Raw genomic sequence first — 60,948 nt, 5'->3', positions numbered from 1 at the left:
TTAAATCCCCCTTTCTCGACCATGGATATAGTGCCACTCGGCCAGACATGCCAAAACACTTATTTATGCACTTCAATATTCAATGGAAAATAATCTCAGAATGAAATAGCACAATGTGGTGTCAACATAAAACATGGTGCTTTCAAGCCGGGGAGCTAAATTCACTTTGCGGCGAAAAAAAAAATACTTTCACCCAGGAAATGCTTCCTCCGGAGTGTTTTAATCCAAAGCACAATATTTTTCCTAGACTTAACTAGTTGTTTTGTTGCCTAAACTTAACTGTCATTGCCGCATGACGCTCACCTTTTCTGCCTAAACTCAACTACCACGGCCCCTGAAAGCACCGTCATCTGGCGGTGCCTGTAGCCGGCTCACAGTCACCTATTGGCGGCTAAACAACTGCCGCTGCTAGCCGGCGTCCCGGAGCTCTGTAGCGGCTAAATACAACCAGTAACTGCCGCACTGATTTTATCCTGTTGTATCCATGTTCACGTTACACCACTTTACTTAGTTTACATTTTTTTAAACTATTTTAGGTATATAATGGTCTATTGGTGAAGTAGCATGATCACTTTGAAGGGGGATACAAATTTGTCCCCACTGAGGATAAAAATAATATAATAAAGAGGCAGGGATATGTAGACCAGAAAGGGGGAAATCCCTCGCATCCCCCTGGAAAATCGCACCCTGCTTGCAGCCATGCTAGCTAAGGCTAACGTTAGTTCTAATGTTAGAGGCATGGGTTCATACATCTGAAAGGATTTACGGGCATTTCAAAAGCATCGCACATATCCCAACATCAGAACAAATTAGAGACACTGATACATTCTTATTCTTATTCTCAACATACTTATTTACAGTGTACAGTACTATATTGCACTACATAATTAATATAGACAGAAAAACAATTCTTTGGCCGGTACAACAACTCCGCGCTTCCTGAGCAACAGCTATCAATCACGGTAGGCTAAAGCCCCAGACACACAGACCAGACGGCCAACCCTCGGCAGAAAAGTTACCAAAAAAGTCTACCCGAGTTGGTCAAAAAAGTGCCTCGGAACACACCAAAGCGACGAGACATAATAAGTCTCCATAACAGCAGGCGGCACTAATCTGTATTGTCGCCCAAAAATGAAAACCGGCAGCTGATTGGACGAACACGTTACGTGGGTCTGGTTTCTCCGGAAATTCAAAGACAGACTGTCATGGCGGCTTGTTCAGAATACAATCTCATATTGTACTAAAGTAGTTCACCGAAACGTGTTTCTGAAAACATTTTAAGCGAGAAATAGGCCATGCAGTTGCTGAATCTGTCTTCATTTCAGATCAACAAAGGTCAGTTTAAAAGATTTTCGTCAGATTTTGAGAGACTCCAGTCACGCTCATTCCGCTCCCCGTTTCCGGGTTAGCACTCTACCAATCAGATGGGTCATTTGAATCCGACTGCCGGCAGTGCCCGGCCCGCCGATTATACATGTCAAATCGGCCAAAATGAAGGCCAATGGCCTCTCGGACAGACGACGGCACAGAACACACCGAACAGACTCAAGCCACTGACCTCGCCAGACTGTCCCACGGCCGATTATCGGCTCGGTATGTAGTAGGCTTAAGGAGGTCCGTGGGTGAGATCGCCTTGAAAGTGACCAATCATAGGAGGGCCAGCGCTGCCTTAGTTTCCACCCCCATAATGTAAAAAGTTTAAATCGGGCGAGCAGAAATCATTTCTAGAGCAGAGTTTACCTGCAAGAGCGTGTATGCCCTCCAGCACTCGCACAGCAGACACTTGCGGGCATGTGGTGGCTGCTCTGTGCTGCTTAGTTTTATACGCGAAGGTGCCATTCTTCCCCTCTCCCTCTGTTTTGTTTCACGCACGTAGCTGCCTGTACAACTCTCCATTGTTGAATTGGTGTGCGGAGAGTAATATCTGCGCATGAGAAATTATATAATTTGCTTGTGGGCCTGTTTTATCGCGCTCGCGAGATATGACATAATCCTGACGTGGTCGTAGTGTTGGCTTGTATTTTTAGGACTGTGACAATGGTTCCAAGGTTCTGTGAGGTTCTTTGTTCATCATAGTGATTCAGCGTAGAGAGCAGGAATAGCATATTTAGCTACTGGTCATGAAATTCTCAGATTTGCCCTTATGGATCAAATGATTCTGTTACACAGATGGAGTGATTCAAATTAGTTAAAAGAATCTGACTTCCCATGCATAATACAGAAAGATTATTTCCTTTTCTTTTGAGAGAGATCCACTTCCCTCCTCCGACCTCATAAAATAAGCTACAGCACATTTCTTCAAAGCACATTCTTCTCAGTACAGCATTCTTGGAGCTGCTTAGTAATCCTTTTTCTTTGAATATTTCTATACAAGTGTTCATGTGCAAATGGGACAAAGAAGGCAAAATGGTGACAACTTGTCTGTGAATAATACATACTATGAAATCTATTGGAAAAAAAAGAATTGCAATTTTTATTTGTATTCATGTACAGTATGAACTACAATCTCAGGTATCAATAATTGAACATCATCCTCAGAGAAATTAGTTGGACTCCTTACAAGCACAGTCTCGTTTTTTTTCTTGTTTTTGTTTTGCTTTTTGTGTTTTTTTTTTTAACAATTGAAGCACATGTAAAATTATGATCGAAGATCTTTTTTTTTGCATTATGTTTTTGAAAATATTTTTTTTTTGTAGAAATTTAACCATTTGATGATTATTCTCTCCAAAAATGAGAGAGAATATTCACACATACAGTAACCCTCCCTATACATAGACAGTTGGCAGAATAACACACACAAATTTGATCACCTTGGCTTGGGGTTTTGCACAAAAATCAAGCTCACTCTGCTGGTATTTCAAGTCCAACATTCTGCAGGTCAGTCTTACTGTAATTTCATTCTGGCATTCAAATATCTCTTCACATAAAGCCATCCTGCTCAAGCAAATACCAATACAGAGATACTGTATTCCATTCATTCTCACAACCCTCATCCCCATATATATATAAATATATATATATATATATATATATATATATATATATATATATATAAAAAACCTCAAACTTTTTTTTTTTTTTTTACTGTAGCCAGCATTAACATTGAATCATGAAGCCACCAAAAGCATTGAAAAGGAATTGAGCATTGAAAAAGAAAACAGTGGAAAGGGAAAGAATGGTTCACTCTATGATGTTACCATTGGCGGTAGTATTCTCGTGATTCATAACACTCAATGAAAGGCATGAATAGCTTTCAATTGTTCCTTCTCCACTTACAGTTTCAAATGTCTCTACCACCTCCACAGACACGACCGGTCTTTAAATGTATATTTTGCTTCCACCATTCCACAGTTATTGTACTGTATAGAAGAATACATTTAGGAGACTGACTGATAAGAAGCGTATGAATTTGTGTGACAGTGCTTTATTAGGCTCATACTATAAGCTATGGAAGCTGGCTTGACTGAAAGGAATATTAATAAGGTGAGTAGAGCTACTGAAAAGTTATGCTGAAATTTTCACATCATGCAGCGATATTTCATTAAAATAACTGAAACAGTGCGTTGCGCTGCAAAGGTGACGTCATGCGCAGGGTCAAATCCCATCAAAACCATTTGTAAATACAGATTCCATTATGTCAGATTTGTCGATAATCTGTCGCATTTGTGAAATTGCCTGTGGGAAATTAAAATATGCTTGTTGCACAGAGACCAAAGCAAAAGGCATATCTACCTCTTTTTACTTTCTGCACAAGGTCACTGTTTCCATGGCGACAGTGTGATGGCTAGTTTTGCCTCCTTATCTTTTTTTTTTCACTCCACTCCCTTCATATCTGCAATATATCTGTTTGAAGACCCCTCGTGACTATTGTGGCGCTGGCTCCCGCCTCCCCACCAACTGTTCTTCACTTTTCATCCCTACCTCCCTCTTCCTTAAGCCTTCCTCTTTGACAGACTAAATGAAAAATCAAAGCGTAAACAGACTACAGGAGAGACAATGTTTTCATGGTCTATACATGACGCAACATCAAAGTGTGTGTGTTTTTCTGTGACAAAAAATGAGACTGAGCAGGGGTCGCTTCAATATCAAAGGCCTCCACCCACTGTTAGATGTTTGGCACAGGGATAGTGGAAAAGTCTCACGCTGTTTTGTTATCAGCTTTCCTCTGTTAGTCTGCAAATGAATTGCTGATACAGATTAATGAGCTATAACCCATCTCCCCTTATTTTGTTGCAGGTTCCTAGCTGCTTCACTGACCATGTTAGCTCCGTCTGCGTTCGTCTGACAGGGTCACACTACATTACAAAGCAGCCTCATTTGCCTCTTTATCTGTATAACAGATGGACTATCAGCGCCCAAGCTCGTGTGACCCTGGGGTGATGGCAAGGTAACGGGACACTGAGTGGACGTAGATCATTACTGGGTTAACAGGGAGGCTACAGACTGCAGCCTTATGCTCCCCTTCATTTTCCCAAGCAATATTCTGCCGTCGTGCGGCATATGCCGGCGGATAAAGCGCGACAAATGAGACATGGCGAGGGGTGAGAAACGTGCCTGAGCTAAGTGACAGAGAGACAATCAAAGAAGCAAGAGGACATGGAGGAAATGAGAGTGGGGAGAGAGCAGAGAGAGGGTTGACAGGGAAGATGGAGAACTCAGACATGGAAGAAGAAGAAGAGAGGAGGAGTAGGAGAGAAGTAGTAAAGGTTGAAGTGTGAAGAAAAGGTAGAAGGAGGAGTGGGAGCAAGAACTTAATCTTAATTAAAGTGAAGGATGTATGGCTGTTGTTTAGGAGCCACAGGGGAAATGCACAGCTACTCTTTTTGACTGTTTTGCTCCTCGGGCATGCTGGCTTCATTGTGACTGATCACCCAGAGCTGTGTCATTAAGAGATCTCATTTTGTGATGAGTGACAGTTAGAATATGTTGGCAATGAAAATAAACCCATTTTTTCTTTTGTCTTTATAAACCTCCGCCAAATTGGACTTGGTATGCTGAACAACTAATAAATAAATGCGTATAAATACTAAAGCAATGCCCCTCAACAAAATACATTATTATCAGGTAAAATCTAAATATTAAAGTAATGGCATTGCATTAATTTTAGCTTAAGGCCAATGTTACTGGTTTCCAATGAGCTGCATTTCATACCTTCCATATTTACTTTAAGAAAACCATTCTTTCCCTTGTGCAGTGTTACACAGAGAGAGAGAGAGAGAGAGAGAGAGAAATAAAATGAGCTAAAAAGCTATCACAACTTGTTTTTCTTCATTTAGCCACTAGACATACTTTTAATAAATAATCTTTGTTTTTGTAAAGACACTTGTTAAAGTATCATATGTTGTCCATTTGCCAAATGCTGATTTATCGACATCAACTCTGTCAAGTCAATGTCATTTTGACTTCTTTTATCTTCACGTTTTGGTCCATTGTACTCCAAGTATGAAACTGCTGATACTGGATGTTTAGTCAAATTCAAGATCAGATTTGGGTCTCTTGTACATTGTCTTTTGAACAGGCTTGAATCAGTAAAGGTTCCTGTGTGGTTGAGCTGTGTATGGTGCTGAGCATAGGAGCATGGTGGTAAGTGCTCTTGTAGGTGTTGTAGTGGTTGTAGTGCTCCAGAGGGGGCAGCGTTAGGTGTCTCTCCATGGCAGCGACACCTGCAAGCTCTTCTTCAACTGTAATGACCTCCATGGAGGAGGCAGGGCCATCAGGATCCTGCTGATTATGCTGCTTCCTCATCTTGTAGAAAATAACCAGCAGAACAGCAGCCATAAGTGTGATGGCCACGAAGCAGCCTATGATAATCTTGGTGGTTTTCATCACCTCATCTAGGCCATTGAGGGCTCCCTCTCCATCCAGATCAAGAACTGGAATTGTATAAGTCCGCTCTGTGGTCCTTGTTGAAACAGGAGTCCCTTTTGTTGTAGAGGATGACACCCAGCCAAATGGGGGAAGTGGCGTTTGGCTATCATCCCCCGGAGTCTCAATGGTCTCCACGGTGACTGTGGTAAAATAGGTCACTCCGCTGTTTTCCACAGAAGTGACATTAAGCACAGCAGAGGCAGAAATGTTGCCTGCTGTGTTGCTTACCATACAGGTGTAAGTCCCAGTGTCCTGCATTGTGACGCTAGTAAAGTTCAGTGTCCCATCATTGAGTACAGACAAACGCACCTTATAAGCCCCATGTGTCACCAACGAGCCATTTGGTGTAAGCCAGCTGATGGATGTCAGCGAGCTGGTACGACATTTAAGCTCTGCACCCATGCCTTCTGTCACATTCAAATCACTGGGTGGCTCCACAATGACAGGAACATCACACTGGAAGTAGCTGTGGTCCAATTCCCCAATGTAGCGACCTTTAAAGACTGCAGGAGAATGGCAACGGGCGCAGCAGCTAGTATTGGCAGGTACTGCCTCCTTCAGCCACCAGCTGAGCCACAAGATATCACAGTTGCAGTTCCAAGGGTTGTGATGGAGGTGGACCCGCTCCAGGCGATGCAATGGTGTGAAGAGGTCATGTGGTAAAAAGGTAAGGTTGTTGTGAGCCAGGTTGAGCTCAACCAGTGACTGAAGGTCATCAAAGGAATTCCTCTCGATTGTTTGGATCTGGGCATGCATCATCCACAGCTTCTGGAGGTTCACTAATCCTAAAAAGGAGCTGGGCTTGACAACAGAGAGCTGGTTTCCTGACATTTCTAGCTCTTCAAGCCTGACCAAAGGTAAGATGTTGGGGATCTCCTTGAGGTTGCACATTCCCAGATTCAGGTAGCGCAGGTTGCTCAAGTCCTTGAAGGCTCCGTCTGAAATGTAGGAGAGACGCTTGAGCTCACCTAGATCCAGCCTTCGAAGCGAGGGGACCCGGTTGAAGGCATAAGATGGTATACTTTCGATGGGGTTGTTCCGTAGCCACAATTCCTTCAGCTTAGACAAGTACTCAAATGCTCCATTGGGGATTGTCGTGAGCCGATTATCAAAGAGCTCCAAAGTGTTGAGACTGGCCAGTCCATTAAAGGCGCCAATTTCAATGCTGCGGATGTGATTCTTGCTCAGCTGCAGGATCTCCAGATGGCGCAGATGTTTGAAACTGTCCACCTTGATGACCTGGATGAGGTTGTCCTGGAGGTTCAGGTAGCGAGTGTTGGTGGAAATGCCATCGGGGACGTCCCGTAGACTGCGGCGGGTGCATATTACTTTGCTGAACTGGTTGCTGCATGAGCAGACAGAAGGACAGGTCTGAGCGCGAACCAGTCCAGCCACCACCAGGATCTGGAGGGCCAAAAGCAGCACAAAGAGGGGGTTGGACAGCGCCCCCTTCAGCCTACGACCTCTCATTGTCTGGCGCTGGAGGGAAGAGATCATTGTGTTCAGCATTCATAGTTTATCTGCTGTTCGTGTTCTCTGCAAAAAGAAGAAAATAGAGAGAATAATATTTAGTAACCACATTAATTAGCGAGGAGTACATAATTTATGTTGCTGTACTGAGTTAAAGCTATCAATACAAGATAGTTTTTAATGCTGAATTGATTAGTTGGTCGACAGAAAATTGACAAAAGAAATCCCTAATATCTTTAGGATTTCTAGACTTCACAGAAGCTGATGCAGCTACACTGGAGACAGAAAATGAAAAAGGAGAATTTAGCATTCTGATTAATTTCTTGTGAGCCCCTTACTTATTGGAATCCTAAGCCTGGAACTATTTAATACACAAAGCCGTAGTCCTGAATAATTTAACATTACAAGTTTACCATTACACTCAATGAATGTGGCCCTGCACTGTCACAAACAAATCGTAGTCTTAGTGCCAATGAAAAGAATGTGTACAGAATATATATCCATGCTAAAAAAGCAATGCAAACTGTGAAATGCATTCATACTGTACACTGGCAAAAAAAAAAGAGAAAGGTGAGCTATTGTGCTGTATGTTAAACACAACAATATTTTAACGAACTCATTGATGAATGTTATCCAGTGACAAAACAATGAGGGTTATTTTTCACTATCTCAACTTTCTAATAAAATATTCTATAGCCTTTTTATTGCCTTTGAAATTATTTATCTGTGATTCATTTTCTGGGGTTTCAAAAACAGCATTTGTCATTGATTCATGATTAATGTGTTTTTATTCAAAGCAGTACTTGCAGTGCTGTTTGCGTTTCATTACGATCAGATGTATTGTCACAGCAAAATCCCTCACAAATACCGTGATTCAAGTGTGTGAAGTGGCCTGATATGGCCCTTGTATAACTATAGAGGAATTTATTATCTCCCAAATCAAGTGACTAACAAGAAACTCGTTACTCTGTTATCTTAGATTAGATTAAATTAGATAAGATTAGTCCATTCTGCCAAAGTGTAAAAGAATATGCCTGAGTGTGCTCAAGATAAAAATAGACCAAGACATTCACACACATACAGTACAGCCTGTACATCCCACTTCCACACAGCAGTGTTGATTTGTTGCTATCACTCCTTATTATCTCCTGCCCACAGAGATGGTAACTTACAAATAAATCAATACATACTGTATTCCAAACATATTATATATGCTGTGAAATTATAAAATGTGACAGCATTGTATCAGAATCAGTGCTATTAAGTAATGCAGACACCATTTTTCAGTGCAGTTATTAATGCCTTTGCCAAGAGCAAAAGCATGCTTGCCTTGTGCAAGAAACATTAACCTTGCCTATTGGGTCCTTTTCATTTAACTATTCTCCTTGTTTCTTTTCAACTCTTCCAACTCAAGTTATGTTAATCATCTCTTTCCATCAACCCACGAGCAAAAAGAAGCGAGTATATTATGACAGGTGTTTTCTTAACTGTAAAAATTGTGAACTGAGGTGTAAATGTTCTTCGGTGAGGATGAGTGGCTGGCTTAATCAGTAGAAATGAGCTGACATGTGGCTAGTTTTTGCACCAGCAAGGCTGCCACGCCAGCCATGGTGTAGGGAGGCTGCGGAGAGACAAGCCTCTGCTGGGGAATCAAGTAGAATGAGGCCTCCCACTGGCAGGAGCTCATTTTGTCTGGCTGGAATTACAACAACCCTATGCTGCCACCTAAGAGAAGAACATGTCAGACATTGCAAACACACTGATAAAGAATATCAGCTGTCAAAAAACATCTCCGTTTGCATTTCCACTGGAATGATTTAGGAAAAACAGTAAATTCAGCAACGAGCATGCTGCTCATAGAGTAATTATAGCGTTGGCCACATGCCTTCTTCATAATTTTTTTTTTTTATCTGAATAAATTTTATCAGCATAGAATGCCTCATTACATGGAGGGATTGCAGAAGAAGAAAAAAAACTAGTTCCAAACATACTTCCTCCCTTTGTTTGCAACACTGCATGGATTAATTCCATCTAGGCACGCTCAACATGTATTCATAGCTACTGAAAGCAGTAGCTGCTTACATCTAAAATCCTGCCAGCAACATTAAAAGACACCCACCCTTAATTTACTGCTCCTGCACCAGCAGCCACTGGCATTATGGCTGACACCCCTGTGATTGCCAAATGTATTTGTTCTAATGAGTTTGTTGGAAAAGGGCTACATATGTCTCAATCTGGGTGCACATAGCAAGGAGACTGTAATATTAAGCAGATTATTTCAGAGTGCTTAAACTACAGTGTCAGATGATTAGAGTTGTGTCAGTGTTGTGCACGTCAACCAACAGCATTCCACTCCAACTAGCCAAACATGTTAGCTTGGACATTCCCACACACCAGGGAAGCAAGCTTGGCAGTCAATGGTGCAAATAACAGAGTGTCTACCACTCAAGAAATTAGGTAACACCTCCAAAAAAAATAAACAATATCTCTGTTTCATAGTCTCATGGTATGATGATGAGAATAAATATGTTAACACTGCTCCACACAAGTCTAATAGAGGAAGATAAAACATCTTTGAGGGTGAAATGTAACAAGAAATGTTGCATTATTGAACAACTTGCTTTGCAGTCACATTTAGATTTTCATGTTTGTCATAGCTTATTGGCATATTAAACATTTCCCCTCAGAGTTCTAAGAGGGGATTTGCACTGTTTTATGTATTATGCGATTATTCCAACCAAGTGACAAGATGGCAGACATCTCAATTTGCAGTGTTACTATCAGATAAAAAAGTCACATTTTCAGCAGTTAACATGCTAATCTCATGTGTGGCACAAGATTCTATTATATACTGATATTATCACAATTAACACCCAGTGTTATTGACACTCTACATCCTGGCAAAATTGCACTCGCTTAATATACCCTCGGGAATCACAACCCCCACCCCCACCACACATCCCTGAAAAGCAGTTTTACATTTTCCTACATTAAATGAAATAATATACTATGATTACTAAGTCACTATAAAGAACATGACATTTTTTTTATTTATCTCATAATCATTTGTAATATTTAATTCACATTGTTTATTAAACAATAATACATTGTTTATTAGACAATTACTGATCAGTCATTTGCAGTCGGCCCAGTGAGTGTGAAAGTGATAGAGTGGGTAAAATATGAAGGGATATGAAATGTGGCAAGTCGCATCATGATGGAGAAAGAAGCCTGTGGCCACTTAGAGGGCTGTCTGTTGAACTGAATGTCATCTTGCTAATTCATTCAACACATTACCCATTCATTACACTTGCATACGTTTGTCTTGTTTTAACCTCGTTTGTGCTGATGTTGTAACCTCACAGGCCATCTGGATTTTACAAGACCTGCATACAATGTGCCTATACGAGATACAAATGAGTAACAGGTTTGTTGTGTTCATGTTTGAAATTATGACATATTGAGGGCTGATGAATATTTTAGCATATAGTACATACAATAAGGCTACATTTTCTTTATCAACAAATCCAAGGTAAAGACTAAAACCAACGCTGAGTTACTAGTCCATCTGTCAATACTTAATCACGTTCTTACTAGGTGGGTGTCACTCAGCCCAAAGCCCCATTTGTTACTATGGAACACGTAAATCTTTAAAAACAGGTCACGGATGCATAGTTTCATTTTGTTACAAAGGCTCAATACAATCCTAAAAAAGCTGGGTGCTGTAGTTATCTCACACAGGAGTAAATAGTGCATTTGTTGGTGACTATTTTTGACTGCAGTATATTACACATTTGGTGCACTAGTGGGTAAGTAGAATTGACTCAAAATAAACTAAATTGTTGTAGTGAAGCAACACTGTGACTCATTTATTTTTTTTTAGTAGTTTTTTGATTATAGTGGAGCACAGAGGGACAAGAAACACACTTTGGCTACACAGAAAATACATGTTAGTAGCATCAATTCATTGTTTTGTTTTTTTTTTCCAGGGGATTTGTTGAGAAATTTGTTAATTATTGGTTAATAAGTGAGAAAAAAATGGCAAAATAATAGATAATGAACAATAACAGCCCCTAAAAACATCAGATGCAGAAGATTAAACTAATGAGTAGATATTGTTTAAGTTTTCATATTTAAGTGAACAACTGTCTTACATTTAGAAAATAGCTAAATGTAGCCCAGTATAATGGTTGGACAGTTTTATACAATTAGAGATGAAGTTTAAGATAAGGAAATCCAGTAATAATCAGTTCAATATAACGTTACAGCAGCATTGCTATTAGCTTCCAAACAATGTGTGCTGGGGTTCAAAATCTGTGTGCAGGTTTATGTCTGACATTGGGGGGTGGCAGTTTGAAAATCTTTTACTGGGGCCCATCATGATGAGCAGCCACCACTGCTGCTGTCTCATTCTGACATTCAGACAGAGTGGTCCATTCTCCGCCTCTGCTCCACCTGAAAAAAAGGGAATTCCCCTCCCCCACGTTGGCCTCAGTACGCAGAGTGCTGGTGTTAAGGAAATAAATCTAGCAGACTGTTGGGTGCTGCTGATTTATCAGCCAAACTCTATTCTTTTAACTGGAACAGAAATAATGGCCCTTTCGTTGACTAGACGAGTCTCAGAACAGCAAAAACAGTGCATGTCCTTCATTCTCTTAGGATGGTGTTATCCAACAAATATTTTTAGTATTGTCACTGGCTTGCATGCTACCGCCAATAAAACTGTGCCTGTAACTAGGGTAAGTGTAGGCTGTTAGAGTAGGCCTTACTGCACCTTTTACATGCATCATAATGCTTGGTATATTGTTACATTTAGTGGTTATAGTATAATCACATCTGCCATTTGCTGATTTTGCTTTTGCTGTTAATGTCTGATATACATAGGGTTGGGTACTGAAGCACAATGCCAACAGGGCACCGGTTCCGACGTAAACGGTAGTAACAAGACCGAATAAGAACGAAAATGTTGGTTCCTCATTTCGGTGCCTGACTTTTTTTTTTTTTCAGAAGCATCGCTGCACGGGACGCTACATCACCGTTATCTAGTAGCTGGATTAAACACAATGGTTAAAATGCTGACAGGTTACGTTAAGCGGTGTAAAGTGTGACTTAATTTTTACCATAAGGCCTTAGCAATAAACAAGCTGTTCTTTAATGTCACCAACTGTCGTTTTGTGCTCCTTTTTTATATTTTATATTATATATATTATAAATATATTATATATATTTCGGTTCAGGCACCAGTTCAGGCACCGTTTAGGCACCGGCACCGTTTTAAAAGTATCGATTTAGCACCGGTATCGGAAAAAACCCAAACGATACCCAACCCTAGATATATAGTATATTTTGTATTTGCTTCATCTTTATCATCTGGTTTGACTGGACCCGTTGTTGTAGGAGTGACGCTTTGAAACAAAAGATGTTGAACACCCGTCGCTTTTAGTGTTTAAAACAAGGTGTGTTGGCAATGCGGCTCTTGCTCTGTTCTCCTTTGTGAAAATAATTACAGGGCCCCGATGAAGTGCACTGTAATCTGGAAAAATTACTGAAGTACAACTGTCTGGAGCCACAATATGTCATTTACAGTGGATTCAAGGTAACATCATCCTTATTGCACGGGAGATACAATCCATGAACATTCTATAACGTCTTGTTAAACGACGACTGCAGGCATGAAATGGAAAAGATAAGACTTACAGGCAAGGTCATACTAGTGGGTTACGCTGAAGTGTTTTCTGTCATCTGTGTGGAGATAAAGTGCTTCATGAATGGATAGCTGCCAAGGGGGTCAGTGAAAGGTGGAACAGGACTCTAAGCTATAGGGTGCAGGGTGTGGGATGCTGTCACGACTGCAGGGACACTCCAGATTTAATAAAGCTGACCAAACCAAAAGTGTTTACTCAGTTGCTCACAGCGCCTTAATGGGTTTCAATTTCAGAAACCTTTTAAGTAATTCTTAGTCATTTTAGATAGATAGAACTAAATGCTTTCACATACACACTCCATTGGCTCCTTTAATTTTAAAGCTGCATTAAACGATTATTGGTCACTAGGGGGCACAGAAACATGAAAATAAGCTGTCTGATACATTGACTCAAACCTACAGCAAATAATGTATGGAGGCCATACAATTCTTAACAATGAGCCAAAAGAGACTAAAAACCTTTACAAAACTGCAGGGTTGGCTGACACTACTACTACTAGACTGCTTTCGACACTATGAGCAACCTATTTCATTTTACACAGTCATTTGATTTAATGTTATTATAGAAAAAAAATATTGATTAAGCTTTAGGAAGACATAAGGGTTTATGTTCAGAAGGTTCAAAGCCCAATAAAGGTACACGGATCAGAAAGACAGTATATAGAAAACCCATCCATCCATACATCTTCACACTCATCTCATTCACGAGGGGCTAGAGTCTACTTAGCTCACTATATACTGAAAATGTTCTTGCTAATTTATTACCAAAATTGTTGCCATTGTTCAGCTGAATGTGAGGTAAAAAGGGTCTATAACCTTCCAGAAAATCTTTGTTTTCTCTGATCAACAAAAGAGAGCAGCCTGTAATCTAGGTCTCTACATCATGAACTATGAGGGGAAAAAAGGTGGTGCAGTTGACCCTCTGACCTGAGCTTAACCTCCACCATCCCCTCAGGAAAGCAGCGCTTCCAGATGGCACAATCGCATTATTGGAAATAATCACAATTTTAGATGACCAGGCTCATTTCTCCCGTCCGTGATGGAATGAGATTAAATTAAAAGAGAGCCAAAATTGAGAGCAATCAAACTGCCATCTGGAATTATGGTCAGACAGACAATAACTATGAGAACAAAAACCTATAGACACATTTTAATTTGCTATGAGGCAATATGCTATGGTATTATGTCTGAAAATGGTACAAAAGACATTAGCTTCAATCACTTATTTCTGATAAATGTAATAGTATTATCGGCCGTCCAGCCACTTTGCACCATAGACTGATGAGTGCAGTCTTGGCTATTGCAGTCTTTTTTTTTTAAGATTATTTTTTCGGGCATTTTAGGCCCTAATTTCCACAGGACAGATGAAGACATGAAAGGGAAGAGACAGGGGGAACGACATGCAGCAAAGGGCCGCAGGCTGGAGCTGAACCCGCGGGCCGCTGCGTCGAGTAGCAAACCTTACACATTACACATCTGTAAATTCTAGAAATTGGAGTTATGTTAAAAGTCCCATGGCATGAAAATTTCACTTCATGAGGTTTTTTAACATTACTATGAGTTCCCCCAGCCTGCCTATGGTCCCCCAGTGGCTAGAAATGGCGATAGGTGTAAACCGAGCCCTGGGTATCCTGCTCTGCCTTTGAGAAAATGAAAGCTCAGATGGGCCGATCTGGAATCTTCCCTTTATGATGTCATAAGGGGAAAGGTTACCTCCCCTTTCTCTGCTTTGCCCGCCCAAAGAATTTGGCCCACCCATGAGCAAGAGAGAGACATCATGGCTTGCAAACAAGCAAAGCATGGCAGTTGGTCAAGGCCACACCCCCACCCTCCACCTTGCCCCCCCTCTCTCCTCCTCAATAGCATTTAAAGCTACAGACACAGAAATGGCACGTCCTAAGGAAAGCTCATTGTGGGACTGGCTCTAGTGGCTGTAATTCTGCACCAAGGCTGAATTTCGGGAAAGAGATTTCAGATACACTATTAGGGGACCACTAAGGCCTATATAAAAGCATCCAAAAAGCAGCATGTCATTGGACCTTTAAATATCGAGTAGGTATGGCTACTGTCAAACATGTATATCTGGGTGCAGCTGTTTTTCAGGATCTTGCCCTTGTGTTACCTTTTGTGTTGTTGCTGTTCACATTATAGAACATTTTGAGGCCCTGTATGTTATTTCATGTGTTTTAATTACTGGCGAGGAGAGAAAGGTTGCCACTTGTGCCAATACTGGATAGAGGGAGAGCCAGAGGGTAAAGATACACCTTTCAAGTGATAATTCAATTCCTATTCACGTATTACCTTATGCTGCCTCCATTATAATAATTGCTTGGGCTAAATAATCAGCAGGGACCTCCATGTTCAAATGCATTCTGCCAAGGCTCTGTCTGGTCTCTGCAAAGGGATTAAGACAGGATGCTCTGGGTGGCAGACTGACTGAATGCGAGGGCGCTGTTAGTATTCGTGTCACTTGTCAAGCCCACCAATCTGCTCCCATGACTGCGTTGCTAAAAAAGAGAGAGATCTGTAAGATCGGCCAATTGTAGGTGGAATAGCATCATGGCAGAGTCAAGGCGGATTGGACTAAATGAAAACATGGCACAGTAGAGTATGTTACCATGACTCATGGTGGTGGGGACAATCTTGGCAATTGGTTACACAGATAAAAACTAATGCTTTCACTGCAAAACATTTTGGAAACAAATGCAGTGCTAAAAAGCAGGTGTCCGCTTGGGTTTAGGTAGGTGAGTACACACAGCCTGCATCAGTGGCAGAATAATGAGCTGAACAGACCCCATAAGCTGCCCTCTTACAGTAGTTAAACAGATCGCTGCTTTAGCAGAGAAATTGTGTGATTGGTGAAGGGAGCATGCAGCTGAGGGCCAATGTTGTACCGCCTGCAAAATAATTCTGAATGAACTTGTGACACTCATTTTGTTTGAAAGATGAATTATTAAATATTTAATTCAAAAGGTTCCACATCACAGTGATGCCCTTGTAGCATGTTATGCTTCATCAGTGGAACTTGGCACTTTCCAAATGTGTTAATAACATATTGAATGTGTTTTCTTTCAGGTTCAGAAGCTGTAGAAAGTTGACCAGGGAGTTGTGTTTTCATGATATAACACGTGCATTTCAAATGTCCATGGCCAGGGATAAAAAGCTATTTTAGTTTGCAATTTGTAGGAAGCATTTAGATTGCTCTCTTCCTGTGGCCTACTGTATCACTGGTGCAAGGGGAAATACTTCCAAAAGGCCAAAATACTGTCAGCTATTGTTAGTGTTGAGAAAGACAACAGTGTTGCATTAAAAATGGCACAATAGCAATGTAGCTTCAATGGCCATCTTGGCAGGTTGCCGCTCCCTGCAAAATGCAGAGTGCTCGAAGGGATTAGTTCACTGGAGTGTCCCCTGTTCAGTCACAGCTATTTGCCAATGAATTCCGACCATTCTCTTTTGCAAATTGACTGAATAGATGAAGTTGGAGGCAGTTCTCTCTGGAGCTTTTGTGTTCACATTGGGGTGACAGGATACTGACAACAGATGGCACCATACGTGGTGCAGTCTTTTGTTCTTTTGTTTAAGATTGCTGCCCACCAACGTGCCACAATCTCTCATTGGAAATCCTTTCACTGGATTCTGCCCTATAGCCATGAGTATGTGAGAAGTCATTCACACGTCTCTAATAAGTGCAATGCAGTCACATACCCCTATGCTGACAAACTGTTGGATTTAAAAATTGATGTTGACAGGCACAGAAAAATGAAACACAGGTTAGATGTGTGAATCTGAATAATATTCAGGCTACATGATGTATAATTATAGTAGGATAAATTGTGTTTGTCTTGTTAAAAAGGTAGGTGATGGTAAACAGCTCTAGCTTGGTGTAGCATTAAGGTACTGTAAATATTTGTAAAGGTATTTGTTTGGCTTTAAAATAGATTAGCATATTTGTTTAACTATAAAGAGGGCTTACTTTCAGTCTATAAAACAAAACAAAAGTATACACACCCACAAACATCAAATCAATACTCCCAAACAGGTGTAGCAAGACCAAAAAGATGAAGGCTGAATATATTGTATGCTATGCCTACTTTTCTCCCAATCTAAAATAAAAAATAAAATAAAAACGTGAAAGCTACAAATGCCAGTTTTAAGCAATGCTTGCCATATGCCTCTTTTAAAACGAGCTGTTGGAAGCATCTTGCTTTGCTTTGTCTGTTGGCTTGACTGGGTTTCTACTTGACTTGACCAAATGCCACACACCAAGCAGTGTTAACTTACGATAGCTTTATTTTGGAGAGAAAAATGTAGAAATCACAGAAACGGATAAGATGCTCCTCCTGACTTGTCTTAGCTGACACGGTAGCCTACTCCTCACTGTAAGCATTAACATGTAATGGTGAGCAGAACTACTTGAACATTTAAAAGTGGATGTTACTCTTCTGATGCAACGGTGATGGATTAATAGGGCTGAGAGTCTGAGACGTCTAGTCGATTTCAGATCTGTATCCACGCTGAAGCCAGCCTCCAGCACACATAATCATGTTTGGAGTCTTAAAAAAAAAAAAGATGAAAGCCGTGAGGAAACATAGCTTCTGTATAGTTAATGGGCTTCACTATATAAATTGGCCTATATAGTCTAAAAAGCACACAGCATCCAATCATCCAGCTTCCATGAAGAGCATACAGTGGGGACCTGTGGGACTATAAGTAGGCTGTTTACGCATAATTACCTTTTATGCAAACATCAACAAAAAGCATTAAATATTGCACTGAAAAACTGAAACGCAGTAAGAAAAATTATTATGCCATTATGCTTTGTCGTTGTGCATAAGGAGGTGGATTCTTTGATATTCTGCAACTCCAAAAACACAAATGTACTATGACAAAGATGGAAATCATAATTAATATTTACTGTGAAATGAACACACATAAATTCACCTTATGGTCACATTGCATCCCGCAACAGCTACACACACACAAACACATGCACAGTGTAAGAATAGCACATCCATACAGTATAGTAGAAGCCTTCAAATCTTGGTCAAGGATTAAATGCAAGCTAAACCCTTCCGTCCCAAATTGCTAGAATAAAGTGATAAGGGTGTGATACTTCTATTGATCCCCGCAGTGAAACTCTCTTTTCACTTGGCTCCCTCCAGGGAGGTCAGAGTGTCGGGTCATCTTCACAAAGAGCGCCCCCTGGAGCTGGCAGCAAGTCAGTGGGGAATCGCTGACTTGCTCAAGGGCAGGACAAGAGTGCTGTGTACATTACAAGCTCTTTCCTGCGTGGCTACAATGGGAGGATCTTAAATCTCTCCTACTTAGAATATCTTCAAAAGAAGTTCCCAACATAATACACAAAGCTTCTAGAAGTGGAGGATAGATTTCCATTTGAAGTGAATATTAAGAGAGCGCCAATAGGTTGTCCTACTTCGAAGGCAATCTATTCACCTAGTCCTCTATGTAGAACAAAAAGGAACAATGGGTACTTCTCAGCTATTCTTATTAAAGTATATCCCTGCCATGTGCCATGTTGTATTATATGGGGATCTGGTGCCACTAGTGCTAATTTGGATCTCAAAATTGCACAAATTGATCCTGAGCAATGCACAATGTTGAATGTGTGTTGTCATCTAACTGCCAAATTTGTAAGACACTATAAATTCCTTTCATAAAGCAACTAGTCCATCCCACTGCAATGATTCACAGCTTGGAAATTAAATTCCCTTCGACCAGATTACTATTATTATCTACCTCACGGTAAAGGGTGAGCAGAGGATTAAGGTCTGTTTAAAAATAACCACCATCAAATATATTTGGACTCAATAAATGAAAGCTATAGAGCAGACATGTTCTCAGTGGTGTGATTTTGATTCCCCCCCCCCCCCTTCTCCCTCCTCTTTTCTTTTCTCTCTGTTAATCTGCTTTGATAAGTCAGCAGCGAATGCGTGACGCATGGTAGGAGACCGTCTTAAAGTCAGTCCGAAATCAAAGCAGGGAAGATGCTATTATTCAAGTGGTAGTCAACAGTTTTGTAAAAGATGAATGTACACTGTACAAATAGTCTCTCATAAAGTCACAGATCTACACAATGAGCCGTGTTATTGTTCTGCTCGTGCAGGGTCAATTGGTAGGCCTGGGATTGGTTGTATTGTTCCAACCCAAACATGATGTGCCGTTCTAACTTTGGATTGTGCGCTGATGATGGTGATGATGATCATTACCCTGCGTTATTATGTTTTATTATCTAGTAAACCAGCTGCTGAGCAGACTAGCTGTGGTTGTGCTAGGCAACGCATTGTGTTGGTTTTCTCACTGCTGATGGCTGATTGATTGCATGTCGCCAGTGTTGACAGCATACGCTAGGTAGTCCATCTTGTTTTTCCTTCATTACTTGGTCATGGGGAGAATTCTCAGCTGGCATGCTAATAAGCTGTTAAGGATTGGTGTTGTGCCAAAATGTGCATCCCCCCGAAAATGTTTTTCCCTGTTGGTGTGTCCTCGTTTGTCCTTGGTGTTCTGGTGCTACTTCCATTCTTTGAAATCCTAATACATGTTTTAATTTCTGTTCATTATTGATCATTCAAAAAGACTGATGTCAATCGAATGCTAATTATTGCACAACACAGTGCCATTTTATGGGAGATGACTTTTACCACAAGTCCTGCCTCAGCCTCTTATAGTCTAAATTGTGTATGCCTTTGCTATACTTGAACTTTGTGATGTATGATATAGTCCTACTTTGAATAATGTTTGTATTTTAATATACATAACTCTGCTTGTCAGCATGGTGATGAAGATGATGCTGATTGTATGTGAAAATAAGACACATTATTTCATTTTTGACATTCATTTTACCTTTGTGAATCACGCTGCAGTTGTTAATCGGCATTCATCCAATGCCCTGCAGTCCAAACATCCTTTACAGTACATGTGTCTTTTAACCTGTTAACCCTGGGCTTTAATCTCGATTTAACATTACCCTGGGTTATCTTTACACGCCTGACATTGTTTGTGTTTTAATCCTGGTTAGCCTGAGGCGAAGCTGTCCAGCTGCTGTGGTGCTGATTATTGTTTATCTGAGGTAGCTTGTTTTTCTCCAGTTTAGTTGTTTGAGTCAAGCATGTAGCTTGCACGACCCCAGGCCACGTATTTGATCCGAAATGTGCACGTTGTACTGTCAATTATTCATGATTTTAGAAAAGAGATGTTTTTTTTTTTTTTGGCTGAAGCTAATGTTTAAGTTGCCGTACATACTGTACGATGACGCATGTCATGGCATGTTATGTAAATTCCCTGTTGGTTTATGGATTATGCCATTTAAAACTGACACTATAAAAAGAGACATGTAATCTTTCAATGCATCGAAAAATCACCACGTTTGGATTTTTTGATCTATACCTGAAACACATCTCAGATATCTGGCTCTCTAGCTGCTGAATTCTCCACCATATTCACCAGCTAGTCTTTAACTGAGACCGCCGTTTGGTGCTGGGCAGCTGGTGTACTGTGGGTTTTTGGAGCTACTTTGATGAAAACAGCTACAGGCTGGGGTTAAAAAAATGGAAAACCAAACCAATGAGCTGAAAGATGCTGAAATGCTCCGTAGAGAACTGCAATAAAAAATAATAAGTAATTGTTAATATAAAATAAGAGAGGTTATGGCAGCTTTAAATCATTGAAAATACTTGAAAATGTATCATTTATAGTTTTACCACTAGCAAATCCATCCATCCATTTTCTATATCACTAGTGTTCAGCGCCATAGGGGGCTGCAGCCTATCCCATCATGCACTGGGTGAGAACTACCATGGACAGGTCGCCAGTCTTCACAGTGCTAACACATATAGACAGCTAAACACATTCACACCTACAAGCACTTTAGAGTCTCCACGTCACCTAACCCTGTGGACTGTGGAAGGAAACTGAAGTACACATTGATGCAGACATAAGGATAGTTTGTCAAAAATCTACAGAGAACCTATGTGTCTGGAATGTACACATTCTCCCCAGCTCTCCATTGCATGTATCACATATGTTGTCATATATTTCTAAATAGTGTTGCAAAGATTAATTGGTTGTCAACTATTAAATTCATCGGCAACTATTTTTGATAATTGATTAATCGGTTTGAGTCATTTTTTATGAAAAAAAAAAAAAGAGTCAAACTTCTCTGATCCAGCTTCCTACATGTGAATATTTTCTAGTTTCTTCACTCCTCTGTGACAGTAAACAGAATTTCTTTGAGTTGTGGACAAAACGAGACATTTCAGGACGCCAACCCAGGGCTTTGGAAAACACTGATGAAGATTTGTCACCATTTTCTGACATTTTATAGACCAAACAACTAATCGATTAATCAAAAAAAAATAATCGACAGATTAATCTTCAATGAAAATAACCGATAGTTGCAGCCCTATTTCTGGATGCACGTTTGTAGATCTCACTTCCATTGGATTTGAAGCACACTGAGCACACAGAGCACATTGTCTTTCACTGTCTCTCGCTGCATGTCTGCAGCTCCACTGCACCTTAATCCTCCAGCTTTTTCACTCTCTTTCCTCGAAGCACCTATCTCCTTCTCCCTCACTCCCGTGAGAACCACTATCTGTCTCCCTCTATCCTGGAGCCTTTCTTTAACTCCGTCTCATTCTCCACTCTCATCACTTAATAATTCCTTACAGAGGAAAATCTAATCAAATCGGAGTGAGAGTGAGAAAAAGCAGAGATGGGAAGTGTGTGATTTAGACTTGGAGAGGGGGGCTAAAAAAAAAAAAAGAAAAGACAGAAGCAACATTGGTAGTGTGTGAGGGGGTAGAGAGAGCGAATTGCAAGTGCATTAGCAGTCAGAGCACTTAGTGTGAGGAATCCATTCATTATTCATTAGCTAATTCACCATGTATAGTAATTAAAATCAGGGCCTGCTCCAAAATGGAAAGAGCTATGATAGACTGGTTTTCTATGTACAATATTTAAGAGGTCTGTTTTTCAGTAGTCATGCTCCAGGGATTCATAAATCCTGTTTACCTGGATGCAACTTGCTGTCAGGACACTTTTAGTGCTTCACCCAGTATGTAGGGTGACATTTTCTGACATGAGAATGAATCCAAAATAGAAATATGCAAATGTGCAAAATGACCTATAAATAAACAAACCATGACCTATTTATTATACAGTGCATGTGAGGAAATTGCTTATAACAAACAAAAATGTCAAGATAAAGATTTAATAATCAAAGCACATGTAACTCTTGCAGATTTACCCATTTGTCAGGAAGATATTTTAATCGTTTAATTGCATTTGATTTATAAATACAGACAGCATGTGCATACACACTTTACAATGCACAAATATATGTCATGCCCCATTAAAAAAAATCAAACAGGTGTGTTTATTTGATCCTGAAAACACTACGAGACCAAAATAATGTTGTGTCAATTACCAGCAAACTAAAATAGGGCGAGCTGATCATCTCCCTGTTCATTCAGCGGGGGGGAAAAGAGGTGCTTGTTTGAGCTATATTTGAACAACAAAGTTGCTTGTATTGGCATTGTTCTGACAGCTGTGGTAAAGGTTGGAGTCAAAATAATCCAACAGTATATGTGTGTGTGTGTGTGTGTGTTCTGTGATGTGGCTGTTCATCCAAACCAACTAATTGTCTCTCTGACAGGTGGTTCAGATCAATGGATATTCAGCTTTTTTTTATTATTATCTGTTGACTACAGTTAAAGATCATTCTCTAGGTTGTGTGTGTGTGTGTGTGTGTGTGTGTGTGTGTTTGTGTGTGTGTGTGTGTGTGTGTGTGTGTGTGTGTGCATGTGTGTGTGCGTGTGTGTGTGTGTGTGTGTTAGAGTGCGGATTGGGCCACATTTTCTGTCCGAGCCCGGTCCACGTCTTTTTCTCATACTAATGACACATGTACGTTTGTTTGTGTGGAAAGCCCGCTTTTATTAAGCAAATGTAGGGCATTTGGAAATGTCAACAGATGAGCGCATCAGCGCACACGGGGCAACAAGCGCACATTAATAAACTATTTAATTTTTAAAATGTTCAATGCCTTATCGTGCTGATGTGACCGAGCCCGACGCAAACCCGAACATCATTTCTAAATATCGGTCCGAACCCGGCCCGGGTTCCCGTCGGGTTCCGCCGGGTCGGTTCGGGTATCCATCCTCTAGTGTGTGTGTGCGTCAATCCTACCTGAATCCAGATGTGCAACAAGCCCCGAAATTATTCTAAAATCATTTGAAGCTTGATATAAATTAATTGCATTTGAACACAAGGTCTACAATAAAGTCAACATAAGCCTCTGATTACCAATTTAAAACACATCAAAACCTAAAGTAACACTTAATTAGCAACAACTGCTGTTCTCTATTAACAATTCATACCATAGAGTAGCGATTCAACATATATCCAGGTCATGAAAACTTTAACATTTGCTGTGCAAGCACTCAGTGTCTCGTAGGTCTTATAGGAACAAAATCTCTTGTTCAGCACAGAAAATGATGCTTCTGCTTTTCTTGGAGCAGCCACAGCAGCTTTTTTGGAATAAACAAAGGAAGACAGTTAGCATGAGGAGCGACAGCCACGTGATAAAACAGACACAAAAAAGAATGAACTTACAATCAAATTACACAAAATGTAAGAAAAAGCGTAATGCCCTTGTATTGCTATTTTAAAAATGTGTTCATGATTCTCTATCAGACTTAACAAATCCATCTCTCTGTATTTTAAATGACGGTTTTATATGACAATTCATACCTTACTTTTAATCAACATAGGCTGTTGTTTGCAGGCTTTACAGCTGCAAAACTACAAAAATGTCTTTGCAGGTTTACTTGATTCTGGCCTCGAATAGGATAGCGAATTTGGAATGTACAACAGCTAAGATGAATAGACAATAAGGGCATGGATGGATATAGTTGCCCTTGATAATCTATATATTGAAATGCCTTAACCTCAGCTGCCACCCCCACCTTGTTTTATTGTTTGTTTTTGCTTTTTCAGCTTGTTTGTCACTGTACACATCCATATACTCTGTGTATGTTGTGCCTAAGGAGACAATAAACAAAACAAAATGTAAGGAAAAGGATACATAAATTGAAATTCTAGTGAAGTTTGGTATTGCCTTCCAAAGATGAAAAGCACTTAATGATAAAGGGGACAAGGATGAACAAAACAGACTTGTCGCCTTTTTTTTGGACAAAGCAATGATCATTTATTACCAAGGCTGCCGCCAAAATAAAAATAGTAAAAAAAATCTCATCACATTTAGACACAGGAAGTGCATTCTAAACAGCAGCGAGTGGCTCGTGTCAACAGAAAGCTGGGTTTCACAGCAGCATTACATCTTCTGCCACTTCTGCCCATTTAGTACCGATAACAGACATTAAACAATTCCCAACGCCAAAGCCCAAATCCATATAGGAACAACTAACAGCAGTTTGTACATGGCAGCATCATGTAGATCTGTACCATTTACTATTACAGTGATCTCAGTGTCAAATCTTTTCTAACTGCTGAGTCCAACCTTATCGCCCCCACCGCTCAACCTCAACCTCTGTTGGTGAGCCTTTTACTCACATAACATGGAGCATGGGCAACAACTGCTTTGGCCCTTTCAAACAAATCATATGATATAATTATTCAATACAATGCAATTATGGGGATTTGCAGACTTGTTTTGGTTTTACCAGCCTTTTTGTGTGATTTTAGACTCTACGCCCTATGATACTGGAGATGGCTAATACGACGGCTTCTTCACCATGTGCATTTGGGAACTACATATGTTTGTATATTTTGCTGGATAGCAAACACATTCTTTAGTCCTTGCTTCTGATGATTTTAGAGTCCCGTATTGCCAGACCTTTCTCCACAGCGCTGCGGAGGAGGGTCTGGCGTGTCCACACAGCATTCCGGGATGGGAGAAAACATGCTCTGGTTTATTGACATTTCTTTAAACCAATCGCAATCGTCTTGGGTGGCGCTAAGCGCTGGACGGAGCAACGGCGCCTCTGCAAAATAGCCTTTTATTCTAGCTAGCTGTCTGGATTTACCCTGCTGAGATCTGAGGAGCAGTTAACCATAGTCCTCATAAATCCACCAGAGTTTTTAAATTACAACACAAAGAAAGCGGAAGGTAACGGACATCCGGTAGAAAAGAGTGACATCTGGCCGAATTTCCGGCAGCATCGGAGCAATCCCGGAAGTGGAACGTCGTGGATATAGACTAGGCTGCAACTAACGATTATTTTCATTTATTTATTTGATTAATCAATAATTATTTGGTCTATAAAATGTTGTTTTGTCTGACCAACTCTCCAAGACTTGATGTTCAGTTTAGGATCACAAGACAAAAAAGCAATCCTCCATTTAAGTGGCTGTAACAATTTTCTATGATTATTTTATCATCAAAATAGTTATTAGATTATTTTTCAGTTTGGTTTAGACTGTCTTGTCAGTAAAAAAAAAAGTTCTAGCTTTAGATTTAGTAATTAAACCTTTACTTCTACATGGAACATTGCATGTGTAAATTGGGTATACTGGATTTCTTTCTGTATGTGACACAGCTTAATCCATAAATGAGGAGGAACAAATTATTTATTGAAGGCTTTATATCAAAAGCTGATCATTGTTCTGCTTTGTAGCAGTCCGTGTTACATATTCACAAACGCTTTTATCCTTCATATTCTCAGGGTGAATAGTTTCTTCGATTAACATATCCGGTCTTGTGTCACGATTTTAAGTGGATGAAAGCGCCTGGCGGATGAGTGAATGGAATATCGAGGGAAAGCGACAGATGTTGGCTGAAGTCACTGTTGCTCCTCTCTCTCTGCCCTGGTGTAAAAGTGGGTGTTCATCCCCTGAATACAGATGGCATTACACAAGCAATCCTCTAAACGGCTGAGACACGCTAACATGCTGCTGTCTGGAATGGCCTGCGTCTATCTCCAGTGCCTATGCAAAGCCAAACACCTTTTGTTAATCTCACAGCAAAGGGCCTCAGTTTAGGATACGGTTCAGAAGACGTTTCCTATTATCTTTTACTTACACTTAGTGCTCCAGTTTATTTCCTATGATGTCAGTGAGAAGAGGGGACAAGCAGTAACTTATGTAGAGCATTGGATCTCTTTGAAGTTTTCTGACGGTAGTCTCCACTGAAGAATCGATGCGTAATGGAAAATATTGCTTGAATGCACAATCATCTTGATAGAATTGAATTTATGTGTGGCATCTCTCCTCTGGTCCCCTCCCTTGTGCCTTGGTGGTAGATTGTCCTGAACTTATGACAATTAACCTTGAACACCGTGGGGGAAAGGAAAGGAAGGAGCCTACACGATTTTCAATAATTAAATTACCCCTCCTGTTGCACATCTCAAAGTCCACTGCCACATTATCTGCCTCCCCAGTCACTGATAGATCAGGTCTTTGTTGTGCAAATGCCTCTTCATTGTATCCTACCTCACCATTCAGACAGAGAGCTGCACCTGAATATGCAACTACTTTATAATTTAATACATTTGACATGCTGAGTGAGGTTTTATCCATTATACTACTATGTAGGCAAAGGCAACTGCACAGGTAACTTACATGTTTCTATGATTACAGCTGTGTAACTTGACTCGTAAAACTTGACTTGGTTTAAGAGTCATAGTAGATGTTGCAAAGAGGAATGGAAACGGTGTGACACCTGTAAAAACATTTATATTTCCTATTTTGTTAAATACTATACTTGAAAATTTAGTTATTTATATTGGCATGTGCCAGTAGGTGGCAGATTAAGCAGTCTGTGGCACATTTCTGCCAGCCACATAGAGAAGACCAGTTGCAGTTGATAGTCTGAGCCCGGTTCTGCTGTACCGGCAGTTTGTATGTTTTGCGAAGTCTTGCCGGTAAAATAAAAAAAAGTGAATATTTTTCTTCACCACTCATGCTGTCGCACTCTGAATGGTGTAATAACTGCAATCGAGGTGTGAAAGAGTCAATTTAGCTTCAGTTGCACATATATGTATGAATTGGAATAAAAAAACAAACTCTTTGACTTATTGAGAACAATGGAGCCAGTGTTTGGATCCAGCAAAGCCAGATTACACATTGAAGTTTCAGTTTTTACTGCAAGATGTAATTCTGAAAAACACCTACTGAGACCGAACCAAAAACGAGATGGAAAATCAGAGGAGAGAAAAGACACTCTGTAGTAGTGCAAACAGACTAACGTTAACGTGAAAATACACAAATGCAGTGAATGAGCAATGTCGGTACTCTGCTGAATCAAGACTTCCAGTACGATAAAGTGGCTTCTGAAAGATAAAGGTGCTAATAAGGAGGCAACATCTGTTATGTCAACATATCAAATACATAATTTAATCAACATGTCATATCTGCTGCTGCTCTCATCTCATTTTCAGGTTGTGCATTCGGATTCAATACAATTGATCAAACCCCGACCCTAGTCTTGAATGTCCCAAAATCGGTGAACCCCTATTTGACCGTAGATTTAGATTAAGTTAAACTTTACAAATCTCAGTGTTGAAATTCCCCCTTTAATTTATCTTAACTATTTAAGAGCAGTGACCAGTCAGGAATCAGTGCCATCATGGGGCAACTTGCAGTTCCGAGTTTAGTGTCTTGGTTAAGGGAAAAGGCAAAAGTATTGGTAACATGACTTTTGGTTTGGGAGGAAACCTGGGTGAACACAATGGCAACATGCAAACTTGCTGTGAGGTGACAGTGGGGCCTTTTATCCACCTCAGAATGATCCAGAAACAATTTTTGATGTATAATGTCTGAGCTCCAAAACAGCTGCAATATGTATTTTGCAGCAATGAGAGCCCGGGGAGTGGCACATTCATTCATTCAGGTTGAGAATTGTGTTGGCACAGTCAGGTGTAGGAAGCTTTCATGTTCATGTCTGGGTGATGCAGAGAGCTGCCAATCATTCACTGAACAACCTACACACTTGAAAACTTCTTGTCCCAAGCTAATGCCTATTGATCACCATGAGCGAGGCAAAATTGTGCGCCATGCTGGCATGGATCCACTCTGAGGAAAACAAATCATTACACAAACACAACACAAACGGTTGAGGTGGCTGGCTCGATGTCTGCATTCAAGCTAACATTCCTGCTGTGACAGTACAGTTACTTCCGCTAGGGCTTGTTTGAAAAGGAGATTCTTGAAGAATTAAATAGATGGATGATTCCTTTTGTGATGTAAAAGCATTTCTCAAAGAAAGTTATTACTTGAGGTATGCAATTCCATTGAGTACCTTCACAGCATCATTTCTACAGGCCATTACCAAATATTAAGATACAATTTGATAAGCCTTTATTAATCCCTTGAGGGAAATTCAGGTGTCATAGTAGCAACAGCAATGGGAATGCAACAAAGGAGAGCTTCAGGTAAGAGTACAGAACCAAACCAAGATAAGACTAACTAAAAGATAATAAAATAATAAAGTTACGACACTCAACAGCAATTTCATATTTTGGTCCCTAACCACATCTGGTCTGTTCAAATCGATTTCAGGCTCACAAAGGCACTGGATTGTTATTGTGACCTTCAGCTTAAGGATTAGCTCTGGAATAGATAATACCCACTGTGGTGTTAAACACTGGTCACCCTAATGTGCCATAAATCCACACTATTACAGTAATTGACCAACCGCATTGTAATCACAAAAATGACTGCACCTTCCCATTTGGCTAATGTAAATGAAGTGCTTTTATATTTGTTAACTGAAGTCAAATATTTTAGCAACACTGCGCAGACTGCATTCATTATTGCTGAGTGACTGTATTCTGTTGGTCGCTTTTTAGGGGTATATGGCATGTGCAGGTGTTTTTTTTTCTTTCTATTGACCTCATAGAATATTTCTACAGCTGTGATACTATTTACACTGTGCATCAATACGATTTCATTTTAATTGCTATGTCTCCAGCCATGTCTCCACTTAAAGAAATATAGCAGGTTTGAAGGTTAACAAGATTTTCTTTCATCCTAAACACTGTTAAAAACACACACACACACACACACACACACACACACACACACACAGTCACTAACACATGTACAGGTGTCTCGTGGGGCCTCCTTGCAGTGCTGCACTTCACTCTGGATATGCTCAGACAGAATATACGAGCTCGAGGGCTTGGAAGAGGGCCAGGCTCGTCTCCTCGATTTTGGGTCGTAAACACGGCCTCTGCCCAACGACTGCAGGGCCTTTTAAAACAGGGCTCAGCTTGATTGGACACACTTCTGTTGCTCCATCCCCGACTGCAGGCAAGCCAGCTGATCAGAGAGGCAGAACAAAGCTGGTCTCTTACAAGCAGGTCAGCTCTCAACCTCTTGTACAGTAAACTGTATACATATATATATATATTTTTTTTTTTTCTATAAAAGACAGTCTTCGATTCATCACTGCTTGTAGATAGTGGAAACTGCTGTAAGGACAGCAGTCCAGAATTGTGTACCAAAAAGAATGTGGGATATATTAAGCCTCGGTAGCTCATTTGAACAGGGAACACAGCATCAGGATCAGGGATGAAAAGAAAGGACAATTTAAATGTGGGCATCAGGCAAGGAGCATGTGAGAGTGTTTCAAGTTAAAGTTTGGTTCATGAGGCCGTATGCATTCTGCATACGGCCTTGCTCACACTGGTGTTTTGAACGTCTAATTTGTTCATGAATAATACAACATGAACCATTTGGCTCATGAATATGAAATAGATGGAACCACAGGCTCTCCCCATAATCAACAGTCGACGCACACAGTCCGCCGTCAGCTCTGTAGCTCTGCACCAGCATTTCCTCTAGTGCATTTAGCCAATCGCAGCCGATCATAGCCTTAGCAGAATGTTGGTGTTGGTACAAACTGTCCGTGAATAATGTGTGAATACAGCGTCTTTTTCGTCGCCAAGGATATTTTAGTGGAACACAAGCGTTCTCCTTCTGTCTCTCTTTTTCGCTCTCTCTTATCTTCATGCACAGTCAAACGGTATTTAGAGTGTGACAGCCCTAATTCCCTGGACCACCAACTTTCTCTAACACGGAGCAAAAAATATGATTGCAATGTTTTATTTACCGCTGTTGGATAAACGGTGTGCTCACTGAGGAAATGACAGTGAAACATGATGCGGAGCCGAACAGCTAATGCACCAACAATAACTGCCCATTCGTTTACCCCGCCTGAAGCCGCATGGCTCTCCTCCAACATGGCCATATGCCCCTTAGCCTAGCTGCTCCACGCTGTATTGAATGACTCATGATACAGAGTGTAAATTTCTTCACTACCCAAGAATGAGAAAACACGACTGGGGGATACTGGTGGACAATCTAGTGAAAAGAGATATGGTTGCTTGTTTGGCTCAAGTCATAGCTTTAATGAAACGTGATGTCAATTGCACAACAATAATATTTGGGGCTGCATTACTGCCATTAGGGATTGGTCTTTTGATTGTTTTCGTAATTTGAGAGAAAAGTCCCGCACACTGACCATTACGCAAGCAATAATTTATTTAGAAAAATACAACGTTTCGGTCTCAGACCTTCATCAGGTAAATACCTATTTACTGTTACCATACTGTTGATGGTTTCCGTGTTCATTTGAGAAGGTACATGCTCCTCTTTGGGTTGGGATAAACTATTTCCCTTTTAAAAGCATGTTCAAACCCAATGTATCAGCACAATACATTGCTGTCAAGCTGAAAACAGGGCTACCAAGGCAACGCCTACGCAAGCTTTGAACTTGACGCACCAAATGGCAGAATACACATATGGCTCTCTTTGGTGTAGGTTGGACTCTGCTGTGTAGTTGTATTTTGAAGCATCATAAGCAGGAGCTGTGCAGACTTGTTGGTAAATGGCTTACACTATAGATTCATCATGTTGCACATACAGTATAAGCTGCCTGTTGTCTTTGCAGTGTAAATATTTGATTCTCCTTTCCTTGCCCACTGTGGGTGTCTAAATAGCACTTATGAGTCAAACAACAAAAAGCTGAAGGTAGTTGTACAGTTTGTAGCCATGCTATTGGCATTGGTGATCATCTACTTTTCCTCTAGCGCCATCATGAGATTGACATTTGGGGTTTTGAGTGAAATGTCTTGACAACTATTGGATGAATTGCCATGAAATACAGACATTCATGTTCCCTTCAGGTTGAATTATATTAACTCTGTATATCCTTTAGGTTTCCATATAGCGGCAAAATGTTAATTTGTCCAATACTGGATTTTATGACCAAATACCTGCAACTCTTATGACATCCCATCACCCTGTGTAGTGCCAATTAGCACATAACACCACTATGCTTGTATGTACAGCCTCACAGAGCTGCTAGCATGGCTGTGGACACTTGATCTTGTTAGTGTTCAAATGCACAACATGACTACAATGTATCTGTGGAGGTTCTTTGGGTTGGGATAAACTCTTTTAAACCCGTTACATTAACACAACATTCCAAGGCTCTTTTCTTTTCAGTACCTGCAAAGTTTTCACCGAAAAATAGGATCAGATTTTATCTTAATATCAGGTATTATATACATATATATACTTTATCAGACCTGCCTTGCACTCTTGTTCATACTCTGTCAGAGAGGAAAGGAGAGTGAATAAAAGACTGAAGATTCTGAAGCCTGACTGGACACAGAAACAATGTGTGTATTCCTGTATCCAGTGATGCATCCTTATCCAATCAGATGACAGGGCCTGTTAATTAAAAACCTTGCACCACAAGTGGTAGGTAAGTTAGTCAAGCAGTGCCGCTGTCTCTAATTTTATTAACTGGCCCTTATTGTTAGTCATTTTCATTACCACCGTGTGAATGAGATAAAGACCTGGGGATCCCCCTCAGTTTGTTTCCGTATTCCCTGTCTGGATAATTAAAGTCCAAGCAGCAGGTGCTAGCAAAGCTTGCAACATGTAGCTTCAGCTGTGTATTCTCAAAGACGTTACACGGAAACGCATAACGCTTATTACTGAGCTACAGGTGTGACAAATAATTAGGTGAGAAGTGTTTGCCACTTTTGATGATTGAAGAGCTAAAAAATTAGGGCGGTGACTAATGATTATTTTCCTTATTGGTTAATCTGCTGATTACTGCCCTAATTAATAATTCATGTTTCTGTTTAATGAGAAAAAATAGTGAAAAACGTGACATCTTAAACATATATACAGTATGTATTTACAATGATATAAATACATTTGAGAAGCAGACACTTTTGGTAGTTTGGACCCACATTTTTTGTTTCCGCTTAAACGCACCGTATGTAATTTCTGCCGCTAGGGTTCTCTCAATCACAACAATAATAAAAGGAAGACTCTGTGACGCTGTGCAGTAGTGTGGGATCATGGGTTGTAGTCTTCATTGTTAAACAATCACCATTGGCGATGAAAATCTATCTGACGTGACTCAGGCAGAAATAACGTTCATGGACAAGTTAATGTATTAAAGTTTCATTCACGTTACGTTTAGTCACGTTTAGTCACGTTTAGTCACGTTTATTCCCTTTACCTGGGGCAACGTTAGCTAACGTCACATTGGCATCACACATGCTTTCATGCAACACTGAGGGTAAAACAATTTAGTTAGGGAAAGATCGTGGGTGGGGTTAAAAAAATGTACGTTTAACTGACATGCAGGACAAGGACGGGACAGTTAGGTTTAGGAAAAATCATAGGTGGGGTTACAAAATATACGTTTCAGTGACACACGGGACAAGTATGGGACATGAACCCCGATCTCCTGGGTGAAAGTCCTGTGTTGTTTGACCCGTCCACCACCCCAACCTGCCTCTTTATGCAGATTTTCGAACTTTCATATTACTCGCTACCGTTGTCGCTCTTAATACTACGTCATCCTACAGCGCTGCGGTTGTGGTACTACTATGCCCGGTTCAGCCCAAACAGACGTTAAAGGGTGAGTTTTGCGCCAGTATCTGATGCTGAGAGCCACTGACAAAGCGTCAGTATTTGATGAGTTGGGAGTGAGAACGGGTTGGTACACAACTTAACAAAATATATAACATATGTGTAATCATTGTTAGACACTTTAATGCGGAAATGTTACATACCTTAAACTCAAGCTTTATTGAGCCATGCACATGAGTTTAGATACACATTATGTGCTGAGGTTTGGAGATGTCTGTGTCTGAGATTTCTGCAGCCACCCAGTAAAATGGAGACTAATTGAATTTCCTTTGTAGTTTTCGAAGCATAAAAAAAAATCGCATTAGAAACAAAACCTCAATAACAATGTTTCTTTCCAGAAACAATTTTCCACTTAGTCTGGTAACTTACAGATGTATCACATTGTTATTCTGCTACTAATAGCATCTTATTGTCTAATTTATGGCATATGTCCATCCTGTAATGTGCATGCACATGAGACTGCATTTTAGCGTTTAAAAAAAATGTTTTAATGGAACTTATATTGAATAACAAAATGGTGTCTCGTCTTTTACGATCCTAACCTGCAGATCAGCTGATCCAGACGTTTTTTAGGTTTGGTCACTGTAAATAATAAAACATTGTATCGGCATAGACTCAATAGGAGGACTGGAATTGGCTGCAAAAAAAATGTGATTGGGACAACCCTTATCTCCGATGATGTAAAATGGTTACAAGATGCAGAAAACAAGGAAAAGATCAAATTGTGTTGCAACTGTCTTATAAGTACTCCAGCTGCATTGGATACTTGGCGAAGGCTTAATGCATTGCACTAAAAATGAAAGGGACTTTGTGTTATTATTGAGGATACAAGACAAAGAATGGTATGGTAACAGCTTTTCTCTTTCTTTGCCTTTGAATTTGAAGGACAAAATGGCAAACAATGAGGTTCACCAATAATGTATTAGTACATGGCAACAAGGGAACAAGATGTTCGAACAGCCTTGTTGAAGCCCAGAAAACACGGTGGTTGAAGAACAGTGTTGTCATAAAAGGGGAGAAATGTAGCTGAGGCTACACACTAAAGAGGCAATCTTGTCAGACTCACAAGATTCCCTTCTCGGTTTAGTAATGTTTGACTTGGCGCCAGTTACTGGGGTTTCATCTTTGACAATTAAGCCAATCAAATGTATTCCAGCAACTAGAATCTGAGTGGTTTGCCAAAGCATTAATGAACTAGATATTCATTTCATTCTTACATTGATTTGTTAACTTCCGTCATTGTACAATGAATCACTCTCTGTTCATCGTGAGTTGCAGCATGAAAGTCCATCCATGCATGACTCTAAGTATTGTTGAGATAGTCTCATCAAAGACATCTGAGCTAAATGAACTGGCAGGAGATAACATGTATATTAATATGTGGCGAGTTAGATAAATAGGGGAAGGTTAGAGAGAGGCAGAAAGAAAGAGGAGGGGGGGCATTGAACATGAGAGAGATAGAGACTCATCATGACTGTCATCACTTCAGCTATTATCCCTAATTCTCTAAGGGAATATCTTAGTAAGGCGGAGTAAATTTGAGGCTGATAAGCAGACAATGAGATTTGCCCGGGCTTTAAGGCAAAGCCCTTCCAAGGGCTTGCTTTCACCTACTCTAGGTTTGAACTTGACGCATCAAATGGCAGAATACTCATATGGCTCTTTTTGGTGTAGGTTGGACTCTGCTGTGTAGTTGTGTTTTGAAGCGACATAAGCAGGTGGGTGGCTTACAATATAGATTAATTGTGTTGCACATATAAGCTGCCTGTAGTCTTTGCAGTATAACGATTTAAATCATTTTCTTTTGCCCTCTGTGAATTAGCAAATATTAGCATGCTAACATGCTTAACTAAGACGTTGGACATGGCATCAGCATGTGCATTGGCATTGTGAGCATGTTACCATAAAGCACAAAGCACCACTGGGCCTATAAGTACAGCCTCAAAGAACTGCTAGCATGGCGAAAGACCTTCAATCTTCTTAGTTTTCAAAATATAATTACAATGTATCAGTGCACTTATTATCAGAACATAAATATCTTATGTGAAAAATTAGTTTCTGTTTCTGTTCATGTCATAACACAGACCAGAGGAAGTGAAGGAATACTTCTCCAATAGTTAAAACAATTTTTTACTACCAAACACTATTTCCCTGTAGGGCTCAAAGTAAGCTTAAAGGTTTGTAGCTTGCTGCTTTGCAGTGGACGATAGCTTTGATTTGTAGCAGTTCCAACATTAATTCCAACAGCTAACCAATGTGATGGTTACAACAAAGTATCAAATTGTACACCGGAACTTTTGAAGTCCATCCTGCAGCATAATATTCTTCTTTTCACTGTCCATCCATATTCTCAGCAGGTTCCAGACTCTCGCTAGCTTCATAGTTTGGCAAACAAATTGACTGTTTGGAACATACTGACCATACAGATGGACAGAGGAGAAACAGATTATGCTGCAGGAATTTTGAAGTTTCTACAGACACTTTGTTACTTGTTTCCCTCTGTGATTTATTTATTTTTTTAATTCATTGAGCTGTGAATCCAAGCTGCTTTCCTCCATGAAGGGACAATAGCCACTTTTCAAGCCTTCACTGGGAGCCTGTTTGATAGTCAAAACATAGTTTAAGATGTCATTTTGTTATATATTAGATTGGGTCTCACTTACTCTGTCAGTTTTTTTGATTGTTGTAGCTAGTAACTGGCCTTAGAAGAGCCATAAATAGACATTTCAGCCTCATTAACATTTTTATGTGACCATTGCATGCCATGCATTTGGTAGCATCAGGCTCAGTAAAATGTACATTCCTCAAATTGGGGTTCAAAAGTATTGAATCTCATTATAAAATCAGAATCCTGTTTAAACCCTTTTTTCAGTTTAGCAGTCAACAAGTTTTAGTCACAGAATTCTTCAATATAAACCCATAAGAGAATAGTATAAAATAAATATCAAAAGGCTACCATTACAACAATTAAAATCCATTACATTCCCAGTAAGCGTTGATTTGTTGTTGCGGGTCAAAAGACGTCTAGATACTAAAACCGAGCCAAATTGTTATCGATGTCTGGGTCCCACAGCCATTGTTTCCACAGCATTAAAGTGACTATATTTGAACTGATGGTTAGGACCTAACCTGATGCGTCAGATGCATAACACAGAACCACCTGATAAGTTGCCCTTAACTGTTTGGAAAAGGGCAGACAAAAGAAATACCTGGCAGGTAATTGGATGAAACCATCTGTCTCTTAAACTCTTGAAGAAGCCAGTCAGGAGAAGAGCGAAAATATTTTTACCATCAAGAACCTTTAGTGCTGTTCTTTGCTCTTCTTTCTATGAAGAAATACTCTCCAGTTCTGATATAACTGATGCTACTGCAGCATCTATGCAAACATCTTAAGGAGCCGCCATTGTTGTTGTTAACAAACAGTTTCCCAGCACATACACCTAAACCCTTAGTGGGCGCTGATTGGTCTGGCCGACTCTGGACCTGACACAAACGCATTACTTGAAGCCTGACAAGATGAGTTTATATTGTGATATGTGATCCCGTGATTCTCGCGTGATCTTGTGATTAGGGCTGTCCCAAACGATTATTTTTTAAACGATTAATCTAGCGATTATTTTTTCGATTAGTCGACTAATCTAACGCTTCATTTTTCGATTAATCTAACGATACATTTTTCAATTAGCGATTATTTACACAAAACAAATTTCAATAACGTTCAAATCTCTATTTATTAAAATTGTTTAACATTGCACTGTTCAAGTAAAATTAATTTGTAGTGCAACATGAAGCCAGATGTAGGCTATCAATCCAACAACAAAATAAAGTCATTTTCAGGAGGAATACAAAAATAAAAACTTAAAGTAAACAGAGCAAGTGCAAAAAGAGTAGCCTGTATTTGCTTTTTTTTTAACAGTAGTAGGTACGGTAATGAATAAGCTCTTGTTTAACATCCAAGCTCTTCTGCCTTTAATCTTACAGTAAAAAAGGTGCAATTTTAGCAACATATGAAATCAGATGTATCAAATAAATTCAACATAAGACAAGTTGCAGAGTGTCTAATATAACAGTCTGTAATGGATTGGGTCACTCATGATGATGGTAAACCAAAAAAATAACACTGCCGACTGACAGCGTTTGATGATGCTTAATGTTAAGTCATAGCGGGGCATTAAAACGAATCAACGGACTAACGTACCATTGGGCTACTACTGGGAACACATTCCGTGTCACTATGTTGATAATCGCACATGCTTGGGAGTAAAGCTTAGATAGGGCACAAAAAATCAAGCCTGACCATACCCGGCCCGGCCGACACATTAACTGGAATTATGAGCCCGAGCCCGATTTAAACCAGACAATTTTTTAATACGTGGGCTGTTATAACTGACGTTATAAAGGACTCGTGAGATATCTGAAACAATCTAGCCTGGTTGCGCAATTATCCAAGACAGTGCTACAGATGGGGGAGACACGATTTTAGCACAGTTTACCTCCCACTCAAGTCAGTGCAGGACATATACCCAGAGCTACGGGAGAAGCTGGAGAGGCATAACTTTCCCCCCACCCAATTAGACTAATAAAGTAATGATTAAAAAAAACACAAATGCTTGATCAAGGGCCCAGCCCGCCCCGGCGGATAGTGGCAGGACATATCGGCCCGACCCGGCCCGTGGGTCAAGTTCGGGCTCGGGCTCGGGCAGAGAATCTAAACTCTACTTGGGAGGGAAAGGGACAAAAAGGTGAGCAGAACTTACGGTGTTTTGCTGCTGTTATCCTGACTCAGGGATGCATTTTACAAAATCTACAGACTACCACGTTGTTGTTGGCATTAAGAGTAAAATACTCCCACACTTTAGAAGACCGCGTGCGAGCCTTTTTCTCAACGTGTTGTTGAACTTGCGAGGAATCCGTACTTGCGCTGTTGCTGGAGGCAGCTATGTTTTTTTTTTAGATTTCTATGTGTGACGCGTTGACGCAAATTTTTAGTGTCGACGCATTTACGTTATCGATTACGTCGACTACGTTGACGAATCGTCCCAGTCCTACTTTTGATATTGCGAGAATCCAGCTGCCGTGCAAGGTAAATTAGGACTATGCTTTTCATTGAAATATACTGTAGCCATTGAAATGCTCTTAAACAACAGCTGTGGAAATATAAGAGTGGTACGTTCTGCCCAGTTTTAACTTGGATGTCTAAACATCTTTTGACCTGCAAATCAGTACCATGCTTTCTGGAATATTTCTCCATTAAGCTAAATGATGAGCTGAATTCATGATTACTGTCCCTGAATGTTATCAGTGTTGTTGCTAATAAAATAGGGAGGACATACAATATTCAATGTGAGATTTGTTTGACTTGACTAATCAGAGTGTTTTATCAACTTGGGATCAGATCCAAAATGAGCTATCAAACCACAGCCCTACATTTCCAGGAATAATTCCCATGCTGCACAGCTTTCTGTGTTTCCCTCCAAGCTTTATCTACCATTGTGATATGTCTTGATTTTGTTCATGTTACTACACTCGGAAGAAAACTTGTGAAAGCCATAATTGCCTTTTGGACATTATTTACTGACATTCTACAGCAGTGGGTGGTACTCAGATGTGCCTCACATCACAGCAGCACCATACATATAATCACAGAAAATAGTGTCTACTCCAGCAGTATTGCTAAACTGTACATGTGTAGGTTGTTGGGAGTATGTAGAGGAATCTATAAAGGGCATTATGGCATTTGCAGAAAGTGGCTGGTTGCTGAAGAGGCAGAAACATGGTACCCGTAGCCTGAGCATACTCTTTCTATCAGAGGCTCTCACTGGAGTTGATGGCTAGTTGGTGCTGCAGGCCACAACAGACACATAGAACACAACACAGATGGTGAAATAAGGCACCAACGGCTGCAGTCAAAACATGAATGTGTCATAATGACATTTATGCCATAAGTTGTGATTTTTGGCAGACATCAACACTGTCACTCTACATAAGACACACTTATTGGTAATAAACCATAGTGGTACTACAGGCACACACAAGCAGATACAGCCTCTTCATACATCACCACATTAATATTTGTTGATTTAGAATGGCAGACTTGTGAATGACACAGAGCAGGATGCGCTGAATAATCCCCTTTCTGGTGCACAAAGGCATAACTTAAGCTGCTACAGTGAATACTAAGTCTCTCCAGCCTGGCATGCGTTGGACTCTTTCACACCCGAGCGGTTCAAGTTGTTCAGATTGGCCTGTCTCTTCACTCGACACAAACACATGTTTTGTGGAGGTACCACAAGATACAGAGTGCTATCTATCAAAATGGAGCCGACTGGAAGTCAGTCTAATCTCAAGCTGCATCCCACTCACTTATTTATGTCACACAGCGACATACATATACGTACAGAAGTGCACACAATCCTTCCTTCTGGATTAGTTAAGATAAAAAGCAGAGGCCTGGGTTTTTTTTCACTCTATCCAGACAGAACCTCAGCCATAAGTTATCGCCACTTCCAACGCCAATCCTCATATCACACAGAGAAGTATGCAGAAGGCCAAGACGACAATATAAATTGATGAAACAACAAAACAGTGCCCCCCTGTATAGTAAAGCATATTCTTGAAAAACACTGACTGCCCCCTTCAATCACCAAAAGTATAAGTGCAATGAAGTAGATAGTAATTTGAAAATGAATCAACATTTTTGCTGTTGACAGATTGAAACCCAAGGTTTTCAAAATGGGCAATTGTATACTAACATAATACACCATCATTATGAGAAGTCATTCACTAAATAAAAGAGAAGTTGGAACCAGATAATATTAGGTATTTTGCTTGACAAATGACTTGAGCGTTATTGTTTTGTCCATTAATCATGTATCGACTAATTGTAATGATTGTAATGAGTTTTAGAAATTCATCATGACTCCTAGTTTGACTGACAGGCCATTTAACATGTGAAACGTGCAGTTTATTCCATGCAGGTGTGTGACTGGTCCTTAAAATGACTCAGTGATTAACATCCCACCATGCTTAGTGCTGTCTAAAAACCCTAGGCAGACCCAGTTGCTCGTTATTTTGTCTCCTGTGGCTCAAAGAAGAAATCCATGACTTTTCTAGAGGGCTGATTGTTGAAGTATATTTTGCTGGAGCTTGTGTTATGTACATTGTTTGACTTAATGATGTCTCACAATTGGAAAAATGCGGCTAAGGTAATGATGGCATGAAAATATGTTGAAACGACATAACCACCTGGGAAGAACAGACGCACATAGCCATCGACTGTGACGTCTGTGCAATATTCCAGATGCATGAAAAAAAAAACAGACAAGGCACTATGAATCAACTCACTACTGAGGTGTAAGGCGGCTTGTCACAAGAAATTTAGGGAGCTATATTATGGTGGAACTGCATCGCGTAAAGCCCTTATTATACGTACAGTAAATTCGCTTTTCTACATAGCAGGATGCACAAGAACCAAGTTTACTGAGGGTAAAAAAAACTCATATGGTTAGATGAGTCACCACTCACCCTGTTCTGAACCAGTGGTTGACTACATGTGTGTCACGCATGGAACGAAATCTATTCGCCCAAGTGCTTATTTCCCACAGTGAGGGCTTCTGTCAAAGCTGTTCTGGTGAGTGGTCCTGGCATGGTGTACATCTATTTGGTCCCTTAGCAGGCAGGTGAATGCCAAAACGAGCAACACCTGCCAGGGTGATCACATTCCTTATGGCTTGCTGTTTCTGTCTTGATGACTGAGGGATATTACAAAAGGACAAACCCAAATCCACAGGCCATGACGGGTCCCTGAGTTAAGCATGGTGATCATATTTACCACCCTGGCAGTAATGGTCACCAGTTCTCAACCAAGCAGAACGCTACACTTCTTCTACAAAGAATGATTCTGACTGGAATGTCTTGTAAAAATAATTCTTGCATTTCTCTAGCTGAGCTTCAGGTTTTTTCAGAATCGTTAAGCTCAGTGTAGCAGCTCAGATGGCTCATTCTGACCTAATGACCTATTGAGACACTTATTGGTTGGTGGCCTTAAAGGAGAATTCCGGTCGATTTCAACACGTAGCTCTGTTGTTTGTAAATTTGGATTGCTGTCAGTAGCAAGAAAAACGATCCGTGCTGCCTACACCGTGTTATCCCCCTGCTACAGTTTGCACCCAGGAGACTGAAACAGGACAAATTTTAAACATGCTTTTAGCATCTTAACATGTTTCAAATGTCATTAAAAGTGCCTACCCATGTGAAGTGATTCCTTCCAAGTGAATACAGTGAATCTGACTGCAGTAGATGTGAAAGAAATGCATGAAAGTCGTGCTAATTGAGCTCTGTTTAGTTCCGATGTCAAGACGGCAAGACGAGTGCTTAGGGACCATTCACAAACTACAACACCGAAAAAAGATACAAAAATATTTTCAAAAATAGGCATATGCTTATTTTTTAATGTAAGTGCTGTAATACAACTAGTAGGTGACAATTTATAATTGAGGTAAGTTTGAAGACACTACCTTATTTAATCATTAAATTAATAAATATTTTTATTGTATCTCATTTCGGTGTTGTAGTTTGTAGACGGTCCCTAAGCACTCTAAACAGACCGGAACTAAACAGAAGTATGAATTAGCATGACTTTCATGCATTTCTTTCGCATCTACTGCAGTAAGATTCACTGTGTTCACTCGGAAGGAATCACTTCAAATGGATAGGCACTTTTAAGGACATTTCGAACATGTTAAGAGGCTAAAAGCATGTTTAAAACCTGCCCCGTTTCAGTCTCCTGGGTGCAAACTGTAGCAGGGGGATAACACGGTGTAGGCAACAGCGATTGCTTCGTTTTTCTCGCTACTGACAGCACTCCAAATTTACAAACAACAGAGCTACGTGTTGAAATCGACCGGAATTCTCCTTTAATTTGAGTGGTTACCAGCATATTACTGTGCACTGACATAATCCAGACCTAGAATGTAACACCAATTTAAAATGTAATTGTAGATCTCACTGTTAAAGGACCATTGAAAATTAAATAAGGAATATTCATTTTGTTTCCGCATATATGTTGGTGAGAACACAACTAATAATTTGATTTAAGACATTTTTATACTTGAAATGATCATTTTACTCTACATTTCCAGACATTTAAAGAGCCCACTGATACTAAGTAATAAATTGTCGGATGTGAAACAGATACTATTCTTCCTACTATTTACAGAAACCTTTGCTAAAATATCCAGTATTTAAGATGTTTCAATTCACCATTCAATCATCAAACTCCCAACCCCATCAAGCAGACTATAGGTCAAATATATAATGGGTAGGCTATGCTTGTATATCCATGCAAATATTGTGTTAACCAACCCTAAACGACAGCCCCATCCTTCAACACTTTGACTGTGTCCTTCATTTTACAGGCTGGTTGTAAAATTGCCAGATGTGCATATTATAAAAGTGTACACTTGAGGATGAACCGGTTCAGTTTGAAGTGGAATGCCTTTGGATGCAGCAGCACTAGCACTTTTAGATGTGATGTCTGCTTCAAATGCAGCTCCCTCTATCCATTTCAGCCAACACACAAGTATTTTCAGCATAAAGGCATTTTCAGCACCTCCCACTGATGGACAGCGCCTATTTATTTATAAAAAAAATTAAAAAAAAAAAAAAAGGAAAAAAAGAAGAAGAAAAAAAGCCTGTATTGCCAAAGCAACAACTCTGGGACTTTTTTTTTTTTTTTACTATTTTAAAATACTCCCTGTACTTCTGGTTTACCTGCTCAGGCTGTGGAAGGGAGAAATGACAACCTCATTTCTGAGTATCACCCATGGGTGGCTTTGATGTTTTTTTTTTTTGTTTTTTTTTTTGCAGACATACTAGGTCAACAGGCAGAACAACAATAGAGAGAGAGAGAGAGAAGACATGTGTACAGGCTGTGTGCATGAGCAGATTCTGTAAAATAAAGCCTGACCTGAAGCTTTTGCTTTGCCACATTCCCACTCAAAGCGCCCTTCCTGAGGGCCAGCATGCCCACCTGGCCAATCCGGCGCTCTTTCTGCTGCAAACGTGTATGCTGAGAATACCTGAACTGAATTTGAATTACCATATGACGTAGGCCTTTTTCTAGCAGTAATGTCCTGCTGGCAACAGGGACTACCACAGACCCATACAGTCTCAACCAAGCGCTCAAACACACAAATTGTTGCACCAGCTACCCCCTACACCTTCTCAACCTCCTTTCTGTCCCTATCCATCATATCTCTTATCTATATATCTCTCTAGCCTATCACACACACACACACACACACACACACACACACATTCAGAAACACGCACAATCACTCACGCACAAAAGAGGATGCGACAGCTATCATAACCTACCTATAGAGATGAAAAAAGGGCATCTCAAAATATAAAAGTATCTTTCTTTAATTGAAGTCTGTAAGGCAACCACAAATCACGGGTGAAATGGCGATGGATCGGTCTACATGGGGATATACAACAGCATATCACATTGAATAGACTCAAGTGGACTGAATTAAATGGAATACTTACGCATTTTCTCGAATAAATGAAATCGACGGTGAGAACAGTGAAGGAAAAACCAGCAGGGCCACGGTCCCCGTTTTCAAGATTTGCAGTACGAGCGAGGCACAAATCTCCATGTGAAAGGGATTGGAGGCTGCTGCAGTCCGCGTCTCTCTCGATCACAAGTCAAGATGCTCGCCTGCGAAACATTGAGAAAGAGTTGCGTGGATCTGCGTTGCGGCCACCATTCCCTCGGATGCAATGAGCGCCGATGAAAGCCCTCAGAGGAGCAGTAACCCCCTGGACTTGAAGATATTCCTCTGGACTGAAGAGGATGGAATCCTGCAGAGTTTTTAATGGGGGGACCAAGTCTGTATAGGCCCTTCTTTCCCCCCCAAACCAGTCACAGTCCAAAATTTACTCCCACTGGTGGTTTCCTCCTGTGAAAGATCGCTAAATCAAATTTCACAAAAAAAAGAAAAGAAAAAAGAAATACAACCGAAGTGGACTAATTCGTTTGAATTTGCTAGTCAATCTTTTTTTTTTTGCGAGTGTATTTACTACAAATGAACAAGACCATGGACAGACATGACAATTAATTACCTATTTAAAGCATTGTTAAGGTCAGCGCAGAAAGGGGCGCAGAAGCGTCCTACAAAAAAATCCTGAGAACGCCTATTGGATCAAATTAAGGATATCCGTCCCACTGCAACCATCACACGCGTCGCATCAGGACAAATGGGTTGCCATAGGCTGCTCTAAAAATCGCAGAGCATATGGCATACAGTAGGATATTTTCTATCAAGTAGAATGGGAAGGATCCACGGGATGCTATCCCCCCCCCTACCAAAGCAAATTCGGTGTATTGATTACATAAGCGCAGCTATTAGTAATAATTCCGCTTGTCAGGGAGAGTGTGTCCGATCCGGCTGGTGTGGCAGCAGCATCATCATTCGTGTGTTCCAAATAAAGCGGGTTTTTGCCACCGGCTCCTAATGGTTCCCCCGCTCGCTGCAGTCCATGACTTGAAAAGCGAGCACGTTGAAATCACGGTCTCCAGGCACAGATCTGCCACGCGCGCGTGTGTGCGAGTCACGTGTGTGTGTGTGTGTGTGTGTGTGTGTGTGTGTGTGTGTGTGTGTGTATGCGTGCGTGTAGGTAGGTAGGTAGGTAGGTAGGTGCGCGCGTGTGTAGGCGTGAGCGTGTTCCTGTATTGCCCAGGGGACCACTTTAACTTTGACCACTTTGCTTGCGGGTCCATCTGCTCATTTAATCACCCAGCGCTCGTCAATTATCAGGGATCAATCGCATAAAGCCCAGATCTGATGTCTCTGAGTGTTTGTGTGTGTCCGTGCGCGTGCATGTGTGATTCAATTGTTGATGAGGTATGGTTGCCACCTACAGGCGCTCCTCTCTATCCAGTCATCCAAAACGGACTATTTTCACCGTCTGAATCCACAAATGAATTCACATTCAACATGTCGAGGTCTTATCAGTTTTCCTTAACAATGAAAGCACAGATAGAATATGTGTGTCCACCATGTTACAATCAGCTACAAAAGAATTCATGATTAAGTCTTTGGACTTAACTGGAACATGACATTATTTTACTACCTGCTGTTTCTCAGGAGCATGTCTACATGCAACCACTGTATTCCGTTTTACAAATGCCGTCAGAAGCAGACAAAAGTAACCAGGCAATGTGGCATGAAAGCTTCTTACTGATGTTCTTTACTGCTGATGGTCATAAGAAGGGTCAACTTCATGCCCTGCAAACATCACTGGGGAAGACAGGGTGGCACTTATAGGTAAGGAGGCTTAGGGACCTTGAGACCTTTAGACATACTAGTGAGTGTGCATTCATATCATCTGAGATGAACAGCATGTCTCATTAGACGACATAATGGGCCACAAGTCAGCTACGTGACAGCGTGGATCCTGGTCAGAGGTCACGCTGCTTTATGAGAGTAAGAAAGACCGAGAGAGAGAACCAAGACTAATATAAATCAGTCATACTGGGATTGTATAATATGTTGTTTTGATTGACCGCTTAAGTTACATTTCTGATTACAAGTTTTCCTAGATTTCCTGTCCAGTGAAAACAAAAAAGAAATGTTTTTCTTTTTCTTTTTCTGGTAACACTTTACAATAAGGTACACAAAAAAATAGGTAGTTACTGTTTTTGAAAGGGTAGTTACTGTTTTTCAGAAGGGTAGTTACTGTTTTTCAGAAGGGTAGTTACCCTTTTTCAGAAGGGTAACTAATGATAAGGTACCCTTTTTCAGAAGGGTAGTTACTGTTTTTCAGAAGGGTAGTTACTGTTTTTCAGAAGGGTAGTTACTGTTTTTCGGAAGGGTAGTTACCCTTTTTCAGAAGGGTAACGAATGATTAGTTACCCTTTTTCAGAAGGGTAGTTACTGTTTTTCAGAAGGGTAGTTACCCTTTTTCAGAAGGGTAACGAATGATTAGTTACCCTTTTTCAGAAGGATAGTTACTGTTTTTCAGAAGGGTAGTTACCCTTTTTCAGAAGGGTAGTTACTGTTTTTCAGAAGGGTAACTAATGATAAGGTACCATTTTTCAGAAGGGTAGTTACCCTTTTTCAGAAGGGTAACGAATGATTAGTTACCCTTTTTCAGAAGAGTAGATACCCTTTTTCAGAAGGGTAGTTACTGTTTTTCAGAAGGGTAGTTACCCTTTTTCAGAAGGATAGTTACTGTTTTTCAGAAGGGTAGTTACCCTTTTTCAGAAGGGTAGTTACTGTTTTTCAGAAGGGTAGTTACTCTTTTTCAGAAAGGTAACGAATGATTAGTTACCCTTTTTCAGAAGGGTAGTTACTGTTTTTCAGAAGGGTAGTTACTCTTTTTCAGAAAGGTAACGAATGATTAGTTACCCTTTTTCAGAAGGGTAGTTACTGTTTTTCAGGAGGGTAGTTACCCGTTCTGAAAAAGGGTAACTACCCTCCTGAAAAACAGTAACTACCCTTCTGAAAAACAGTAACTACCCTCCTGAAAAACAGTAACTACCCTTCTGAAAAACAGTAACTACCCTTCTGAAAAACAGTAACTACCCTTTCAAAAACAGTAACTACCTATTTTTTTGTGTACCTCATTGTAAAGTGTTACCCTTTTTCTGATGAACTTAAGGTGTTCCTTTGTGTTGAGAAAATTCTCCTCCTTCTTAAGATAAACACATTATTTAAAACCCTCTTCAGCTGGAAAATGCATGGTCACAAAGCTAAAAAAAAATCCTCACGAAACAGAACATCAACATTGCAAACATATGATAATTTTATAGATTAGGAGTTTAGCACAACCTTAAAGGAGAACTCCGGGCAATTTGTACGTTAATCTTGATCGCTATAAGTATGTGAGTACTGTCGATAGCAAAAAAAACGAGCCAAATCAGTGCTAGCAACATGGAGGTGCTGCAGCGAATGCCGAGAGCTGCCACTTAGCTAAAACGGCAGTTTTGGGGGCATATCATAAAGAGTGCCTTTGTGCCTCTTAACAGACACAAAATGCAATTAAAATGTCTGTGCAACATGAACAGTGCCCTTACATGACAACAAGATTTGTTTTCAACTCAGACATTGTTTAAATTCACCTACCCTGTTAACTGCTAGCTGCCGTCTGGGATGAGTGCGTGTGTTCAGCCAGGCTTCGGTAATAATCCTCAAGCAGCAGTTCTGTGTGTATTTGTAGCATATATATCCATTTTGTGTGCGATCCATCTGGCTGCCGCGGCCGACAACAATCCACGGGCGCCCGCTGGTCTGGTGGATGTCCTCCAGAGGACAGTTCATGCTTTCGCGGCGAAATTTTTGCGGCGAAAAAAGTTTATTTCCCCCTCAAAAATAGGTAATTGAGCACTGTAGTGGTTATGATCTTATCAGTGACTATGTAACTACATGGAAACGGGCCAAATGATGCCTGGTTCTTGTAAAGTAACAGTGTTACAGAAGGCTGGCTGTAGTCTTGCGCCTGAAGTCCCGTGGGAATTCAGTTGTAGCAGGAAAAGGTAAACAGCAGTGTGGAGATCGGAGCATCGTGTGTGAAGAGTGAAGAGCGGAGGTGTTCACAAGGGAAGAAGCTTGGAGTAACGTAACTATGGAGCTAGAGCTAGCCTTCAGTAACGCTATTACTGTACAAGAAACAGGCATAATTTGGCCCGTTTCCATGTAGTTACATAGTCACTGATATGATCATAACTACAGTGCTCAATTACTTATTTTTGAGGGGGAAATAAACTTTTTTCGCCGCAAAAATTTCTCTGCGAAAGCATGAACTGTCCTCTGGAGGACATCCACCAGACCAGCGGGCGCTCGTGGATTGTTGTCGGCCGCAGCAGGCGGGGAAGGCGGGGAGGAAGTAGAAGGATGCCGGTCGGGCCTGCTAGCCTGGCTACGGCAACTAACATACAGTTCGCCAATGCAGAGACTACTATTCACCAACGCCAGATGGATTGCACACAAAATGGATATATATACTACAAATACACACAGAACTGCTGCTTGATGATTATTACCGAAGCCTGGCTGAAAACACGCACTCATCCCAGACGGCAGCTAACAGGGTAGGCAACATCTTGTTGTCATGTAAGGGCCCTGTTCATGTTGCACAGACATTTTAATTGCATTTTGTGTCTTTTAAGAGGCACAAATGCACTCTTTATGATATGCCACCAAAACAGCCGTTTTATCTAAGTGGGAGCTCTCGGCATTAGCTGCTCCATGTTGCTAGCACCGACTCGGTTCGTTTTTTTTGCTATCGACAGTACTCACATACTTATAGCGATCAAGATTAACGTAAAAATTACCCGGAGTTCTCCTTTAAGCATCTACAGCAATAAAATGCAACATACACCACAATGCAGCAGTAGTATTAATCTTGAAACATCATATATAATAGTAAAACACTGACAGGCAACATTTTACTGATAATACTTACATACTTTTACTTAAGAATTTGAATGCAGGACTTTTAGTGGAGTATTTTGACAGTGTGGTATTAGTACTTTTAGGACCCGAATACTTCCATCATTGGCTTCCCACCACCATGATCAAACACCAAATAAGGTAATCGGTGTGACATCCAACACATTTTCTTGATCAGTCATTTTGTCTCTAAAATGTCAGAAATAGAGAAAAATATCACAATTTCCCAAAGCTCAGGACCAAGTTGACGTCTTCAAAATGTTTGTTTTGTCTGGCCAACAATCCAAAACCCAAGGATATTCTATTGGATGAAGAAAATCAGCACATATTCACATTTGAAGTTGTACCTGGTGAATTTTTTAGCTCTTCTGCCTAAACAAGACTAAGATTGTAGCCATGCTACCAGTGCCATAAAGCTTTAATGGTCATTATAAAAATAGATTAAAGATTTTTTTTTTTATTGGTAATATGATTCCAAAACATTTGACCTGATGATGGCGCTCGATGAAAACTCAGGGAATCAACAAAGTTCAGAAAGCCCATAAATGTCTGCACCAAACTGCATGGCAATCCATCCAACAGACTTTTCTCTGAAAACCTCAAATGTCAGCCTACTGTACTAGTTGCATATAGAACCACTAGTAGGTAGGAACATACATTTTTGCCAATCCATCTAATGTAGATCTAAAGGCCAACATTGCCATCCCTAAAGCTTCACGGCTAGCGTTGCTAAAAATGACTTCAATGATTAATCGGTTTTCAAAATAGTTGCAGATTTTTTTTTTTTTTCCTTGATCCACTCATGTAGTTTCAGCTCTAGAGGGAATATATTTTGGAAGAATGGTGTTCCATTGCTCCAGTACAGTTAAAATCACACCTTACTAAGACACATCTTTAAAGTGATGGTTCAGAGTAATTTCACCCTAGGCTGCTTCGCACCTTGACCAGAGCACATCTATTGCTTTTAAACCGCAGCCGGGATATATATAACTGTGTGGCATCTTGTCCTATGGCCTCACGCTGCAGTAGCTGCTTCTGCTGTTCACTCACTTCTTGCTTCTTCTTTACCAGTAGTCTCTTCCGGCAATAGATGTTGTGCTCTGTACGTGATCTCGCAGGCAAATGCATCAGGCAAGTGTTATTTAAATATACTTCTGGTGTAGTTACAAACTTTGTAATGCCTTGTTTTATAAGTAAAGAAACTATTTATACTACTGTAGAAGTTTGGTATCATTCCGGGCATTATTAGTGGGGTAATTTACAAGATACAAACGTGGGTCCATTAGCGCCTGCACTAAGCTAACCAGCTGATAACGCTAACTTAACAACGTTATAACAAGGAAAAAAAGCTTATGGGGGGGTTGTTTGGCCCGAGGTCAAGGTGCAAAGCAGCCTAAGATGAAATTACTCCGAACCATCACTTTAATTCATCATCCATATCTATCTGTCTGCCTGTCCATGCAATCATTGTATCATATACATCACTTTTTTTTTTAAACTGGAAGCAATACTCTAATGCATTTATTCACTATATAATGAAGGGCTTTGAGTTTTACACACGTGCGTGTCTTAACCCTTTTCTTTTTGCATCCATTTGTCATTGTTAAAACTGTGCCACTACATGTCTATTTAAACGCAACAGACATCAATATTCAGTTAAAAATATCAATATACACTACCCATGAGCCATGAAATTGAGTAATAAGGTCTTAAGTTGTTGAAAAGTCCCCTTTTTAATCAGTTATCCAACTTTAGTATCTTGAACTGAAAGCAGTTCCAACACTCTCATAAAACATTTGAGTGCGTCTCCCACATCGGTGAAAGTCAAAACATTCTTCGTCATGCATTACTAAAAGGGTAGCGTGTCAAAACAAAAGCCAATTTCATATAGATTAAATATAATCCTGATCTAAGGCTAAATCACTGGAAGACTCATCTGAGAGAATTTCCATTGCCTCGGATGAAATCAGATCCAGGTGCACCAGCTGGACCTTTGTGGGTTTCAAAAATTACCTATATTATGTCATAATTGGACTTTACTTCAATATCATGTTTCATACGCTGCACAAATATTAATGGGGTAACAGTTACATAAATGTAGGAGACTTTCACAGAATCACTAACACTAGAGATACATTTGATGTATTTTCTGTTATCAGCATTTTATTCACGCTTTGATGAAATATGAATTTTAATTTCGCGAGATCTCCTGAGCGGAAAAATTAAAAATAAAAGCACAAGGAACAAGGGGGAGGGATGCACACCCTGTATGCTGTAAATGAAAGCCTCAGCAGATCTGCACAATTAAATCAATGTCAACCACATGCTGCTTCAACAATGTACTCCCTCATTACAATGTTTTCATGCATGGACAATATAAATATACTGTATGTCTTATTAAGCCCTATTTGAATCCATGCAACAGCAATACTTATTGTCAATGCCAAAGATTCCCAGCCCACAAATGACTTCTGGGCGGTAAATCAAGACATGGTGTTGGAAGCCTTTTTGACAGCTTGACAGCTTTTATTACTTTTATTTTCTATGCAAAAGGAAATGTTGGAAATATTTTAGACCAGGCTTCATATTCCTATGCATTGTTCTGAAGGATTCCATCAAATATGCTTGCTTGGAAGTTGTTTGATTAAGTGAATCTTTATGCAGACAGACAGACAGACAGACAGACAGACAGACAGAGAGATGGGCGGACAGACAGTCTAAATACTTGATTGAAATACTCTAAAATACACCAAGCTCTGCAGCCAGATGCATTTTAACGTGCAAACAATTTTTTTTTTAACAAAGGGCTCTAAAATGATTAGCATTGTGATACACATTGTGCTTTTTGCACAATGTGTATCACTTTTTATCATCTTCATTGAACTTTAACTAGTTAACTGCTTGAGATGTGATTTAAAAAAATGAGAGTTGAAGTAGAAGAAATTGAAAAGTGCTTCATGCTTTATCCAGGCTTTTGGAAGGAAGAAGGGTATTCTCGCTGATTTATTTAGATATCCTGGTTTTAAAGTCTGTCAAACAAATTGAGGGACACAGATGGGAAAAGCTTTGTGAAAGTGTTTAACAAATTATGGGCAGAGACGGCTTTTTAGTTTATTCTTTTCATCCCTCACTTTGGTCCTTAGCCATTTTTCTGTCAGAATAGATTTGGCCTCTATATTTCTTTCTCTCTGTGAGACATCTCTTTTCCGTCTTACTTCCTTTCTATCTTCTTCCATCAGCCTATTGGGATTGTTGGATCGGCTGCACATGTCCCAGACTGCTTTCTGGGACAAACTTCAAGAAGCCGGGCTGGAAAAAAGATGGAAGGGAAAATATAGTAGAGAGAGAGGGGGTCCTTTAGCACTACGGAGCCTCTTCAATTATTCAAATGGCCGCTGTCCCTCTGCACTTGTTCTCTCTGCTTGGTTTGAATATTAAAATGGCTGCCCCCAAAGAGACAGATATCCAGAAGATGAAACCCATGTAGAGCTCAAAGGATGAATGTGCTTGACTCTTCGCATCCCCGCCACAGCAGTCGATGAACGGGAGACTATCTATGCAACTGACTGCGTGACTTTGAAGAGGGTAGCATTCCTATCACGTTTGGCCTAAATTCCATTAAAGAAAGGCTGAGGGACTGCTATATTAGCATCAAATAGAGCATGCAACCTGTATCCCAACATACAGGAAATACCCACTCCTCTCAGAAGTGTCCAGTGAAGTAGTAACAGTGGTCCAGGGGTCTCATTTATAAAACTGTGAGTATGAACCTTACTAAAAGTGTACGTACGCCCAAAAGCCAAAAATGGCGTACGCCAAAAACAATTCAGATTTATAAAACCGTGCGTATGCACATCTGTAAGCAATGTTCCCTTTATAAATCACAGATTACCCACAGGTGTGCGTACGTGAATCAGCCTCTTATCCTGCCCTGTACACGCCCATTTTTAACCATAAATAGTCAATGCAAAGCCCCTCATGAATGCTGATCAGTATGTTAATGACCCTGGCAGTTGTTCTTTCGTTACGCCGAATCATGACGACTGGCGGGGAAAAAGCAAAAAACTTCTCAGACGCTCGGGAATTGCTGCAAATTGAATTATAATTTCGGCCTGTTCTCACATAGTGTAGGGAAACCTGATCTATAGACTACCTATATTAATAATATGTCCAAAACGGCAGGCATTACGACAGTCGTGGACAGCTTCGATATACCAGACCTATATGATAAGATTTAACAGAACTATATATTATATCCAAACAAGCCTTAGCGATAAAGTTGAAGATTATATATAATATTTATTTTAAAAAAAACACTTAGCTGTCTGCCATTTCCCTCTGGAAACAGCCGGTTGCCCCCAAGAGTGGCGAGGACCTGGATTTGGACCGGGATGGCACGGTTCCGGCGTGATACCCTCTCTACTGGACCCAATTCACTACATAGATCCAAGAGTGCAGCTTTAGGGAACACGAACACGAACACAAACAGTATTAAAGTTCGGACCGATAACAAGGACATTAAGTGTAACGATTGCGCGAGAGCTTAACGTCTGTATTTCCAGACTTTGACATTTGATGATATATGCACAGTATTAAAGACAGATATTTAGTTATTTACACTGTGTTCTGCAGTTTAATGGTAGGGTGTTTGATGCTATCCTGTATTCCATGGAGTCGGGCCATCTCCTCCTCCTGCGCTCCGTAGCGGACAACAGCCCTCATTTATCAATCTATGTTGAAACCAGCGCAGATATGAGCGCAGAAATCATCTTACGACAGGCTTCACATGTGATTCATGAAACGTTCGTATCACACCAATCACAGCGTAAGAATGGTCGGACATTGATAAATGCAGCGGCTGGAAACAATCGTAATTTAAATATCACGCCCCAATATATTCTCAGTTTTGAGGCCTCGCCCCTACAATTTACGACATGGTGAGACGTAATCCGGCTGAGAAGCGGCACTTTCCAGAGGTGGAGATTGAAACCCTGATATCTCAGGTTCATTTGCACTAATGTGTGTACTATTTGGCAGCCTGAAACTGGTATTAAAGGCTGTAGAAAGAATGCGGAATGGAAAGAGATCACTGATGCGGTCAAAAGTGTTGCCGTAGTAAATCGGACTCCAGCTGAAGTTTATTTAATTTATACATCCTTGACATATGTATGCTATAGTGATAATAGTAATATACAGACTTATATTGCAATCTCTTTGGCCTACATGTAGATGTACCTATATTTAAATAAACGCACAGTAGCAGAGTCTATGCAGTGTCTTTTATTTTTTTCATGAGTCACAGCAAGGCAACTGTGAGCTGTGAGAGAGAGAGCACGTGTCCTCCGCCCTGAATATCATTGCCAAACATACCTTTTAAAAGTGAGGAATAATATCCTGTCTCCTTGGTATAACCCCAGTTGGGGCTGTGCTGGACACTGCTCTCTGGGCATCGGGTCATCTGGCTCCAGAACCCCACAGGCTAAAACAATGTTGCAGACTTTTTCTGGCGTGTATAGTAGGGTCCCCCCGCTGATGCAAGACAGAGCCATCTGACCTCAATCGATCCGATGGAGCGCTCCATCGTGGCCCATGTGCGTCCGTGTGCACTGTTGTACCGGCGCATAGAGGTCTTCTAAAAGAGCCATTGCCGATAAGTGATCAACTGATGACTTCTCCTTCTCCTGTTAAACTGATTATATGCTGCACCGCAAGTCTACACTGACTCGAAAACTTGCGTACACAGGTTTAATGGTAGGGCATTGATGGAAGAATTATTTAGATCTTATACTTTAGTAAAGGATAAATAGATGTTGAAAGTAACAAAAAATAGCCGGTGCAACACAGATGTCTTTTTAATTGATAGTTTTATTACTTAAGGTGCAAAACAGTGACTAACGTTTCGATGTAGAGTTACATCTTCATCAGAGTCCTATCACGTAAGAACACATCTGTGTTGCACCGGCTATTTTTTGTTACTTTATACCGTTTTTGTCCTGCCCCGGATTGTTGTGGTCTGCAGAAGCGCAGAGAACTTTCTCTTTTTTATATAAATAGATGTAGATTTGTGGACCCTGAGGGAACCCTGTTTTCACAGGCAATACACACAATCTTCATGAATATATTAATGGCCCTTCTAGTATCCCAGCTTCAACAGTGTCAGCGAGGCAGTTTGTTCAGGGCTGCTATGGCAGCCATGCAACAATGTAAAAATACTTGTATTTTATCAAAGTATCATATGTTATGTATCTGAATCTGCAAAGTAACTAGTAACTATATCTTAAATAGGAGCGCACAATTCCGCATAAGGAAGAAGGTTGGGTTGGTGGATGGTTCAAACAAAGTTTTAGTCCGTTACGCAATTTTTGTTAGACGACATGTTACATCTTCATTTTACAAGTTTTACGTGACTCATTTTAAGCCAATCCCTGATGTTTTACTAACCCTAACAAAGTATTTGTGTTGCCTAAACGTAGCTAGTTCTGTTTCACAATGTCTACTACGTGTTTTAAAGTGCGGCCATTATGTTAAAAAGAACGGTCACATGATTACGGTGACATGATTAAACCGCCACGCTGTAACAGTAAATAGAACAGTCATATGTGTTGTTTTGGGAGTCTTTGGAAATCGACCTATAATGTCATTTAGGTATTATGAGGATGTGTTGACTAAAAAGTACAATAGTGAAATGGTAAAATTGACATACTCAAGTAAAGTACAAGCACTGTATAATTGCACTCTCTGTATGTACAGATGGGTACATGTAATTATGTTCCACCACTGGGTGGTTCAATCCCTGCCTTCTCCTGGCATTGTGTCAAAGCTGTCAATTATTACAACTACAGTGGACCCCAGACATAAAAAAAATGTACGGTAATGGAATGGATTACATGGAATTACGCACCTGAGATACAAAACTAATAAAATAAAAAAATAAAAATTTGTCTTAGTAAGGTGTTGTTCCACCACTACAGTTTTAAGTGCAGCTTGACATAGACTCTCCAAGTCTCTGGAACTCTACTGGAGGGATAAACGTCAAAATGATATTCCCTCATTTGGTTTTTGATGATGATGGTGAAGATTGCTGCATCGTCCAGCAATCTTCGGCTTTTATATTTTTCCCTTTTCCTCTTACTTTTTTGTTCATAGTAGAATTACACAAAGTAATGCTGCCTTTCTCTCTTTTTGTCAACAATTGTAGAGGACATGGTAATCTTGTAATAAACATACCAACCGGAGTTTCCGCGATTTCATTCAGTGTGAGCACCACGCCGTCACTACACTTTGCATTAACCTTCATCCTGGACTATACATCTGCCCATTGCACATAGATATATTATTTGCACATTCTGCACTCAACCCATTCAGCCTCTTTTTTCTTATGCAAATATTGTTTAATGTATGCACTATTCACCAAGGCAAATTCCATGTAAGTGTAACTAATTGTGGCATTAAACCCTTTTCTGATTCTGGTGTGTAGTGTGAGTTAACATACCGTAAATGATTAATATAAACACAGTGTTTGCTTAGCATATCATTCACAATCAGACAGTTAGGTGTCCTCTTGGTCCCTGTATAGAAGCATTTGCATGTTGTATGATTCCCGCTAATTTATTCACGTCACCTGTCTATAGCTTAAGGCTAAGACTAAGGAGAGAGGGAAAAACAACACATAGCCTACTGTATACCTTACCACTTCTAATTTGTTAGTGCATGTGTCACTCTAAAGAAACTTCCCCCCCCAGAGAGACCCCAAGGATTTTTTTTTTTCTTTATTTGCTTTTATTTTGTTCGTATTCAGTGTTCACAGTAAGCAGCGTAGGATGATGGACCTTAATGGACCATGTTTTCTCTCATTACAGCAGTTCCAGATAACTGAAGTAGTATTTCCGTGTATGCATATTACATTAAAGCCCCTTTGTGGATAAAAAAATAAAAAAAATAAATAAATAAAACTCAGCTGGTGAAATGGCTGTGAATAGTGTAAACGTTTCCACTCTGAGGTGAATGAAAATATGCCAGTTTAAGATGCTTCTGGGGGCAACAAGACCACTTTCTGTTTGTGAATGTGAAGCCAAACTATTCTGAGAAAGGTTTAACATATTTGCAAAAATAGCACAGTACGTTTATACGTATTCTTGAGTTTCATTTGTATAAAAATCAGGCTTTCTAGAGTTAGTGTGCAGTCTACAAATGCATGATAACTGTTTCTAGTATTGCACTGCAGTAAGTCTTAAAAAATAGAATATATTTTTTCTTTTTATGGCTTATAAAGGCTCAAAATTGTCTTCATGTAGGTCAAATAAAATCATCTTTTCATATTATTTGTCATTAAAGTGGGACATGGCGTCAGTATTGACTTTCTGACCCTTGTATGCTTGACCACAAAAGCCTCCTTTTTTAAATGCCTTGTGTGACTGATGTGAAAAACACCCAAGCTGATAATTTCTTTTATGCACTGAATTAATTTGAAGCAAAGATGAGTGGAAACCAGTGTGAAAAATATAGGCCATCAGTATATCTGGACTTAACAGCACAATTCTGTTGTCGATTCTTTACACAGCACCTATGTACTTTAAATAAGATGTCCGTAAGGAGTAATTCAGAGGGACATTTTTTTTTTTAAGTATATACGTTCATATGTATACTAAAGACAGCAATATCTGCAGAAACATAAGACTTTTAAGTCTTTCTTGCGGGTGTTTTACCAGAAGCTACATGCCTAATATTGCAAATATTATGTGACCCATTTTGCAAAAGAAAACAATGTTGCAGCCTTTCTCATAGGTTCTAGGCCAGATTATTTGTGTGTATAAGTGCAGAGAAACAATGAAGAGTTATGCAAAGCTGCCTCCACTTCTTTGCCATGCCAATATGGATACGTTGGTACATAGTCAAATCGCTCCGTGTTCCCATCGTTGTTGAACACTGCTGTCCAACAGGCCTTGTTTCTCCAGGAAACATTATTTTGATTAATAACACCAGGTCCCCATTTAAATTGAATGACCTCCAAAAGAGCTTACCAAATCCTCGTCATGTGACTTCCTGTGCGGGCCCAGATTTCGATAAAGCATCATAATGAGGCCTATTAGCATAAACATGAAGACAAAGAGATGCATCTAAAATGGGCTAGAGTGTTATATATTTTATCCGGTAACTTTCTCGACAGTTTTACCGCCTCTTGTGAACCTATACAGCACAGCTCAGAAAAACTAAATGCATGAGTATGGTGATTAATGTGAGTGCTTTAGGCACTGAGGAGTGCACAGGGACCACAGTTAAGGGCAATTTAGTGTGACCTGTTATTTTGTCATAAACGCTGTGGCGTGTCACGATAAAGCAAACCAGAATGCACTGACTTGTGACGCGTCTGTGTGTGTTCGGCCTCATAGCGGTGAGAAATGACAAAATCAGCTCCTTACATTCATGCCGCCCTGTTTGATCTGTAAGGTGCAGTCCTGAGCCTGATGCATTAAACATCTTTACTCTGAAAAATGTTCTCAAGGGTAAAAAGGTTTAAGGACTGACAAAGAATATACAGATGAGTAATGCATTGAATGATTTGATACCTTTCAGATAGAAGATATGTAGATAAGAATTTAGTGTGGACGGATTAGAAAATTCTAATATCCTATATCACCCACACTATCCCACATCATCAATAAAGTGTGAGGAGGAGACCGTTCCCTTCCACATTCAGTAGAGGCAGATGATGTAAATTCATCACAGTTCAGATGGAACTGCAGGCTAAGATACTGGCGGTGCTCCTGCAGTGGCAGTTCAATGTCTTTCTTAATCAGAATAGACAGTGGGTGTCAAAGGACCGAAGCAGTGAGCTTCCATTAGGATAGCCTCTTATGAATGAATGAATGAATGAAGGCTTTATTTTGATGTAAAAATGATACAATAAAAGCTAAAAGAACAAAAGCAATATTAACTTAAAATGTCTGAAAAGGAATACGAAGAAGCATACACTAATTTAATCCTACCCCATCTCCATTACTCATTAATAATCATCAGATTGGCTTCATATTTATATCATATTCTATCGTAACACATTCTTTACAATTTGCTACATATAGTTATATGTACACTATATTCCCACACCAAAAAGTAGAAACATACATATTTACATATGTATATATCCACCATAGAAAATGAATATTGTAAATAAATAAACAATTTGTGAGGACACCTTGTCAAAGCCCTTCTTCCTCCCTGTGCCTTGTGAAAACAATATTTGTGTACAACTTTTTGAACTGGCTCATGCTTGGGCGTTGCTTTAGCACTGCACTCGATCCGTTCTACAGCTTCACTCCACATAGAGAAATACAAAAACATTTTAATGTTGTATGGACAAAAATATGTTTTAAATAGAACCCCAATTATACCCCTCTCTTTATTACATTTTTTTTTTTTTCAATATTGCCAGGGATTACGCTATTTATTGCTTTATACATTCGATCGGAATCGGACGTTACCTCCCGATCAGGACTCGGATATATATGTATATATATTCTCATTATTTTTCTATAGTTATGCGGTGGCACAGAGTTAGACCCTTTTGACTCCACACAGAAACAGCAACGCGTGCGGCATGACATCACTTTGTTGCAGAGACGCTATTGGTTAAATGCCGGCAAAGTAGAACACGGAAGCAGCTTGAAGCGGAAAGCGCGAGTATGTCTGCGGTCTGGAGGTATTATAAAGTTGATGACAACAACATTGCCATAGCAAACTGTGAGATATGTAACAGAAGTGCTCTGTTTGTTAACAGAGTTGTTGAATGTTAAAATAAGGTGAATTAAATAAAAAATAAGGAACATCCTGGATCTGTTTTTTCGCTCTTCTTTATTCTTTTTTTATATATTATAGAAGTATCGGATCGGGACTCGGTATCGGTAGATACTCAAAATCAAATGACTCGGACTCGAGGGCAAAAAAACCTGATCGGGACATCCCTAATTATCGTATCGTATTGTATGGCTCTTTTTTGCAATATAGATAGTAGACGTGTGAATCTTCACTAATCTCCCAATTCGATTCGATTACGATTATCATGTCTTCGATTCGATATCTCGATGCATCACGATGTGTCAAATACATTTTTCTATTAAAGCCATATAGGATATTTGAGTTGACAGAATGCATTAAGATACTGTATAGTTCAATATAATACAGTTTTCTATATTACTTCATATGGTTATGTTTTAGATAGTGATGATAGTGGACATTTTTAAGTATCGCCCCAAACCTCTTACCTAATGAGAATTTGTTTCTGTCAAACCACCTTTTTAATCTGCGCAGTTCTGAAGTAATAGTCTCCAGTAGCTCCTTTGAGTTCCCCCCAGAACGTAAAAATATTTGTTTTATCCACAAATAGTACTAATTTTAATATTTTTGATATCTTGCAGACATCATTTATTTAACAAGGCCTCCTCTTACAAACTGAGCCAAGTACAAACAAATCATAATGTCAGACACATTTGTGTACAAAATCAATGTTTAGAGAAAAAAAAAGTCTGGGACCAGTGAGCGCTCCTTAGTTGTCCTGAAGATAAAACATTAACTTAACAAGACCATTTTCTCTCCTCTGAAATCCTATAAAATGGCTGATGGATAACAAATACGATCAGGGGGTTGTATTAATCAATACACAGAATCTGATGTTACAGTCTTTTTGTGCAAAATTTCAAGCTGAGCAGCCATACAAAAACCCAATTCAAATGGAAGAAGAAGGATATACTCCTGTGCAAATGGTAACTGCGGCATAAATCTATGTACACAAATCATTATGTAACCAACTAATCTAACTGCTCCATTCACTAGCCAACTAATTTAATTAATAGAGGTTATGTTTCATGGGTTCCTCGATTACTTCTTAATCAGTATTTTTCTGTGTCGGCAGGTAGGTGAGGTTTGTGGAATGACTAAAGACCACCTGGAGGCCTCTTTACAAATCAATACCAACATCATGGTCGGCGTTATCTCCCAAGGAGGGGAGTTAAGATTGATTGTCGTTAAGCACTTTACAGGATGGAAAGAGGATGAGGACGGATCATAAAACGCCCGCGCACCACCTACCCATCCCTCTCAGCTGCAGCAAAGTACAGCCAATCGATAGGAGCAGGATCAGCAAAAAAATAAATAAATAGAAAACGGTAAAAAAATAAACACCTAAATAAACAGGGAAGCAATAGTAAACTAAAAACAGAAATTGCACAAGGAATTGAATAAATCTGTGGCAAGAAAGTGAGGAAATACCGTTTATCAGAATCACTAAGCAAAAAAACGCACAATTTCAATGCAGTTGATTTGGATTTGTAAGGTGGATTTGGCATTTTTATTACAATAGTTTATGTAACTGGCGGAGTCTGTGTTTCAGAGGTTAGAAACTAGAATATGAAAAGAGAAAATGGCAGATCTTCAAATTAAATACGTGGCCCTTCAGCTCCAAATTAATAAAGGTAAAGTGGTAGTATAATCTATACTCACTCAGGAGGTAACAAACAT

The 60,948-nt window shown here is 40.0% G+C and overlaps 1 protein-coding gene across 1 annotated transcript; it reads right to left on the bottom strand.

The window, feature by feature from the left end:
- Positions 1-2,445: 2,445 nt before the first annotated feature.
- lrrc4cb (leucine rich repeat containing 4C, genome duplicate b) lies at positions 2,446-44,550 on the bottom strand. Its single transcript, XM_031290132.2, has 2 exons — positions 43,532-44,550; positions 2,446-7,404 (listed from the first exon to the last, which is right to left on the bottom strand). Exon 2 carries the CDS (start codon positions 7,375-7,377, stop codon positions 5,482-5,484), a length of 1,896 nt encoding a protein of 631 aa, XP_031145992.1. The 5' UTR covers positions 7,378-7,404; positions 43,532-44,550; the 3' UTR covers positions 2,446-5,481.
- Positions 44,551-60,948: the final 16,398 nt, after the last annotated feature.

The sequence above is a fragment of the Sander lucioperca genome, chromosome 3 (assembly GCF_008315115.2).
Source record: "Sander lucioperca isolate FBNREF2018 chromosome 3, SLUC_FBN_1.2, whole genome shotgun sequence".
Taxonomy (NCBI): domain Eukaryota; kingdom Metazoa; phylum Chordata; class Actinopteri; order Perciformes; family Percidae; genus Sander; species Sander lucioperca.
This window is presented reverse-complemented; position numbering and strand designations above follow the sequence as displayed.

Bases quoted from the DNA above. Each gene is read 5' to 3' on its own strand.
- lrrc4cb (XM_031290132.2), bottom strand. From the start codon at position 7,377: ATGCTGAACACAATGATCTCTTCCCTCCAGCGCCAGACAATGAGAGGT.